Source organism: Amblyomma americanum, chromosome 10 (genome assembly GCF_052857255.1).
Source record: "Amblyomma americanum isolate KBUSLIRL-KWMA chromosome 10, ASM5285725v1, whole genome shotgun sequence".
Lineage (NCBI taxonomy): Eukaryota > Metazoa > Arthropoda > Arachnida > Ixodida > Ixodidae > Amblyomma > Amblyomma americanum.
In genome coordinates this window covers 61,542,299-61,614,387 of record NC_135506.1, presented here as the reverse complement: position 1 = coordinate 61,614,387, position 72,089 = coordinate 61,542,299, and the positions used below count along the sequence as shown (strand labels likewise).

Here is a 72,089-nt window from a genome sequence, read left to right as displayed (position 1 = left end):
ATTTCCGCTCGCGCTGCAGATTTTTTTTTTTTTTAGAAAATAAAGCGGCGACATGCATGAACTGCATCGCATGAAATCCGAATGTTGCACACTATGCCCTGCTATGCCCCCATGACATCGCACACAACAAGTCTGGTGTTTTTTTTTTTGGTAGCGTTCTTGGATAAAAACCGTTGACTTGTTTGCATAATCTAGCAAACTTGTTTTTCACTGTTTGCGGCAATGTGCTTCCTTGGAAGACGACGAAATTAAACGAACAGCCATCCTCATCCATCCTATACATATCTTCTACTTGGAAGGTGTGCTCCGCGCTTGCAGATATATAGTCTCGCGGGAAAAAATGATCACAGCCATACCTTTTTTAGAATTGCATATGTTATGGAAGAATTTCAGCCTAAGTACGTAACTGTGTTTCTGCAGTGAAACCCATCCAAACGACTTCTGCGCTGGTGACACCCTGGAATTTCTGCTGTAAGTATTTGAACAAAGCAGGCAGCTAGGTTTTGGAAATTTTCTAATTTATCAATCTCATTTTTAGTTTTAGAATCCCGTACTGTGCACGCATACTCCAGCATAGACCTTACGTTAGTTGTGTGTAGCAATTCTTTAGTTTGTAAAGAAAAACACTTGCCATTTCTGCGTAAGAAACTCTAAAGTTGACCTGCTTTTGCAGTTATATAATAAAGTGTCTATGACAGCACAGATCATTAGTTAATTACACAAAAAGAGATTTGTATTCAGTGACGGACAAAAAATTGACAAAGTAAATGGTGTAAAGAATATTACAAGGTGACCTTATTTTATTAAAACATATATAGACAATTTTCCGGAGATTAATATTCAAGCCCCATTATGGCACCATTTAGAAATTCTGTCAGGGTCAAATTGCAAAGCATCACGTTCAGCAGGAATAGCAACAGTTCGGCAGAAAACAGTCATCTCCGAGCAGTCTCATGTATACGATACACCAGCGGAAATGTCATTTATAAAAATTAAAAATAAGAGGGGTCCTAGCACTGACCCTTGACACCTGAGGTTACAGCGGCTTCGTCCGATATTTCACCACTAACCACCATGCTTAGTTCTCTGAAATGAAGGTATGCATTTATTCAAGCTATTCATCATCATCATCAGGTTGACTGCACCCCCTGCAGGGCAAAGGCCTGTCTCATGTCTCCCATGCTATTACTTTACTGTTAGTGTTGTCCAATGATCATTTTCTTGTAATACGATATGTGGACCCCCGCCGCGGTGGCTCAGTGGCTAGGGCGCTCGACTACTGATCCGGAGTTCCCGGGTTCGAACCCGACCGCGGCGGCTGCGTTTTTATGGAGGAAAAACGCTAAGGCGCCCGTGTGCTGTGCGATGTCAGTGCACGTTAAAGATCCCCAGGTGGTCGAAATTATTCCGGAGCCCTCCACTACGGCACCTATTCTTCCTTTCTTCTTTCACTCCCTCCTTTATCCCTTCCCTTACGGCGCGGTTCAGGTGTCCAAAGATATATGAGACAGATACTGCGCCATTTCCTTTCCCCAAAAACCAATTATTATTATTATTATTATTATTATTATTATTATTATTATTATTATTATTATTATTATTATTATTATTATTATTATTATTATTATTATGTGGACCAACGTCAAATAATTTCATGAAGTCGAGAAACACGCATTTAACAGAGACTCCTTTATGTAAATAACTAGCTGTATCATTAACGAGTTCAATTAAATGCGTGACACATGATAATTCAGAAGAATCGACTGCTGAACGAGTTAGTGCATGAACCTAAGATACAAGGCGCAGGAGTAGACAGCACAAACAAAGTCCTAAGCCTAAGCCTGTGCAAAATTATAGATCTGAATGCCCTCTGCCATAGTACTGATTCCTGTAAAAAGCGCCTTGTCCCTGTTCCTTCTTTGTTCGTCCTGCCGACTCCTGTGCTTTGCATCTTCGAGACATGAAAATTCACTACGAAACCCATAATGATCATTACTTCTAAGGGAAAACTCATTAAGACGGTGTATAATATTCGTACAAAAATACATGCTCCAAGATGTGGCGAACTGCGCCTGTGAGGGACACTGGGGGATAATTTGAAACTAGATTACGTGGAATCGATTTACGAGTCGGCACAACATACGCGATTTACCAATCATTGGGCAAATCAATCACTTGAAATTATTTTGAAAACATAAACATAAGTTGTCAGAGTGCTTTGACGTGATGAAAGCAGCGCATTAGATCACGCGTCAGGTCCAGTGGCTTTCGTGGCTTTCAATCCTTTTAGCAGAGTCATAATTCCACGAAGGTCAAACAGAATGTCCTCCATTGGCTCAGTCGAGAATGCACCAAGCCGTGCAATGTCATTGGAAGCTACATGTGTAGAAAACACAGAACTAAAGAAAACACTCAGACCGTTTGCTTTGTTGAGATTATCGCTTACTTCAGCACCACCATGTTGAAGCACTGGCATAGACAGGTCACCGTTTCCATTTCGTTTAAAAAACTGCCAAAATTTTTTCCAGCAATATTGAATGCGCGAGTGGAAAAAACTAGAAAATATTCTTTGCTTCGTTCACTACCGTACTCATTTCTTTTGTCAAGTGCAGCAGCTTATCTCTACGCATCTGTGATGGATTTTTTTTTTGAAAACTGCATAAACTTGTTTTCATTTATTGGCTGCAACACGCACCTTTCTGCTGCACCAGGGCTTACTTCTACTGAGGTACGAAGCCTTTAACACTGAGGCGATAATACATTCTTCTACCTGTCTTCAGTAGGAATATTTTAAACTGAGGAGTTGCGGTTTTAAAGCCCCGATGCGACTCAGCCTATCAGGGATGCTGTACCGAAAGGCTCGTGATGAATTTAAAGCAGCAGGGCTTTTTAACGTGCCCTCACATGACACAGCGGTGGGGCATTTTTCTATTTCGTGTTCATCGAAATACGGCAATCGCGGCCGGTATCACAGTGAAATGTTGGGCACGTTGGTATTGCTTTAATTTGATGAATGAAGTCCGCGAAAGAGAAGAGACTCGAGACTTGAAGGCACACAAGACTAGTGCTTACTATCAACAAAGGCGTTTATTCACACGCTCGATATAAACATGCAGCGTGGGAAGAAACGCCTTTATTGATAAGAAGCACTTGTCAAACATGCCTTCAAATCTCTCGTCCCTTGTATTTTGTCCTTCCATCAAAATGAACCTTGCCATCAGCAGCCGAACGCCAAAGGCACTGAGCCAACGCGGCCAGTCTCAGGAATATAGAAAATATTATTAAATCTTAAACAGAATGAGTGAAGTCCGCTTTATTTCCTAAAGAGTTTGCAGGGGCCTCACAACACTTTCCTTTCCATTCTTTTAAGGATACTGAGTTTTTCGATAACCAGATCCTTAAAGAGTTGCGAGATATCTAGGCACGTGTGCTATGCCGTCCTGTCTGATGAATTTCTTATCCCGATAATTTGGTGACGGTGTTTTTTCGTTGCGTGGTTGTGCGCTGCGCTGCGTATGTCAGTCCGATTACGGTAAGTGAAGGGCTCCGAATACTGCACTTTATTTCCGTTTTTGTCTGTGTCTCGTTATCATCGTTTACTAAGGGCAGCTTTAATTCTAACAAATTTCTGCGAGCAAACCTGGGCGACTGGATTGAATAGAGGCCGAGTAGGCATTTTTGAACAAAGCGTCGCCTTCTCATCATCAGCCTGGATGCACTCAGCCAGCAACAGAGACCCGTCGCATGTCGCTTAATATTCGCTTTCCCATGATGTACTCAATAAAAGCTTTTGCAGCATGAGGTATAAAAAAAGCGGTCCAACGACACCCCGGGCTATTTTCCTTTACAGTATTCATAAACGCTTACGGCATATACGAACACCCTTAACACGCTCATCAACACTTTAACCCGTCGCATATCCCTAAAATTTCGTATTCTCATGACCATCAGCACCTTCATCAACACCTTATCATTAAAGAGAAGTCTCGAACACCTCTATGCTGTTGGTGAACATCTTCAAAAGCCGTTGTTAAGGGTAAAGGAGCATTACTCCTGTCAGGGTGCAAAAATATTTCTTGTGTTAATAAAAATAAGACCACCGCAGGATTATCGGGGTCTTGCACTCATGTACCACTAATCATTTCAGACTTCAGTCAGGTGAACTTGGGGTACATCACTACATTTCGACAAGAGCGGACAGATAAGACGTTGTTTATGTTCTCACACTTTGTAAAGGCTCGCTGTGCACATAGCCCAAAAACCGGATGGACACAGACAGCAAGCCTCTGTACTTATGTCGCGATTAAGCATGCATAGCATGGGAAACGAGGCTCCTGAATTGTACTAACAATCCCGTCTGCGAGCGAAGTCATGAATATACCAAATCTTTGCTAAGTGGCTCATTCTTCGTGGACGCCGGAACCGCAATGTTGCGTTGAGACCCAAACTGAAAGTTTCCCTCTGCATAGAGGTCACAAATTTGACGCGTTCCGCGGAATTTTGGCGATGCTGCTTCCGGGCTAACACCATAATAATAGTGAGATCTTTACTATGAAGCGCCAAGAAGATTCTACTCCAGGCGCAGGACCAGGTGCTCGAGAAGGGAAAGGTGTTCTGCTTCAGTTTACCTGAGTCCGCCGGGTAGCACCCCTCCCAAATTTGCATTTAAAACACATGTGGTCTGGTTGGAGCAACTCGGTGAGGCCCGTGAGTCGCTGACGGTAAAGAAAATGGCGACGTTAGACTAATTTATGAGACAGTTAAATAAAAATAAAGAACAAATCAAACATGGTGGCAACTCTGACCACCAGTGGACGCTGCTGGTGTGGACGCTGCGCGATCCACATCTGTCTCTCGAATAGATCTGCTCCGAAAAAACTTAGACAAATTTGTATCGAAGTGCTGCGGATCTGAGATTAGAATTCACCATAATAAAGACTCACATTTTCAACTCCTTTTATTAAACATAATTATACCTCAGAGAACATGTAAGCACTAAGCAAGTCGGGCTAATTAATTGATATGGCTGATAAAGCGTACAGGATTGCAGGCTTGCATTGCAGGGGAATTTCACTTAGAAGGTACTTAACTAAACCGGGTCTTCACTGTTCTAGTGGACACCTCGACGGACCACCCTGCACATCGTGATGCACGTGCGACAGCGAAGGCGGCGTTATCGTTGCCATCGCATCTCCGGCCTTCGTCACCGCATTCACACGTGGAAACTACAACGGCGCACCGTGATAGCGCACTGCGCCCAATTTTGACCGACTAGTGGCACCTGCATCGGTGGTGCCGCTACAGAGAAGCATTCCAAATCCGCGGTTCCTTGGATTTTGCGGCTACCGTGTCCTTCACTCAACTGCGCCTTCATTGTTCTAGGTGAGTGGAAACACCTTATTCCAATGTACTTACTTCTAAGTCATTGCCGAAAATACCAGTGTATGTGTGAAGCTTCTCTGTGCGCGTTTTGAAATGGGTGCTGACGCTGCCACATACCGCGTACGATTCGGCTACTTCAGTTTGAGGGTATTCCGTCTCGCCATGTTGAGGCGTAGCAATACCGTGCCACCAGTTTGCTTTTAACTATAGGTACTGCCCTGAAGGCTAGCTTGTCACGGTATAATTCTGTTTTTGTTACCTTCTACTCTGTTGCGGAGACGTCGAGAGTAACCCGGGTCCCGAGAAATAAGATGCAATCCTTGGTGCTTTGAAAAATGCTGCGTCATCCCAAGGCAAATTTCAAAAAGAAGTACTGAGTGAAATGAAGGATATGTCAGCCGGTCCAACGGACATCTAGAAATGTCTTTTGAACATAGAGAACACATTGGGAGATTGAAAATAGCGCATTTGTTAAGGACGCAGTCCACGACTTGAAAACAAACGTACTGGCTCGTGCCCGTTCGTGTGGCGGTCAAAGCAGTGTGATTAACCTTGCGGATGACACGAACAACCGCATACGCCAAAAGAACTTAATATTCAAGGGCTTACCTGAAAAAGAAAAGGTTTCTGATTTGTGGCTTTATGGGAGTTTTAATGTCACAAAGCAACTCAGGGTATGAGAGATGCCGTAGCGAAGGGCTCCGGAAATTTCGACCACCTGGGGTAGTTCAACGTGCACTGGCATCGCACAGTACACAGGCCTCTAGAATATCACCTCCATCGAAATTTGATAGTCGTGGCCGGGATCGAACCCGCTTTTTCGGGTCAGCAGCCGAGCCTCATAACTACAGACCCACCACGGCGGCAAAGGAAAGAAAGATTACGAGGCCTCAGAGTCACTTGTCGACTTTTGCAGTAAGCATATTGATGAACAGTTTAAAAATATTTAGCCCGCCAACGCATCGGTGCTCGAAAGGCAGAGCAGAACCGCCCCATAATTAAATTTTCAACTAAAAAACCAAACGCCTGATTCTTGGCAATGCTTATAAGCTCGAAGACGTTAGAAACCCCAACGTTTATATCGAAGATTTTTCACCTCGGACCTACTTTTGCCAGCAAGAAATTCGAAATTTCAGCCATCTAAACCGTGATCGAAACTAAAAAGCCAGGTATTCTTTTGACAAACATATTCGCTCGAAGAAGCAGTACCGATATGATGCGATAAGTGGCAAGGCCTGTTCATGCGCTCCTCAATGTCGCCAACCGTCGCCAACCGAAGCAGTCGACAATCAAATCAGCCAACCATGACGAGGTACCGCTCGGCAAAGCACGACTAAAACACTATTTTCCTTCAACTCCGCAAATTTTATAAGCATTATCAATATGCACGACCAGCCTGACTCTTTCATCTATAATTTCGCTGCTGACGCCATTGTCTTGAACAGAAACGTGGTCAACTCCACAAATGGCCGGTTCAGAAGTTCACATTTCAAATTTGTTTTTCATCTTCCGTAAATATAAAGCAGATAAAAGAGGTGGCAGTGTCATGATTAGTGAGAAAAGACATGACTACAAGGCATATCACTGTATGCAGTGGACATTAAATTTTATGGGTTTGTTGCTCCGTTCTCGAGTTTACAGTAGTTATCGGTGCACGTTACAAGCCGTCGGATTATTCTACTGGCTTTGTTGCAGAGTAAAACGTTGTTTTAACGCATGTTCAGAGCAAGTACGCGAACTCGCCCATTATCCTGGCCGGAGACTAACTTCCCATGCATGAGTTGGTCATCTATTTCAATTGCTAATAATAGTCATCCCCGTGGAAGTTCTGTTTTTCTCGATTGAATGCATTTATTTCAACTGACTTAGCTTTTTTCGTCTCCCACAAGGGCTGATGCCACACTTTATTTAGTTTTTACAACTCACCCGAACGTGTCGCAGGGAATGTACGTAATGTATCAGTCACCGCCTAGTTGTTCACTGTGTGTTCCATTCAGCCACTCCGAAGGTCTATCTGTATCTAAAATAATTGATTCATGGCTTTGCTTAAGAAGACTTGAACAGTATTAATGACGACTTTGATAGCTAGTGTTATTTATTTCAGCCTACATACTCTAATCGAACAGTCACTGAAAGCTCTTCACTTTTCAGTGATATATTGAACAGTTTGCATGAAAAAAATACATTGCTAAAAGCCGGTTTTCAACGGCAGGGAAGGATGAATGGGTCACGAGGGATATCAAAAGGTGTCTAAACCAAAAAAAAAAAATAGGCACAAGTTTAACCCAGCTAAACCTAAGTAACCAAAGCGAAAGCTTGAAACCTAAGGCTGAAAGCTTGTCTAGACTTGGTTGTTGCTTGGTGGTAATGACTTAAGTTTAGCCAAGGGTTACCAGACAAACTTTAATGCTTTCGCTTTGGTCACTCCCTTCGTCTCTGGGCGGCAGACTCTCTGCGAGGATACTTCTACTCGATGATGCGATTAGGCCTGTCGTCTTCTACACCTCTGAGAGGCAGACAGTTCACGAGGCGTCTGGCCTGCATCATCCATGACGACTGGTGGCGTTCAATTCTCGAGAGCTTTTGATATCCGTCTCCACCGGCTAAGTCTAGCTAGGCAGAGCGAGCGCACGGCTCCGGCGTAGCTGCGGGTGAATGACGTCATGGCTGTCACGTGACTAGGCAGAGGCGAGCGCTCTGTTTCTGTTGTGGCGGCTTAGTGACATCATAGCTCTCACATGGTTCCTCTTCTGTTCAAGGCCAAACTCACGCACGCGGCGAAGAAGCTGCGGAGGTGAGTATTAAATGCTTTCCCTTTTAAAAACAAACGCCCGTATGCGAAAGGCGTGAGCAGTGGAGCGCACGTTGACTGGACTGCGTAACAATGCTTTGCAAAGAGATGCAAGAGGAAAACGGAATAAGCGAAACGTAAATTCCTTAATGTTGACATGCCGAACCAAGCAAAAAGACGCCATTTGAATCGAATTTAGAAAGGCGTTTGATCGTGGGGCTCATAATCGCCTGGTATATAAAATCAACAGCATTAAGATAAATAATAGTTATTAGACCGGTGCAAGATTACCTCGACCAGAGATTTGAATCGGTCAGCAGACAGGGGAAATGAAATGAGGGGCTCGTTTGACAAACATATTAAATATGCCAACAAATACGGAAACCAAGGTGCATGGGGGAATGTTTCTATTTTTTTTTATTTTTAGTGGCAATCAATTAGTTTTAAAGAAAATTCTTATAAAGCAGCAGAAAAAACAACCATGCCGCCGGTGGGGTCGGAACCCACGACCTCCGAATACCGCGCCCGGTGCTCTACCGGACGCGGTAGTAATTTTCTTTAAAAGCAATTTTCTTTAAAATATAAAGAAATAAAAAAAAATAGAAACATTCCCCTATGCACCTTGTTTTCGGTGATTGTAGGCTTCTTTAATATATATATATATATACAGATGATCCCGGGCAAACATTATACACATACATTAATTATATTGTATCCAGCATTACATCACCAATGAGATTATCCGCCGATGATTGTGCAATTTACCATCAATTCTCTTAATTCGCTTACTGTGTTGTTACAGAACAATTAGTCTAAATGTCTACATTATTACGTACGTGGTTCTATTAATAGTAAACTAAGTTAATGCGTTTCAGTAACCGCTGTGCCGTTTTGTCAAACACCTGCAGCATCAACTATACTGAAACAGAGTCTGTTGAATCTTTCAAATACTTAGGAATGCATATAACCTCTAATCTGTCGCGGAGCACTCATATAAATCACGTTCTGACTAACACATATGAAAATTCAGGATTTATTCGCCGGTCACTTTACAACGCTAGCAAAGCACACGCGATTAATTGCTTATGCCTCGTTGGTGAGACCGAAGCTAGAAAATTCGTCATCCATTTGGTGTCCTCATCAGCCGTACCTTGTTAACAAATTAGAGACAGTGCAAAACAGGGCCAGCTGATTCATCGCACGTCAGTGCTCGCGTTTCTCAAGCACAACTGTAATAAAGAAATACCTTAACCTCTCTACGTTAGAATGCAAACGACAAATATCACGTCCTGGCTTTGCCGCTATTTAGGCCTGCAATGCGCACATTTCATCGACTTGACCACAACAAAAAAATTCAACATTCATTTACGGGAAGAGAAGTAGTCAGATTTTCTTTTCTTTCCCCTGGCGATAAGATAATCGAGTGCCGTCCCCCAATCCGCGGTTAACAATGTTGATTGGGATGAAGTTCTCTAAGTACTAAACGATAATCTGACAGAGTAGGTGCGCGAAATTTATCTTTTGCCGTTTGTTTTGCATTCTTGGCGGTTGGTGTTTTTTTTTCCTTGAAAAGTCTGCGTAAGTTGCACTCCATGCTTACATGCTTTCATTCAGGGCTATTGTTTTCCTTACCGTTGGCTCCTTAAACCTTTATGATGTGTTCCTGCAGTCAGGTATATTACTAGTGTAATTAGTTAACTATATTTTGAGAGATTTTCTCTCTCCCCTCGCTCCCAATCTAACGCCCACATTAGCGTTCAGAGTAAGAAATAAAAGTAAAAATAGCGTAAACGCAAAATTAACTCATTTCGGTTTCTCGCTGGGCCTTGGGCAGGCAGAATTAAATAAAACCATCTTCTAAACATTCTCATTCTCAATACTCATAAGTCACTTACAACTAAACACCACGCAGATGCAATGGAAGACCCTGGAGCACATCATGGAGACCCAAGAAAGCCTACTGCAGCGCCCGAAGCACCCTCTTCCGGCTTCCCATCGCCACGCACAGATGGCGCAAGGAGTTACGTCACAAGCCCCTTTGCCAGCTTCCATGCCTCTTGTACAGCAACGGATGTTCAAGCATGCCACATCATCCACCAGCTTACCCAATGGAATGCCTTCCTCTTCCCAGCGCGTTTTAAGCTGCAAGAATTAGCGGGTACTCGCAGCCGCCTCTCCGTGTCAAGCTTCTCCAAATCTGGCCTTGATCTTCCCGATCCATCGGAGTCCGAATCGTCGCAGGGCGAGAGAGCTCTGCACCGGCTACTCACGACCCATCACTGCATCGTGTCTTTTCACGCCACACCTCCGCGTTCTGGTAGTTGCGAGACACTCCTTTGCGACGCCCTTCGGCGCAACACGTCACTCAAGACCTTAAAGCTGCAGCTCTCGGGATGGGCAATATCGAACGGTCTTGCGGAGGCCATCCAGTGCTTGACCAGCCTCGAAGAGATTGAATGCACTGTGAGCACTGATTGCCATGCGAACGTTTTTGCGGCACTGTGTGCACTGCTCCGGACGTCTTCGTCTTTGACTTCACTGAGAATGTACGGCTTGTTCCTTACGCAGCAGGAGAACGCAATGCTGGCAGCACTGAAGGGGAACTCAACGTTGAGAGAATTTAGTATGGGCGGATCACTTGAGCTGGAATCATCCGTAGAGGCATTCACCAACTACATCAGGTTCGCCACAGCATTGAAGACTCTGTGCATAGGAGCTGGAAATTACGAAAGGCAACAAGCGCTTCTGCGAGGAGTTTTACAAAATCGAACCCTCTCGTCTCTAAGCCTCACGGAATTCATTTGTAACGAACAAAGTACTCGAACTGTAGGCAGAATACTTCGAGAAAATGAGGTCCTTCTGGTCTTCAGCATCATCTCAACCAATGATAGCATTAGACCTGACTGCCACAGGGACTCTGACTGGGTAGCGGCGCTGTCTGAAAACAAAACGTTAGAAGAACTCACTCTTCCATTGACGATATGGCCCCCTGCCATCTGGGCAAACTTCTTCAGAACGTTAACAAAAAGCTCCAACATGAAAAAAGTGTATATTACAAATGTCTGCGCCGAATATTCTCCGTTATCGTCGATCTGTAGTGCCCTAGAAGAGTGCGGCGCTGAAGAAAAGGTTTCTTTCGGAAACTACTTAGTAATCAGCAACGCTGATCTGATAAAGTGCAAAGCATTTTCAGGAATATATCTATTTAGAGCAGCTACGGACAATGTGAGATTAGAAGCTATACGACAGCTACCACAATGCCCTCACCTAACTCACCTTGCTATGAACGTTTCCAGAGGAGAGCTCACGATGTCTTTAGCCCTCGCAGATTATGTAAAGTCAACACCGTACCTCCGAAAGCTACAGCTGAGCGTTGGTAGGGGTGCGGAATTGGCTGAAAACTTGCCTAACGAATGGTGGACAGTTATCGTAAACAGCATTTGTACAAATGCAAGCCTAAAGGAGCTGTTAATCTGGGCAGACAGCATAGAGGAGGAAGACTTCCAGGGATTGGCGGACTCGGTCAGACATAGCCAGAGCGTCAGAACGTTCTTCTTGGTCAACTGGACAGCTGCAAATACCAGCGCGTTTGTGACACGTCTCTCGACTGGCATTGCTGGTAACTACACCCTGCGCAGCGTTAAACTTCACGGCCGACTAGACGCGGAGGCGACCAGGAGCTGGTTGGCGATCGCCGATACTACGAGGAGAAACTCCGGCATTTTGGCTCGGGCGATGCAAATTACCGAAAGCCGTCGACTCGACAGGTATTTATATTTTGGGTTGTTCGAATTCAGAGAATACTTGCCTTAACGATAAAATTGTCTCGTATTTGTGCTTATCTGTGCATAATTCTTAGTACTAGTTATGATTTCATTACGGTAAATCAAAGTTGAAACTGTTTGTGTGAAATATTCCGCAGCAATTTATGTAACGTGGGAAGCTCTCATTTCATGGCGTGGATTCCCCATCTGGCTTCTAATTGTTGCAGCCACTCAGAATTAATTGCTCTGATGGATAGCAGCGTATACGCGTGCCCAATTCAGATAATAGTTTTTGTTTTCCTACCGACTGTAGTCCTGGTATGGGAAAAATGGCGCATTAGGAAAAGATGTGGACGAAAGGACGAAAAAATGGTTGAGGTTCAATCCGGCTGAACCTAGCACACGGCGAGAGCTTGGTTTTGCATGAGCACATGGTTATGCGTGGTTACATGGATACATATCCGGCGATGAGAATTTCTGCTCCGAAGGTCATGGTCAAGTAACCACTGCTCCTCGGCCACGTGGCTGCTGAGCATTATTTGTGACCATGCCATATCACTGCTATGCACAGATAGGACGCATAATCATGCATTGTTAGACTTGGCCGATTCCGAGAAACATGCATCTATATATACACAAGGCGAGAAGAAAGGCAAGATTGGAAGCTCACGAAAGAAGCTTCGCCAGGAAAAAAAGGCGTATTCGTTTACGAAAACACATTCAGAGAACGATACGGCTCCGCAGCCAGCGTGGTGGATCGCCAGCTCAGGGAAATAAACTGCGATTTGATCAAAACGAACAACATCCTTGAGGCTGGGGAAGCGGCAATTGCACTCGCCATCGCCCATCAGGGCGAGGAGCCCCATGCACACATAATTACTGACACGAAAGAGACGTGCAGAAGGCACGGCATTGCACGCATATCCACTGTGGCCATCCGCAAACTCAAAGCGAGAACAATCACCTTTACGAGATGCTTGAACACGTGGACACCAGGTCATGAGGCTGTCAAAGGGAACCAACGCGCGGACGCCAACGCTCGAGCATACGCCCACCGGAAGGCGCACACCGAAGGGGAACTGGACGCAGTCACTGGACGGTATGGAGCTATCTTGGAACAACAAATAGCCCTCAGGAGGACCTACCCTCTCCCCGCAAAAACCTTAGTAGAGAGCAGTCGGTTGCCCGGAGACAACTTCAAACTAATACATAACTGCAATCTCAGTTTACAAAGCAAAATCTCTCCTTCAACATATGACAACAATTGCCCGCTCTGTGGGGAACTCTCAACGCTTTATCAGGTTACACGGGCTTGTCAGAAAACGCAGGCAGCGCCAATAAACCCCACACGCACACCTGTGCAGTGGCAGGCTGCGCTGTCCTGCTCGAAGCCTCAAGAACAACTCAAGCTGATCGACAGTGCTGGCAAGACAACAAAGGCCACTGGGGCCCTGGACTGAGGGACCCATCTACGCCGCGAGAATATCCCTTAACAATGAAGTTTTCCATTCATTCGTTCTTCGCGGTGTGTGCTCTTCGTCTGACTTTGGTCGGGCTGCAAGGTCAACCGCGCAAAGCCAGGATAAACTCTTAGTTGCACCTCGAGCAGTAGAACTCTCGCTCTAAAACACACACTGCCGCGCCAGTCCTCCCAGAGCATGTCGCATCTACCTGGACAAACATTGACGCTGCTTAACTGCGTAGTCCCGGCGACGAGTTGGCTGAGAGGACGGAAAAGTTTGGCGATATGTTTAAACGACTGTTTTTGTGATAGCGTGATGCTGTGTTGTGGTGGTGGTGAAAGCATTTATTAATCATAGAGAGAGGTGTTGGGCGTCATGACCTGAAGGGGCACGCCCTTACAACCACTAGGTGGCATGCCTAGTCAGGCACCCACCCCAATGGCGGTTGCCGCAGCCCGGACGCGCTGTGTTAAAGCTCTTTGGGCCTCGAGGGTGCAGCAGCCGGACAGGGTCGCCTTCCAGTCCTCCCGGGTGGGATTTGGGATAAGGGGTAGGGAATGGTTTTGCTGTCAGGCCCACACCATGCGGTAGGTGTCAGACACCTCCCCACAGTGTGCCCACCGCCCGTCGAATTGAGGATCGAAATGGTTGAGTTGCTGCGTTCTGCCATTATCGCGGTACTGGAGGAACCATGATTCCGTGATGCGTCATAATGACTCTCGGGCCTATACAGGGTGTTTCATCTATGACTACACAGGCTTTAAAAATAGACTTTTTCAATTACAAGAGCGCTTTCTTCGGGATAGCGTTGTGAGTGGTGTAGTACATTAGAACATTGCAAAGACAGGCTAACTGGCTGGTTAACTAATACTGAAAAGCTAACTTTTAACTATTATACCTTTAGGTTTCTTAAATATTGAGTGTCGTGTAGCCCACCGTTACGTAATGTCCATATAAGTTTTTTAGAATTTAGAAAACGCGGTTACCCCCGGCGCTGTGGCCGAACAAATTCTCTCTACATAGTGCCAAAATACATGCGGTTTCGAAAACCTTGCAGTGCAAAACGACCATCTCCGAAAGCAGCACCCCGACCCACGCATCGCGGGAGGTGAGCGCATCGACAGTGTCACCGGCTGTCGCGCACTTACACGGTCACAACGTGCAATGATCCTCCGCGCGCGCATTTACTGCGTGTGGCCCGGTTAACGACGGGTGCGTCACGGAATCGCGACGAGTGATGTGTGTGACGGATGCGGTGCAGTGGAAACACTAGAACACCTGCTCCTTCGCTGTTCCGCGTTCGCCGATGCTCGTCGCGATATGCTCGCGGCCTATAGGGCGCAGGGCGTACTACCAGACTCCATCAAGACGCTATTGTGGCCGCAGGGCAGTGCGCGCACTCGTGAGCGAACTTTGGTGAGCATCTGTGCATTCCTCGAACACACGGGCTTGACGTCCCGTCTGTTCTCCGTCAGGTAGTTACACGCAGTGACCGAACGCTCCACGAGTTCTACCTTGAAAGATTAATAACTGGACGCCCCACTCCAGTTGTAACCAACACAGTGCTGTGCGCGTGTGTGATTTAATTCCTCTAAAACGACCTAATCACGCGCACAATCTAGAGACATTTCTTATTGTGTAAATAGTTTGTACATATTACTTCTCCCCCTATCCTCTATTCCTGTCCCCTCACCTCTTTCATTTCATTTCTCCATTCTGCCTGCTGTCCTTTATTTCCGCTGCCCCAGCTCAGGTGCTTCAGTATCGATGGCAGATGCAGGGGCTAGCAAAAATCTTTTCCTTCCTTTTTACTATTTTAATAAAGCCACTACCACCACCAAAGCAACCTATCCATTAGACAGAACTAGTTGAAATAGCCAGAATTTGTTCTGCCACAGTGCAAAGTGTAACCGCTTTTTCGAAATCTTAGGAACTGATATGGATGTTATTTACGGTGGGCTACACGCCTTTCAATAGTTAAGGAGCCAGCAGTAATAGTTAGAAAAGCAAATATTTTAATTTTTAACCAACCTGTTAGTTAGCACGTCTTAGGTGTATTCTAATGCAACGTACTGCTGGCAGTTCTATGCAAGAAAAGCGCTATTCTAACTCAAAAAACCTGTATTTAAAGATTGTGTAAAATCTCATGTGGAACAACGTGCATTAACCTCTGTGCTTTTCAATATACGGCAGTCGTTCGCCGTCCACGTCTGGCGTCAGTCATATCCGTTTTAAACTGCAGCCGCCGCGGTGATTTAGTGGTTATGGCGCTCGGCTGCTAGCCCGAGAGACGCGGGTTCGATCCCGGCCGCGGGGGTCGAATTTCGATGGAGGCGAAATTCTAGAGGCCCGTGTACTGTGCGATGTCAGTGCACGTTAAAGAACCCCAGGTGATCGAAATTTCCGGAGCCCTTCACTACGGCGTCTCTCATAGCCGGAGTCGCTTTGGGACGTTAAACCCCCCTATACTATTAAATACGTATTAAACTGAAATTTTGCTGGAGCACAATCGAAATCCTGCACCTGCTTCAGAAGACGTTCACCATATAATGATTCATGTTTACTTGTTACCGCTTTTAAGAATATGAGAACGCGCTGTAGGGTGCTTCGGAAAGTTCTGGGCAATGGGCCTTTTACTACAACTGGTCTTCGTAGTTCTTGAAACGCTCGTTATTTGCTAGTTAACAAAGTTTAGTTGGACAGCAAATCTAATCGTTGATTTTACCGCATACTTTTTCGAAATAAAAGGTATAGAGCAAGTGGCAATATACCAATGATGGTTTCTTTTTCTTTCAAAAAATGTTTACAATGTTCACACGCTTCTTTTCGTGCCCAGAGTAAAGTCCACGAGATTTTGACGTTTCCATTTGAAAATTTACTCTTGGATCGCGATCTTGCTAGCATCAAACTCGCCCCAACTGAAGGACTTCGGGAGCACAACGCGGAATGACACCTTGTTATCATGACGTAGTAGTAGGAGCGCGGCAAAGCCGTTGGCTTTTAGCAGCGAAATCTGCAGGCAGTCCCAACCTGGTGAAGACTTTCCGTAGCATCACAATACACCGTTTTCACCGGAAGTGGCGCCCTCTGGGGAGTGGCGAATATTCGTCTGCCACTGGTTCAAAACAAACGCATGTGGGAGACGCATGCGCTCTGTGTGCTTGACAGCGGCCGCCATCTGTCATGTGTGCATGCCACTGACGTGAACTGCGCATGCGCAGTAGGAGTGTGCGGTGTTCTTTGAAACCACTGAAGTTTGAGGGGGAAATGCGCGAATGCGCTAAGCACCTGTGTGAAAAACGTGGCCTTTGAGAGCTTGAGAAACGTCAGAATGCTCGGCGGCATCACCATTCGTTCCCATGTCCTTCTAGGGAGTGGCACTACGGCAGGCGTCATTTACGATGTCGACGTAGCCATCCGCGACACTGATCTGCCAATTTTGATTCAACCTGCTACCGACGGTGTAGCCATACTGCAAGCTCAGCGCCTTGGAATGACGAAGTGCATCAAGTTGACCTTCCAAGGGGCTGCATTCCATTGTACATGAAGGTTGGGCACTTTCGGCATGCAGTTCGCCCTTTCGTCCCGAAGCCTCTACAGTGCCGGAAATGCATAAAAATCGGACACGTGAGTAGTGTGTGCAATTTCCTCATCGTGTACCCACGGTGTACTCAGCCACACAGTGGCGATTCTTGCCGGGCAACAGTCCTTACGTGTGCTAATTACCGCGGCCCTCATGACGCTGCCTCAAAAGATTGTCCTCGCCTGAAAAGGGAGAGGGCGATACTCAAACAAATGACAAGAGACCTTTCCACAAACAGAGAAACGGCCGCTACGGTGCGACGACATCGCCGCCCTCGTCACAGACCTTCTAAATCTTTAGCCAGCATTGGAAAGGATCGTCCAAGAATTTCCGCAACTTGTCCTCCCCCTCTGCATAATATTTTAAGGATTGGGAGCAATATCACTGGCGAGGCACAGACGGTTGTCGCCGACGGGCCTCGGCCATCCCTGCCTGAGCTACACACACCCGCAGTGACGAAGCAGGTATTGCGCACTCAGTCCCGAGCCCATTGCTAATCAAGCACAAGTCACAACTCCGGTCCAAGACCAGGACCACCAAGTGACTTGGCCATCGCTCCCAAAGCACCAACCCCAGCACCGCGCAGCCAGTGTGTTGAGCCTACTGCTGGTCGGGTACTAGGTCAGAAACCAGACCAGGTCGCAGACGAGCAAGTGATTGCAATGCTAAAGTCAACCGTGAATGCCATGCGTGTGCTGCTTTCCAGCATGCACATGCCAACTGCACAGAATGCACTGCAGATGCTGGATTTGTTGAATCCAGTGCTTGCATCTGTCCAATAGCTGGCCCAAGGCATCCTCCAGCTTCATCCTTCCGTGAAGAAGTCCGGTGCTTACGTTGTCAACATTATCAGCCTCAACAGCAAGCAGCTTTTCTTGACACTGAAACGTCTGCGCTGCCTTGTGATGGAGGGCCCTCGATCTGTTCCACTCAGATCGCAGCAGTCGGCAGCCCTCAAGGTGTGCAGGCTACAGTTGCAGCGGCCTGTGACTTACAGCGCTTGTCATTGCCTGTCGTGCTTGCTACGGACCGCATTTCTCAACTTATTCTTATTCTTTTACGCCCTCCTCATCATTCTCCCCCAATGCAAGGTAGCCAACCGGAATATTTTACTGGTAAACCTCCCTGCCTTCCCTCTACCACCTCTGTCTCTCTTTCTTATAACATCGCGTTGTTTATTTTTAGTTCCATGCAATTTTGCACGCTAGTAGTATAAATACGTAGAAACAAACTAATGCGGCTGTTTCTAAACTTCATCTATACCACTCACGTACAATATTTTGCTAAAATTAAAGATTACAAAACTGCCGAAGTCGACTTTGTCAAGAGAACTAGGAGCGGTTCAAACGAAATATCGCCTGAGTGAGACCTCTTCTGAGCTGATAAAAGATAGCAGCGTAAAGGATAAATCCTCGTAGATCACACTGCCATTTTTGAATTCCCTGGCAGAAGTTAGCTGAAACGCCCTCTAATTGCAGAAGACACTAAAAGTCATCCAACCATAGATAAGAATGCAGGTCCACATACACAATTTTTAAACGAAGATAATTTCCGATGTCAGCATCTGTTGCAGTATTTGTAGAGACATTTGCCTTGCTTCCTGTACACACCTGTCGCACGGAAGAGATTCCAGTGTATACGGAGGCGGCTGTTCCTGTGAATTAAAGTCCGGAACGGTCATTGGTGACCTTGGAAAGCCCCTGTTCTTCGCAAGACTCTAAGAGAGGTCTGATTAGAGTTTCGTAGCGTGTACATTAACTGACATTCACAAAGCTGCCTTTTCACTACACACAGGTATGTAGCCGGGGCTCTGGAGCGCGTTTCCCTGCACGTGGCGCTCGTGGAAGACCTCGCCGATTTGTGCCACGCCACCAAAGAGGCAACGGCTGCCTCGATTAGAAAGCGCCTCAGAAGTATCGAGTCCATGGACGCCTTCATGCGACTGACCGGCGTCGTGAGAGAACGAGTCGTCTGCCACCCGCGCGACGATGGACTCAGGCAGCTGGACCAGCTGGGCGAGGATTGCTGGGGATACATTCGACGGTACCTGATGGTGGAAGACATCAGGATCAGTGCAGAGCAAATAGCAGAGACCGGAGTACAATTGTAGTCCAGCACATCGCATGTAGCCTAAACCTTCTTTCAGCTTTCTTCCGACAGCTTTCGTCAGTGGCGGAATCCAACATAACTCTATGTTCCTGACAATGAAAGACGTGTAGTGCTGCCTATCATGACGCTTTCTAACTGTGCCTTTTGCATGTCTGCTTTTTCCGTTCAGTCTCAGAAGTCGAAAGACGAAGGTAGGATCCTTCCAGCATATTTTTGTAAAAAAAAAAAGCTGTACTGGTAGAAAATGCCTCTCATGTCTTTCTCAATGCACGGTCTTGAAGAAAAAATCATTAAACTGAATTCAATGGGGGTGAAAAATTCCCAGTTACACGCCTGTAGTGTCAAGAAATGTTCCTTCATATAGAGAAGCCGAAGGGAAACTACATCAGCGTTTCAGCTTTCTGTTATGTGTAACATATTGAAGGCCTGAGACGTGCTTTAGACAAAGCGACTTTACACTATGGTATAAAGGTAGGGGAGCCAAACTTTAAGTTTTCTTTTAATCTGCTTATATAGGATGGTGAAGGCCGTGCTGAATGATTATTTACTCCCCGATTAGATTGCATTACTCTAGCCTTACTCAATGCCCTTTTGTGCCCTGTAGGTAATTGGCCATAACTGAATGCTAACAGTGGGTCGAAGCAAACCAGAGTTCAGCACACAGCAGAATACATGTGTCTGCTCGCCCAAAAAGAGCGAAGCAATTTATTCGGGCCTGTGTTCAGTTTTCAAACCTAATTACCGCGTCCTGGAAACGAGGTGGGTGGAGCCAGCGGACCTCATTCAAGTTAAAAGCCTATCAGTGGAATCGTGTCCAACGCTGCTGCATGAAACACTATAGAGACAACTTTTCATGGTACTGTAGTGGAAACTACAAACGAAACAGGTCCTTCCAGATTCGACTTCGTCTCACGCTCACAAGGTCACACAGGGCTGAAAGTTCACCTGCTCACTCGCGTAGCTTCTGTGCCAGCGTCAGAAATTTACTGAAGCAGAACATCATTGCGGGCTGGTTGGTTCACGACAGAGGAATAAATGGCGTTACTAAAAAAAGCACCAAGAGGCATTGCAGAGAGCGCACCTTCAGTGTTTGACTGCAGAAACTGAAGTGCCGTACTTAGACGAACACGCGAGTGTGGCAGGAAACAAAATTTGGTGGGGCGGTCCAGCTCCGCCTTAAGGGTACGACGCGATAGCGTAATGAGTTAATTCCCATATATGCAGAAGGTACTTCTTTACTTCACAATCATACATCCCTCGGAGTTCTTATACACCTCCTGACGCAGTGATGCAGCTGTTAATTGATGCGCCACTGCCCTACGGTGTCACGTGACCCTAACGCACCTGGATAAGCTTTTCTAAGTACTGAAAACGTGTTTGGCGCCGCCGCACACCGTTGGAAAGCCTCCACTTCGTGTATGGGAGCTGCTTCCGTCCGCCATGAACTTCCTGAAGCAGTCCTGCTGGAAGTCCGCTGATCGTTTCATGTACGCAAGCTCTTATGTTATACATCTTTTGTAAAACAGCGCGAACAACGTCGGACAAGAACAAGAAGGGCACGCGACGAGCGCTGTTCTTGTCCGACGTTCGCGCTGTTTTACAAAAGATGTATATATACCAACTCGCCCAACTGAACGTTCTGCTTATATATGTTATGCTTTTTATGCCGGAAAGCTTTGTCGGCCGCAACTGTCCTTATAGTCATCGGCTTATAAGTGTCCAGTGCCTCTTTAGGCGCCACCTGTTTGAACATTTCTACGCGACCTTCCCCACAGCCAGCGACGAAGCCATCGGGGGTTACGTATATGTTACGCCGAGGGAGGAGCGGGGTGTGTGGTGCGAGTGAGTGGCTATGACAGAGAAGAAATGAAGGGGGATATGTGCTCTGGTGCATTACCCGGCTCTATGATGAGAATATAAGCACTTCACCTTCTAGGCAACCAATATCTGTGCGGTAGAAGAACTTCATACTCAAGGAATTGAGACAGCCTGCCCGCGCCTGCGTCTGCCCACCGGCCTCTAGTTACGTCGGCCGCGTAGCTCACCAGGAATTCTGTAAAAAAAAATTATCGGCGACGTACCGGGGTGTGAATTCGTTTGGTTTAGTTTGGTTTCTGGGGCTTAACATTCCGAACGACTCAAGTTATGAGGGGCTCTGTAATGAAGGGCTCCGGAAATTTCGGCCACCTTGGGTTCATTAACGTGCACTGATATCGCACAGCAGACGGGCCTCTAGAATTACGCCTCCATTGAAATTCGACTTGCACGGCCGCGATGGAACCTGCATCTTTCAGGTCAGACCCCGAGTGCCATAACCGCTGAACCACCGCGGCGGCCCCCGGGGTGTGAATTGCATTCCCTCTTTGTGTACCTGGGTTGTGTGCCGTGCTTGCTGCTTCGAGATCACCCTGAGATAATTTTCAACAGCGTGACAAGAGGCTACAGCATCCACTGCGTTCTCCTGTGCGCTCTTCTGGACATTCCTGCCGTGTGTTTCGCTGATATATGCGAAACTCGTGAGTTCATTTTTGCTCTGATGTGCGTCGCTGTGACAACTGAGACTGATGCATATTTGCTTGTTCGAACCCGACCGTGGTGGCAGTGTTTCGATGGAGGCGAAACGCAAAGGCGCCCGTGGGCTGTGCGATGTTAGTGCACGCAGGCAAGGGCAACTCAACGGTGATGATGGACCGCCGCAACTACGAGGAAAAAGCAATGGCCGTGCTGAGCAGTGGGACATATGACAAGATTCCCAAAGATCCGACTTCGACCACTCAAACAACGCTCAACAGAATTCTAGCGGACATGTTCAAGCGGCACCCTGATTTCAAAAGGCTTTACGTAACTCCACCTCATCTCCAGAAATGGCTCAACCCCAAGCTTTTACGGGCTACCTAAAATTCACAGACCTGACATCTCACTGCGGCCAATTGTGGACTTCACGCTATCTTCTCTCCGACGTCTTTCCGAGTACCTTCCCCAGGTACTAGCTCCGCTCTCCGGCAGAGCACCCACGCATGTACAGCATTCGGGACACTTCGTGCAACTTGTCTCGGACCTGACGATTGAAGAAGACGAAAGCCTGGTCTCGTTTGACGTGGTGTCGTTATTCACCCGCGTTCCAGTGCCCCTGGCTGCGGCCGTTGCTCACCGCTCACTCCAAAACGACCAAACCCTGTACGAGAGAACACCACTCAGCGTCGACGAGGTATGCCGCCTTCTTGATTTCTGTCTTCGCAATACTTATTTCACCTATAAAGGTGAATTTTTCAAGCAAACAACCGGAACTATCATAGAGCGTCGCTATCGGTCACAATGGCTAATTTAACCATGGAAGACGTCGAAAGCCGGGCGCTTACCACCTTCAATCCCAAGCCAAAGTTGTTCCTTCGATATGTAGACGACTGCTTTTGTGTGGTGAAAACGTCAGAAATAGAAAACCTCCTAATCCATCTAAATTAAACTGAACCGGCCATACAATTTACAGTTGAACGTGAGCAGCAGGGCAGTCTGCCTTTTCTCGACGTTCTGGCCACAAGGCACGACAAAGGCTTGCGGTTCTCGGTATACAGAAATCCAACCCACACGGGACAGTACCTCCATTTCAATTCGAATCATCCCACTCCCCACAAGGCATCTGTCATTACATCGTTATTGAAGAGAGCCGACACCATATGTTCTTCACATATGAAGAAACAAGAAACGAGAAGAAGCGAGTAGACTCCGATCTCCAGAAAAATGGGTACCCCAGTTCATTCATCCGACGCGTCAGCCAAAAACAAAAAAGAAAAGAAACACCTCTATTCCTTCCCCAAGCACACTCCAGAACCGGAAATGTGTTCGCATACCATACGTGAAAGGCGTGAGCGAGACGCTGGCTCGAATTCTCGGTAAGGAAGGGGGGCTAACAACGCACAAACCGGCAACCACAATCGGACGCCTTCTCCCCCGCCCGAAAGGCCGTCACCCAAAAGAAAGGGCCCAAGGGGTTGTATACAAGATTCCCTGCTCAGTCTGCCCGGCCTCGTACGTGGGGGAAACAAAGAACTTCGCCGAAAGAATGAGGCAACACAAAACGGACATCCGACAAATGAACTGTCAGCGCAGCGCGGTGGCCGAGCACTACGAGGAATGTGACCACTGAATTGACTTTGACGGCACTATTGTACTGGAAACTGAAGCTAACCAGCGCAGGAGGCTTCTGCTGGAGTCGCGGCACATACAACAGGCACGAAGGAATGTTAATCGCTTCCTGGGGTCACTTCCTTCGTCTCAAATCCATGGTTTGCGGCCATTGACCCGGAGGTATTCAACACGAGGGCTTAAAAAGCCAAGCTGCGCCTCGCCCGCAGTCACACCGTGAAGAAGGGACCGAGCCGGTCCCGAAACGTCGTGTTTTTCAAGAATGCACCAGGCCGTGCAGTTTCATTGGAACAACGATGTGTAGAAAACACAAAACTAAAAAAAGTAACCCAAATAGTTTGCTTTATCGGGATTATCGCTCACTGCAGTAGCATCTTATTGAAGCAGTGGGATGGACCGATCATCGTTTCCATTTCGTTTAAAAAACTACCAAGACTTTTCCAGCAATATTGAATGGGCGAGTGGAAAAACTAGAAAATACACTTTTTGCTTCAATCACTACAGCACACATATCGTTTGCAAAGTACAGAAGCTTATCTTTATGCATCTGTGATGGATTCTTTTTGAGAACTGCATAAGCTTATTTTCTTTTCTTGGCTGCAACACGCACCTTTCTGCTGCACCAGGGCTTACTTCTTCTGAGGAACGGGGCCTTCAACGCTGGCCCGTTTGCAATGTGCGAACACTGAGCAGGTACGCATATAACGGTCAGTGCTGTTTTCACTGAAAGCGATGAAGCGCAAAGCAGCCTCACTGTTTACCTTATTGAAACAGTTTGCGGTTTCCGCGCCAGCGGCGTTCTCTAAGAGACTCGGACACAGAGCTGGTTTCATTTTTTATTAGTGGGAAAGGTGTAAAAGCTGGCAAACAGAGCTAGTCACGCTGGAAAAGAAGCAGTAGTAAAGCCCAAGGCTAGCCGGCAAATTCGTACGTAGGTCTTCCCTTGACGCCGAGCTCCGTTACTTGAAAGAGTAGCCCATCTTCGGGCCTTGTGGCGTCGGTCGGATAGTGGGTGGAAGTGACGTAGAGTGTGTCGTAGTTCTTCCCGCCGAAGCAGCATGACGTGGTGTATTTTGCAGGGAAGCTGATCTTGGTCAGGATTTTAGCTGCAATGACATGGAAAAGAAAAAAAATCTGGCAGTGTCTTAACTTGGCTAACCCTGGAATTCAACGAAAAGAAAGGACGCTTGATAAGTGTCTGAGGCTTGTCCATGGCAGCTCTGCTACCCGCTCGCGACAGCCGTTCTATATATACCCGCATGATCACGTGGCTATGACTTGTATCACATGGTCTTACGACATTCCCATCGGATATCATCACGTGCCTTCACATCACCCCATCGGATGTTCTAAAGGTCAAAGGTCAACCAAAAAGTCACCCAATGTTAACGTTCAGAGATCAACTAAACGTCCGACGTCAAAGGTCAACTAAAGGTCATGAGCCAAGGGTTCGACGCCATAACTGTATCACATATGGTCACACACGGCCTATGTGGTCGCGCTCTAGGTCGTTCAAGGTGATTCTCCAACCTACGCGACGACACTTTGCCTAGAGTAGTGAACCTGTTTGTTTCAAAATTTGAAGGCCCGGCCACGTAGTATGACTTGGGAATGTCAGCAGTTAAAGGGGGCTCTGGAAGGGGCTGTAATGAAGTTCCCGTATTGCTGTGATAAGTTCTGCACATGCTTTCTCGCTGCTCGACAGAGCGGGTTACGCGCAGAAATTTCAGTTTGCCGCATCGAATGACTACGGGACTATGGCGCCCTGTTACAGATCGATATACTAGACCCGATATAGACAGTGAGGTTCACCTGCGGTTTGTTATATCCGTTTGTAAGGAAGTTTTACTTCGTAAATAGGAGCTCTCAGATATATGGCCCTCAGATATATGGCCAAGGTGGCACTGCAATTGTTCCATTCGGTGACTCAAAACTGCTTTTGTCAACCGCTTGAGCCGCTGCAAACGCGAGAACACAGTCTGGGGAATTAGATACCCGCGTTTGGCTGACAGCATTCATTGCCTAGCTTCTCTCGGCGTAGCCCAGATAGCTGACGCACGGCGCGTGCGCCTTCGACAGAGCGCGGAGGCTCACACCAATAAGCGAAGGTGGCGCGGAAAAGTACTAAAAGTACTACCCAAAACTGCTGGCTCTTCTCGCTAGGCAGTGTGTTATGGCGCTGCAATCGGCACCACAAGCTTCATCGCAAGTTCCCCATGAGAGCTTGTAGAAGAAATAACTGTTACTTTGTTATAACCATTGTTCTTTATAAAACCGTTTCGTTATAACGAGGTCTGACTGCGCGTTTCACTCACCTGTCTCCGGGTCGATCTGCACCACAGCTGCGCCGGAGAAGCAGGTGAGCCAGATCTTGTCGTTGATGTCGATGGTCATACCGTCGGGATAGCCCAACTGTTGGTAGCCTGGAGTGACCTTGAAGTCCGCCAGAACGCGTCGGTTGCCTGGAAGAAGAATGAAAGGAGGGTACTTCTGGCGCACCTTACTCCGACTACTCGCCAAGGTGGGTTGAAAAAGGGGGCGGCAGGGTGCGACTTACTCATTTCCTCCTCCTACCCAAAGCGAAAAATTTTCTTAGGGAAACCACACTGACCCCCATAACATCGTTCCTTTGCAAATTTTTCATTCTGCGCCTGGAGCCCTAATGGGGAATAAGTAATTGCGACAGCCGGTCGTGAATGAAATGGTTGTTTGTAGTTTAAAACGTGTACATGTGGGGATTCCTTCTATTCTGCGAATTAGTCTAAGAACTGACCCATTGCAGGATTGTGGCAGCCGCCGCGGTGGCTGAGTGGTTATGGCGCTCGGCTGCTGGCCCAAAAGACGCGGGTTCGATCCCGGCTGCGGCGGTCGAATTTCGATGGAGGCGAAATTCTATAGGTCCGCGTACTGTGCGATGTCAGTGCACGTTAAAGAACCCCAGGTGGTCAAAATTTCCGGAGCCCTTCACTACGGCGTCTCTCATAGCCAGAGTCGCTTTGGGACGTTAAACCCCCATAAACCAAACCATTGCAGGATCGTGGAAAGGTTACGAATTTCCTTGGTGCACAGTTTATGCGGCGATTAAGTACTGTGAAGTACGGAAAGCTGCAAGTTGGTTACTACAATCCATAATAAAACAGCGTGGAAAAACACGAGGACGGAACAAACACGGCGACACGAGCGCTGACTTTCAACTGGTGATTTATTACGCACGTGTGTACATATACTATTCCCTCCAAACACTAAACAGAACAAAAAAATATTCAAGAAACACTGCGTCATCACTGAACATCTTAAATCTACCTTGCTGCAAATGCATGCTCCAAACAAGTGATTTCGTGGTTAGCCAGTGATAATAAGGGCTTTCTAATGCATGATTCACCCCCCCTTGTCAATGTGATTACGCCTATACTAGTTCCCTTACTATCTGATCCTTATGTTTGAAGATGACGGATGTCTGATGAAGCAATGGGGCGCACGTGTGCTTAGGTTGCCTGCAGTGCAGCGCCAAATTCGAACCGGCTGCGCTGACCAAAGAATTGTGATGCTCCCTCAGGTGTTTGTTCCGTCCTCGTGTTTTTCAGAGCTGTTTTACCATGGAAAGTACTGGGAAGCGCGTCGATATAACTAAACTTACTGATTTCACCGGAGGCCAAGTCAAAGTCGAAGGCGTACGTCTTTCCTGGCACGGAATCGTTGTAGAACATGGTTTTGTTGTCGGCCGTCCAGGTGATTCCGTTAGACAGGGAGATCTTGTCGAGCTTGTGCTTCAGCTGTCCCTTGGAGTAGGACCAGAAGTTGTTCTTTTCTAGTACCATGCCTTCCAGGTCGACCTTGACTGGCATCGAGCCTGAAATAAGACACGGCAGAAGGGTCTCTTCTATGAGGAGGAAGCTCACCTGGTGCATTAAATAAGGCGAAAGCATTGTGGTGATGGGCTAAGCAGTCGCAAAAAACTTCAGGTGGCGATGCCACTTAAAGCAGGATATTTGAAAAGTTATGTATTGTCAAGCGCACACACTCGAGAGCATTTTGCTGGGCGTGCATTTTTCAGTAGTGTTCATCTATTTTGGTGCAGCTAGGTTAACTAAATACACGACCTTTGGGGACACGAGAAGTGAACGTGTGCGAGACTATAATTTGCGACCGAAGCCAAAGTGTCATTGAGATGCAAATAACAGCTAGCATGTGTGGGTTTATTTTGTTTACACGCGATTAGGTTTGTTGAAATTATAATAAATTATACGTTATATCTGTCCTCTCCTGTGAGCACTTCTTGAATATTATACGTGCAGTCTGTGATACTCCTTACCTTTTCGACGAACCGTTTCGTGCTCTTGCAACACAGAATTTGGCCGGGCTACCAAGCAATTTCCGGTTTGATGCTGCGTGTATAACAGCTTAAAATGGCGGCGTCTTTCAGGGGAGGGACATTCTGTAGAAAATTTAGGCGTCTTTGGCAGGCCTTTCTTGTATGCCGGCTTTCCGGGGGCGTGTTCCACTGGCTGGATTAAGAACGCGTGCTGTATTCACTTCCCTGTCGAGCGCGCAGCCATAATCCAAGCAAGAATTGTCTATTTCCGTGATATAAACACGGTTACTAACATAACGCTTTGTCTTTTGTTGTCGTGTATCGTTTGCGCAGCTTGTCGGTATAAAGTTTCAGTCGATTACGCCGGAGACCTTATCAATAGCGAGTTGAACACCTAATACTCAGCCTATTGAAAAAAAATTAGCTGAGGTATAGCTTTGGTTAAACCAGGTGAGAAGTGAAAGAAACCTCCGACTCTGCGTCACCGGTTAGACGTACCGCCTGAAGTACTTTCGCAGTAGCACTTTTCTGTCGACTCTCGACGCCGTATCGCCCGTTCTTCTTCTGTCTCTTCGGCATCGCGTTTCTTCCTTGCCTCATTGAAATGTTGAAGCTTCGCTTTCCGGCGTGCTATCAGGGCAAGATGTTCTTCCTCCTCTATCCCAAAACCGGTTTTTACCCCAACCGGCTCATCGCGGGTATATATACGCAGCTCTCCATTGACGTCACAGACGGTGGCTCCACCCCCGTTGTCAAGCAGAGTACCTACCTCCACGATTGATGTGCTAGTTTACTCAAATTTGTTTTACATGACGTCACCGTCATACAGCATCGCAAGTTGTCCCAGCTCTTCAACCTTTGACCTTTACCTTGACCTTTGAGAGATTTGGGGGTGGTCCATCATCTTGGTTTGGCATATATGCGCCGCCACGGCCTACGTGGCTTTGCTTCACGGTTTGACCTCTAAAGCTTTTCAATGTGATAAACGTAATTACACTACCCTTTCGAAAACATGGCGCAGTGAAGCTTTCGCTCTGAAACGGGACATGACCGCCACCTGGACGGCAGAGGTGGCCTGGAAGGCTGTAGCCATGCATTCCGCACAGACGGCAGCGATGTTGGGTCTTTCCGTTAAAGCTGAAACCGGTTCTCCACTTTTCCGTGCGTATCGTTACAGCTGTTATTTGCGTAGTGGGAGATTATAGGCCCGTTAGCGGTCTCGCTACCACCTCTGAGCTTGACTGCCTGGTCGCTTGAGATATTCACTCGAGCTTTCAAGCAGGTAACGAACGTCGGAAAAAGAGCGGCCACAAACGCTGTCGCTTCTGCACCGGCACCGATTGAAACACCGCGCCGAATATTCGGGAACTTCTTCCGCCGGAAGCGTTTTTGGGAAGCCGCTGCCGTCTTCGTCTGCCGGGTTTGCTTGTCAAAAGGAGCACAGTCCGAGAAGAACGTTTTGTGTCCCACACACAGAATGCTGTGAACGCCACTGAATTATTCAGAGACGCAGACTTATGTACGGTGCCTTTGTAGATATGTGGAGGCAAAGAATTAACTCTGAAGAGGCAAATGCATAAGCACTGAACAGGGTTTCAACCAATGCGCCAAATATAATCGCTCACCGATGACCCCTAAGGGCCCCTGCATTGCGACTGGGCCCTAAAATGACCACTGGGCGCCTTAACTTTTAGTATCAACTTCAGTTACCGTAGTTTGCAGCATTTGGCTAAACGTGATCAAACGAGCACGTCCGATGGTGAGGGTGCAATTTGAAAAAAATACGTTATACTGCCCCACTGTTGTCCATTAACTGGCGCCGCCTTGCGGTGCACCCGCTGGTCTTCCTCCTCCCCCCTTTTCGAGCGTGAGTTGGATGAGTGCGGCTGCTGTGCTTAAAGTGACTTTAGCTTCGCTTGTCCTGGTGTGCCCTTCTGCTGCAGCGTCAGTAAATGGACTACAGTGTGGTAATATTGGGTCTTAAAATGCCACTAACTGAATAAATCCGCACAAATCTGGGGTGAATATTCTGGGCCCAATAAGGCGAGAACACTTATGAATCTACTGGTGACTACTACCCCCTGTGATGCCAAAAATTATTTAGCATATTTCTGGACAATCGCTGAAGCCTTTTTACACTACTCATGACTCCGTCGGATCAACACCTTCGTCGATATACCTTTATAACCTCGACACCTCCATACTGTTCGCTGAACTCCTTTGAGCAAAGAGATTAGAGACAGACTATCTTCTGATTAACAGCGTATTTTCTTCCCGTTTATAAACTGCTCCCTTGACGTTCCTCACCCATCCTCTACTCTGCTCTTGTTTCTACTTCTTGAATATTGAGCATGTTCCGGTTATTCTTTAACCCTAAGTTGTTTCAGCGATTATCCCAGCGGCATCGTGAACTGAGGGTTGGAGGGTCTTACACTGGATAAGAATATGTTCTATCGTTTCCCGGTCTTGCATGCAGCAACAGTACACGTCATCCGTAGTGTCATATTTTCGTCGGTGACACTTCGTCATCAAGCACCCAGCCTCGAAAAGTAAACCACTTTAACTAGGATCGCCAAAAAAGGTTTCCATTTAATCTTTCATTTAGAGGCCGTATAGAGCTCTAACGTCGACTTATCCAACATTTTATTTTACCAGTGAGCATTTTCTGAGGATTGTACTTTCTGTTTTTCAGACGCTTTAAAAGCCTCTACCATACTCATCTGGCGCTACCGAGCGTCCCCTGGGCACCGCGTAAGCTTCTGTGTGCATTTGGCGCAGGAATGGTGGAAGTGGTACCGCCTGGTGCACAGATCAACCACTGAGGAACGCGTCAATGCTCAGGGTGCGCAGGTCCGTAATTCATTCCATGCTTTCATTCATCCCGATATTATTTTACACAGAAAGCTTACAGTACGATTGTTTGTGGAAGCTAAATCAGCCACTTTTTTTATATATGGTGTGGTTACTTTCGAGGTCTTCCACAATCTACGTCTTAAAAAACAACAACGCCACTAACTACCCCTGCCTGATGGCGCTGCATACTAACTCACCGGCCCATAGGCGTCCGACGGCGTCGCACTTGCCGTCGTTGATGCGCGTGGGCACCGGGGAGTCCTTGTCCAGCATCTCGGTCAGCAGCGTCTTCTCCTTGGTGTCCAGGTCCAGCCGGTAGACGCCGTTGCCCATGCACACGAGCAGCTTGCGGTTGTCTTCGGCGTACGGAATCAGGTTGCCGATCTCGTCCTCTGCGCATGCGCAGCACATAAAGCTTCGAAAGCAAAAGCTGGCAAGTGGCTCTGATGGACAATTTTACACCGACACGAAAGTTCTAGCTCTCAGTCCTACCTTTTGTGAAAGTATGCAGATAACTTGATCAGAGTCCTTCATAGTAAACGAAAAGCGCCATCTTTCATACGCTAGCAAGTTATAGTGTACAGTCGGAGACAGAGCGTCTCTGTACCACGTGCTCCGTAGACGAAGCCGCGATAGCGCTGTTATTAGCTTCTGGCTGGAGACCAGACTTGACGCGGTGAACGTAAAAACTCCGTTCTTTAACCTCTATAAGTGCAGTCTACAGCCGGGGGCTAATAACAAGGCTATCTTCTTCGTTTGCAGAACACGCGGTCCAGGGGCTTCTGTCTCCGAATGCACATAAGATTAGCGCGTGGCTGTGCGCACAGCTCGAAGCGTTAGACTCAAAGCTTTCCTATTTGCAGCATAGCCTGAGAAAGCCTTGTTTCCAAGAAACGCGGAGAGGTCAGCCGAAAGGAAGAGTCTTTCACCTACCTTCCCTTACAAACATTTCTTTAGACAGTCTCTAGACGGTCCATAGACTTCTGTTATATACTCTGTATAGACAAACCCTAGAGAACAGTCTATAGGCTATACAAATCTTATAGACAATCTATAGATTTATGACCACACGCTATTAGTAGACTTCTCTTTATAGACAGTCTGTAGACTGAATAGATAAAAAGAAATATCTATGGGAAGGCAATAGAGTCTAAGAAATCTGTAGTGTCTATAGACCATTTTTATAAGGGTTGGATCTGCTACTCCACAGTGGTGAAAAGGACAACTCAAGGAAAGAATGAGGTAGGGAGTGTAGATGGGAGGGTATAATATCACGATACTCTGAGATGCATGGAGTGTGAAACTCGATGCATATGTCCGCGCACACATAGGCTGGAACACATAATAAGTCATATGCCGTTCTTCAGCGCAGATGTGACGCTCCCGAATGCGATTGCGGATCTCCAGGACTGCCAACCCAGTTCAATGAGCGTTCATCCACGAAGGCTGTTTTCTCGTTGTGGCTGTGGGAACAACGTGAAACCATTATGCTGGGGAGTTAGACGAAACCGAAGTTTGTTTCAGTGCAACGTCACGCTGCAGCGAGCGCTCTGTTTCACATCTGCATGTCGTGAGCAAAATAAATAGTCAGCTTTAAGCGCAAACGACAGGCCCGACATGCAAGAATATAATGCAGCAAAGTGCAAAAGAAGCACTACATTAAAGCATAACGTACCGACACTCACATGGTCTTTGATCACTACAAACTGATCCCTGCGCAGAGACTGTTAACTTCAGCTCCCGCTAAGTTTGGTCGCAAATGACTTTCCTGTATGCGAGAGCTCGCTGAAGGAAAAAGGGAAAGAACCAGCTGCATCTTTGTTGTACACCTCAGATGCTACGAGGGATCACTGCGTGTGCTGACAATTGTAGCAAAATGCCTGGTGATAATGGCATCAAAGCAAACACTGTCATGCAGTATTTACAGGTTCGGCCACTCTTAGTGCGAACACTTGAGCGCATGGCGGAGGTCTCTGGAAGCTACATGCGTCCGACACTGCCGTGCATCGAAGCGAAGTGGCAGATGACGCGAAGCACCACGTACAGCTATAACTTCTCCTGCGCCCATTCGCTTCGTTGTGCGGCCGTGTCTGACGCAAAGGCCCTCTGAAGAGTGTGGCCACGCTTTCACGCGCTGGCACTAAGACTGGACGAACCTGTACACAGCTTGCATCACATGATGCAGATGCCTGAAAGACGACACGATTTTTCATTTAAAAAGCAAAACAGAGAGTGTTCCAGGATACGAAATTTCGTCTCATCTGGTCGAAACAGAATAAAACGTGTTTCCCCAGCAAATGGATATTATTTTTATGGGGAACCTGCGCTGCCAAGGTGGCACTGCAATTGTTCCATTCGGTGACTCAAAACTGCTTTTGTCAGCCGCTTGGGCCGCTGCAAACGCGAGTACACATTCTGTGCGATTAGATACCCGCATTTGGCTGACAGCATTCATTGCCTAGCTTCTCTCGGCGTAGCCCAGATAGCTGACGCACTGCACGTGCGCCTTCGACAGAGCGCGGAGGCTCACGCCAATTAGCGTCTGAAGGTGGCGCGGAAAAGCACTAATAATACTACCCAAAACTGCTTGCTCTTCTCGCTAGGCAGTGTGTTATGGCGCTGCAATCGGAACCGTAAACTTAAACGCAAGTACCCCATAGGCATCATTGTTGCAGTCTAGACAGACCTGTTTTGTTTTTTCGCTCTAACTTCCTTGATAGTTTAAGATAGTTAACTGCTGGCTCCTCGGTATGATCTTACTCGAATGAGTAAGATTATGAGTAAGATACATGAGTATGATGCTCGACTTCGCCAAAACACAAACACTTCAGAAAGGTGCGGCGCTGGTGCAAGAGGCCCGCCCTCCAAGCAAGACAATACAAGGCAGCATTGTGTTTTGCTTCAGGAAGAAACCAAAACTCACCAAGGCGGATGACCTCCGTCTCGGTCCTTGTCTGCGGGTCGTAGCGCACCACCTCGTGAGCGTGGGCATCGTCGAAGAGCAGCGTCCCGCTCCGCTCGTCCCAGTGGGGTCCCTCGCCTAGGAGGCTCCTCCGCTGGCTGGCCACTTCCACCTTCATCGTTAAGGCAACGAGACGGACTGTCGACGTCCAGAGGGGAACGGGAGCACACTGAGGAGTGATGCGAAGCGACAGGCGGTGCAGTGCTCGATGATTGGGAGGCACTTGAGGTCTGTAGGGCGGCTAGCAAGCTTTCGGCGCAAGATATACCGAAAAACGATAAGACACGTACAGAAGATAGCGTCTGGACCATAGACGCACGCTGGAAATATATATAACTGCTACTGGTAGTGGAGATAACATGTGCGACGAAGGACGCGGTGGCGAGGTCACGAAGGTTTCCACACTTGTGCAGAGATTTGAAACTTGAGCCGTACATTCGAAATTTCGTGAAATTGTTAGGCTGCACCTCAGTGCATACGCGGGCCCAATGAAAATAAAAAAAAATGAAGTGGGAAGCCAGTAAAAATAAATGGAAATGCCTGTCTTTTCATATTCCTTGTGCTTATGCTGGAGGATGAGGATTAAAGGTTATTGGGCTTTTTTTTCGTCGCTGGGCCAATTGCGCCCCAAGTGGCCTCCATGAAGAAGTGACCTCGAGGGAAGCGCTCAAACTGTAAGCGTGGCACGCTTATTTATTTATGTACTCCTGAAAGATCCCAATAGCGGACATAAGGTGAGCGGTAGGTGTGTGTACGGCAATTATAGGCGACTGAATTGCGTTAGTATACATCAACCGGCTTCTTGCATTCAGGCAGGATGATTTGTGCGTTTGGTATCACAAGTCAGGGTAGCCATTCTTGTCTTGGGCGTTGCTCAAGTAGAAGTACACTTGGATTGCATTAATGCCTATATTTAGTGTGATAACAGTGTTGGGTAACCTGGGCGAAGTGTTCGATTCGCTGGTTACAGTAGTGCATTTACGCTGTAGTGCATTTACGTTGCATTTATGTTGTTCTCCTCGCGCTATGCTTCCCGTGTTGCAATAAATTACCAACCTGCCAAGCCTATTTCCGTCTGAAGTGCATTTACGTCTTCGCCTCAATTTGTTTTGTTTCTTCGTGAACTAGCTAGCCTTCAATCATGCAGCACTTTTGCTTGGTCCCGTCACTCCTCGTAACGCGTAATGATCATCGTGTCGTCAGTTGGAGCAGCCCAAGGTCTCATTTGTGACGCCTTAAGCTAGTTATTAAATCTCATTCGCACACACATCAGTAGTTAAAAATGACGAAATGAGCTACGACTTGCCTTCTGCCACTGAAAGGTGGCTTAAAGTCCAGTTCAAACGGTAACACGCCCATGTGAAGCCATCCTCAAAAGGGCGCCGATCGAAGCGGTGTCGAAACGCGTTTACCGCCACTTACTCTCTATCTTCAATATCCGATATATACTCATTATCTTCGCTGTTTAGTCTATGTCGTAGACAACAAGCCGCTTTGCGAAGGATGCTCCCTGTGGAAACAAAGGCGTCACCTCGATAGAGGAAAAACATTTCGGGACGCTTATCCATGGTACAAAAGCACTGTGCACTGCAAGTCAAGTTGCGGTACCGCATCAAAGTCTTATCCAAAGCCAAGTAGGTGAGGTCGTTAACCTTTCAGTGGTTTTGCGTTTCGCTGGACACAAGTAGTTTCGTCTGTCTTTCCTGAACTGCAGCCAGGAGAGCTTTGCGAACAATGGAAAGTACCATACCTCCACCGTGAATAATTTAGCGGCGTTTATAGAGAGAGCAAAAAAACCAAGTTTTCTAGACCTGTTGTTGGCAGAGTGTAACTTTGTAGCCATAGGGCTGCGTTAAGATGATGCTACCGAGACCTTCAATCACACTATATGCGTTTGGGTGATGCTGATACACATTCAATCACAGTACATGAGCGCGAGATTCCGCTAACAGACAGCATTTTCTTAGCACGGCCGGTTATCATCTTTATTTCAACATGTACTTGCTCCGTTCTCGGTTTGAATAAACCTTCAATTCAAACTTAGCCCTTGTCGTCTCTTGTCAGCAACTATTCACATATTTAAAGAGTGCGTTGTAGGGGATACACCGGGGGCTATAAGGTTAACATTAATTAGGTTCCATGCACCGTATCTTCCACAAGTCATTAACGCTCTTTGACGAGCCGAGAAAAATTGTTAAAAAATTTTATTCTGCAATAATCACTGTGAAATGCATCTCCCATGCGGACCTTTGCCACCGTATCCCCGCAAACTTCTTAATCTCATCCGCCCACCTAACCTTCTGCCGCCTCCTGCTACGCTTGCCTTCCCTTAGAATCCACTCCGTTACCCTTAAGGACTAGCAATTATGCTGCCTTCGCATTACATGCCCTGCCAAAGCCCATTTCTCCCTCTTGATTTCGACTAGGATGTCATTAACGCGCTTTTGTTCCCTCACCCACTCTTCCCGTTTCTGGTCTGTTAACGTTATACCTACATTTTTGCAGCGGGAGGTACACTGGGCTACTAGTCGAGCATTTCGCGGTACACGCGAGAGGCCAGTTGTGCGCATGCGCCGTTACCATGGTACATGCGGGAGGCCAGTTTTGCGCATGCGCCGTTACCATGGCAACCGGGGGGGGGGGAGGAGTGGGTGCGCCTCGCCCTTTGTCGTTTCCCTCCCTCCTTTATCTTTTCATTTACGGCGCGGTTCGGGTGTCCACCGAGATATGTGAGACGGTTACTGCGCTTCGCGCGCTCGCGGCGCCATCTGGCATGACGCCACAACGCGTGGCTCGCCGCCCCAGCCGTTTTGTATGACGTCACACCATGTTCATCAACAGAACCGCGCGTCGTCGTATGCGCAGCATTGCGTATAAAAAGCGGACTTTAATCGGAGGCCGTATCACAACGCTTGTTATGGATGCACAGGAGGAGTGTCCAGCCGCTGTTAAACGGCGGTATAGATAAGAGAACATTAACTCTGCCGATCCTGAGGTTGTAGCCTGGTAGTTGGCTACTCAACAAAGAGAATGAGCGTCATAAGGCAAAGAGAGCAGCGTAGATGCCCGAACAGAGAGAAGAACGCCTTGCCGAATGGAGACGGCAGACTGCCGAGCTTAATAGACGTTGCATATATCCACCGAGATGGAGCCTATGGAAGGCGTCAGTCAACGGGAACCAACCGAAGAGGATGTGAAGGCCCGTCGTGTGACTGATCACACCATTCGAGTTTCCGAAAGTGCATCTGCGACCCGGACATTTCAAGCGGACATACATTGCCAGCAACAAACATACAGTGCCAACAACAAGCTCATCCAGGGAAACTTACCTCCCACTACTTATATCCTGGCATAGCTGAGCTAGGCCACTGCCAATTTTTTTCGATAACTCTCTGCGTTGTCCTTAACTTAAGCTGAACCCTTTTAGTTAGCCTCAACGTTTCTGCCCAGAGGTGATTACGAGTAAGATGCAGCTGTTGTACACTTTTCTCTGTCATCGGGCCTACTGCGCTGATCTTGACACCAGAAGTATTTTCTCAGGTGGCGCCCCCACACAGAGTGGCATGGGCTGGAACTTGGAGAGGCCCCGATGGTACACTCATATAGACACCCCCCATATTTGCTTAAGTTAGTCATTTTCAAAAACTCAAGCTGCATTCAACGTAAGCGTGATTATCGGGAATGTTCTCCTCAGGATCTCCTAATAGCCAGTGACCACAAAGTATCCTAAATGGTAATAACCAACGAAAGCTACAGTCGTCTAAATAGTTACTAAGACTTAAACTAAACGGTTCGAGATAGATATCGTGAATGAATTTAAAACGTTAGTGGTGATTTTTGCGGCAACGATGAATTGGAACCGGCGCAAAGACATATGTCTTCAAGACTTGCGTCAGTAGTTGGTATTCACCACAGAAACAAGTATTTTCTACCGAAGAACTTTATGATGATTCTATAGAAACTCTTTCCTTTTTGTCTCTCTTAAATCGCATACTCGTGTGGGGTACGACCACAATGACCAGTATGCAGAACCTCAGTCGACTACAGAGGAAAAGTAGTTATAATTTTTACACACTCGGCGCACGATTCCAATGCGCAGCCATAATTTTTACACACTCGGCGTACGATTCCAATGCGCAGCCATTATTTAATTACATGTGGAAGAGATGCATAATTACAACCAGTGTCTCGCATCAATCAGAGAAAGGAGGCAGAACAGCAATATCTTGACATATTTAAGTAAATTAGCTGTTAAAGTTTCTCCAGGTCATTCACACGAAAACCCAAATTCTAGAAAGCAGATGCCTGCAGAGCAAATTGCGCTGTGCAAACGATAACACACTGTATTCTTTCGCTCCTATATTCCTATTTATTAAAAATACTGACATTTTACAGCTGAATACTACACAGCTTAAGAACATTTTTCTTCAATAAAACGCAAACAGTACGTAACCGGAACTGGTGTTGTAGAATTCTTGAACCCATATGTCACTGCCATCTGACTAATATTGTATTCCTCTTAGGGGCAGTGTGCTCCAATGCAACTTGACTGCAATTTCAAATGCGCGAGAATTCCATAGTGCTTCATATTTTTTCTTTTCCTGAATGCATAAGCTTCCATTCCTTAAATTCCACTAGAGACCATGAGGTTTTTTTTATGTACCTTCATCATCAGCATTGTACACTTACAGTGTCAACAAGTTTGTGTTTATGATGTTTTTCTAGCATAAGTTTTGTACTCAAGTGTTGCCTGACGTTTTCATGTAGGAGGCCGAGGACCAGTCAAGCTGTAGTTACAGCTTTTAGCCTCGTCTGCCACCATCTTTAACGGAAATAAAGCTTATCATTCTACACTTAGCCAGTTGACCTTTATGTCCAAAACTGACAATGGAAGGCATTATATGTCTCGTAGAGGATAGTCCCGAATTAATTTTCATCGCCAAGGGATTCTGACCATGTACCCCGGTATCTCGACGCATGAGCGTTTTTTCGTTTTACCTTCACTGAACTGCGGCTGAGTTTGGATCGTACCCCTGAAATGAGGCTTACCAGCCAAACGCCACTGAGCATTAAAATGGGCGCTTACATGAATTCGACAAAGTCGGGTAGAGACGCTCTGTCAGGCTGAAATGTGAACGTCGGAAGCTTGTAAACGCTAGCCAATTGGGCTTACTGCAGCCTCCTTTACGTAAACACGACAGCAACTGGTCGAGTGGCGTCCGGCTAGGTGCGGTAACCTCTACTCTACTCGACGACTGCACGCTTCCAAAAGCTGTATTTTAGCGAGTCAAGCCCGAGACCACACGAAGCGTCGAACAGGGCAGTGCGAGCGTGCGAAGGCCGCGTCCAATATCGTGGCGTGTTGACTCTCTCTTTCGCGCAGTCACGCAGACACCAACACTAAAAAGATTTCTATTTCTCTTCTCATTTCCGCTGCCACGTCTGCAGTACTCTACAGTGTTTACATGTATGTTGCAAGGTGATTCGGACTACGTCAGGCTACCTCCTTCAATGCGGCTGATTCAGACCGACCTGACTATCGCACAGACCGACAAGCTAGCGTTTACATGCCTCCGACAGGCTCATTTCAGGAAGACTCGACTCGAGCCGAAGTTGTATACAGTTTATGTAATGTCAGCCGTACGCCTGGCTCAACCCGACGCCAGATTTCGACTCGCTCCTGTCGGCCTCATATAAGAGAAGGTTAAACAATCGCAATGGGTTGCAATACAGTTGTCAAGTATCTGCTTCCGAAATGCTCGGCTCACCTGTTGCAATCTGGCAGAACTTCGTTTGTGTGCTCCTATACGTTGTGCAACCAGCCGCTGATATCTTCACGGGTGCCTCTGCTTCCTTCAGCGACGTGTTCAGCGCACCACGCATACACCTCGAAGCAACAAAACACTTGTTTCCGCACCGGACGTCACAGCGCAAACGGCATAACAGCAGCGTCGTCGGCCGCAACGTTGACACAAATACGCCGCAGTGCCCGGGGGCCAGGCCGCTGGAATACAGCGAGGCCTTGCCACGTACGCGTAATCGCGACACCGAAACGTATGAGCGCTGCCAGTTATGTTAATCGCGGTCGTCGGTCCCTTCGGCTCTGCGCTCCCGGCTCTTCCTGCCATCTGGCGGCCCTTTCAAGATAACAACCTTCCTCCAACGGAGCGCCGAATGGAACTGTTGTGGCCGGGCATCCGTTCAACCCTCTAAGCATGCACTCTCGGAAGTTTGAAAGCCAGGCTACGGGCTCTGATTTTCTGCAGCACGTCGCAAACTGTCCGCAAACACAGATCGCATATTGCCATGTCATCAGGCCTTATAATATAAAGCATACTCTTTATAAAGCGTTTTTTTTAAGGCGTTGTGGGAAAGTATTGCGCTTTCGCCGAGCTACAACTCCCTACGAATGCAACGCAGTGATCTTGTGGTGCGCTGGACAGGTGTCTGCCACGCTGATTGTTCAGACAAAAAAAGCAAATTAGTATTAATGATTTTCGTGAATATCTCGAAAGGCTTCATAAGGCACCTACCGCGCAGAGTTAGAATTAAATACTGTCTTTCAATCCGACTGCGCAGCTTCACTCCAAGTGCGTTAGAATATTGCTTTCCTAACGTCTGTCACGATGTCGTCCCCGCTGGCTGACTTCTTTGAGAGGTCGGTACTTGGCTGAAAACAAACACTTGAAGAGTGGGAGTTTCCCGTTACGGAATATGGTCGCGTTGCGTGATTGCGTCCTCTCAGGATCACAGTACACTTACCTCCGATTTAGCCTCCTACCTGGTCTTACAGCTTCTAAACGACTTTTCTGCCTGAAAACGTAGCACACACCTGAGGCAGGTGGTAAATGCCATAATTTGTGGGTGTAAAAAAAAAAAGATCAACAGAACGTTTTTTTTTTTTTTATCTCGTGGATTTTAACAGCCACCTTAGGCACACTAAAGTGCAGAGCGATTTCATATCGCACTATTAACGGATGGGAACGAGCCGTTTAAAAAGTATTCTTAAGCGTTCTCATAAAATTCACCTTATGTCCGCATAGGTGTTGTCATTTAAAAGAAAGCTTGAGCTGTCGCGGAGCTAAAGTGTTATAGCTTAGAGCATGGGAAGAAAATAGCTTAGAATAGCAAAGAGAACCATATAAGGTCTTGTATAGGCTCTCTACCACGGTCAGGGACATAGCTCTGCTAACTGCGATCCCACCTGCGGCCGCGAAGAACGACACACCAAGGAAAAGCCACAAGGCAAAACTTTCCTGGGGAACTCCCCAGATGATGGCCGCTCCCGGCTGCGCTGGCGGCGGACAGGCGGTGAGCGCAAATGGAGTGGCGTCACCTTGATAGCGGTGGCTCCCAGATTGGTCCCGCCCTAGCCGCCTGCATCGCCGCGGCTTTGCTGTCTCTCTCCACTCTCAGCGCGAACTCGAGAGAGGGGAGGGGAAGGGAAAGGGGGCGGTCTACAAAGCTGGCGCTGGTGTGCGCCGACGCTTAAAGGACATTTACTGCCGCTAGCCGCCGCTCTAAGTAGGCCAAGATACAGGGCGGGGGGGGGTGAACGAGGTATCACGTATATGTGCCTGTATACTTACGGGGAAGTCACTGTGCCATGGTACGCGACGAAGTGACAGCCTTGTGCTTTCACGTTGTTTTCTGCAGACTCTGGAAGTATACAAATCGTCATCAACGCCAGAAAATACCTCTGTTGTAGATGTCACTGTAAAAGCTTTTGATGAGTGAAAAAAGTTGGGCGAGTTTGTACGTATTCATTATTCACAACAGCACAGGAAACACGGACTAAAGGAGAGAATAGACAACACAAGCGCTTGTGTGAGCGCTTGTGTTGTCTGTTCTCTCCTTTTATACGTGTTTCCTGTGCTGTTGTGAATAATCAAAGCATTTGGCTTACGCTAGGTGCATGCAAGCAGTTAGTTATAATGACCACGCTTAGCAAAATGAATAGGAGGGGTATTCTTTAATGTTATTAAATCACGTTGAAACTGCAGTTAGCACACTAAATGTTAAGATAATTATCAGGACACTTGTTTTAAACCTTCTCCCACTCGAGAAAATCTGCTATATGCGGTGTTTCTATATCAATAGTTGCCTAATTACGACAATTAGACGTAGTAGCGTATAATTTGGCAACGTTCAGCGCAAGTATTCCGCACCAGAGCGAATGCAGGCCGTCAGTGCAAAGAAAAAAGGAATATCACCTTCAAGCACCGCTTCCCTTGAAGCTTTGAGGCTGTGTTTAAGACCTTCGTGTTTAACAAACCAGCAAATACTATTATTTTTCTTTCTTTCCTGCTGCATGCGAATTTTTTTATTTCACTTGTATTTCTTGCGTACTTACCACTTTTTTCAAAAATATTTACGAGCATTTGATGCAGCGTGCGCCGGCTATGACGCGGAAAGCTCACGCTGTGTTTCGTGGTCTTTCCTACGTGCGCCCCGTTTTGAGTGCGTGCCTTGGCGTGTTGCGTTAATGAAAGTAAATTAAAAATAAAAATTAGTTTTGCGGGAGACGAAATGGCGCAGTATCTGTCACACATATCGGCAGACACCTGAACTGCGCCGTAAGGGAAGGGATAAAGGAGGGAGTGAAAGAAGTAAAGAAGAAATAGGTGCTGTAGTGGAGGGCTCCAGAATAATTTCGACCGCCTGGGGATGTTTAACGTGAAGTATCGTTGGACACTTGAACCATTCGTAGGGGAAGGAATAAAGAAGGGAGTGAAAGAAGAAAGAGAGAAAGAGGTGCCGTAGTGGAGGGCTCCGGAATAATTTCGACCACCCGGGGATCTTTAACGTACACTGGCATCGCACAGCACACAGGCGCCTTAGCGTTTCGCCTCCGGCGTTTATGCGGAAGCGCGAGCTCTAGCGCGGACGTCGCATCACAGCATGTGACCTCTCGTGTACCCGCTCTTGCAAGGTGGCTGAGAATAAACTCTGTTCAGTGTGTAGGCAACTCTCGTCTCGTCTACTTCTCACCTCACCACATCTGCCCGCCACTAGTTGGAGGCATAGAAGTATTTATTATTCAACACTTTGAAACGTAAGCAATGTATCGTGGATGTGCTGTTAATATGGTTAAATTATCATTTGTATTATTGTGTCTTGCATTAGTCAAATGTTGCTTGGAACTGTGCGGGCGCAGAGGCTTTGCCAGACATACTGCCTTAACCACTGGTGCTTGCACGAAGTGAATGCTTGAGACAGCAAACAAAACAAGCAATAAAACAAACAGAAAAAGAGACAGACAAACATGCGAAATAACAAATACAGAAATGGTGAGAGGACTAAACCATCCAGCAAGATGACATGTCAGGAGAAATATTGCTTCGCAAACGAGAGTTGTCTAGGCTTCGTGAGGGCTGGCAGACAAGTCTGCCTGCTTCGTGGCTCATGATTTTTCTCTTCCTCCTTTTAGTCCCATAATTCCTCTTCCCCAGTGCAGGGCAGCCAACCGGAACCCCTTTCTGGTTAACATCCCTGCCTTTCCCTCCTCCTCTTTATCTATCTGTCTATCTTTAGATTGAGATATTAAAGACTAGTAGTGCCATTATCTGCCATCTCAACAGCTTCGTGGCTCATCCTAAGTCTAATGAAAGGCCATATAGACGGGCAAAGTTGCGTTTTCGTTCTGCATAAGTGTTATTGCGCTGCCAATTTGTAGCAAATCAGGGAAAAACGGCACGCCTAGGTCATCGGTTCCCTCAAAAATAAAAAGATGGATGGATGGAGGAGACACTTAAGCTCCGCCTTAAAGGTATGACGCATCAGCATTAACAGGGGGGGAATCTATCACTCTTTACTTTACATTCATAGGTCGCTGTGAGTCTTCATACTGCTCCTGGTAGGTTGTGATGACGTCACAAGGTCACGTCTGGGAATTCCTCTGTGGGTTCGCCGTCGCCAGCGACAACGGACTTTGCGCTGAATGACACCCTTAAAGCTATCGCGCGGAAACAATAACGAATGATCCAGGATGCATGAATAATAATTGAAGTGACTTGGGCTTTCACTCTGTTGCTGTATGTAAAACTTGCAGCGCACTAAACAGTTGCGGCAAGTGTCTATTCTGCAGAATACACATATCAATATTTGAGACCAAATGTAGATTTTCTTCAAAAACGCTTTAACAAACGTCTTTCATACGTTTTAACGCTCATGTGCTCTACAAGAGAAATCGTGTTCTAATGTCAAGCTTATCTTGAGTCAACAAACTGGAACCAGCGCCAGAGGTTCTTTTTACGACCTTGATTCCTGCAGCAGGTGCTCAAGATACCTTCCGTTTACAGCGCATGACAATCACTACATTAAGAGGCTTCATTCTAGACAGTTCACTGACCAATGAAGTGCAGCCTCGGCCCAAAGTAATCATAGTCGGTTGGATATGGTCACTTCTGATGCTGCCGTGCGTGACGTTAGCTTCCAACTTCATGACACAGCGCATACAGATTCACTTCAGTGTTATCTCTGTTCAAAACAATGCAATGCAGCAACAGAGGCTTGATTTGCCACGAAGAAAGGCTTGTATCTTCCGAAAGATGTTCCGTTATCTTCTGCACAGTTGGCGTGGTTCCCGTTCCCACTTCGGAGGAAAACGTGAAAGTCCGACGTCGTGTGCACGGTTTGAAGTCGTCCTATCAGGGCATATCTTCTAAGCTCTGCTCCTTGGCCGCACTCTGTATTGTGTCGGCGAACGCTTCCCTACACTCATTTTGCCTCCATCTTGACACGCAGCACTGTCCGTGCACTAACACTGAACACTGCTGCGATGTAGGGAAACTCTTGTTCCGCAGTCGCTTGAGACTACATATTCCAAGAGAGCACGTAGTAATAAAAATTATTTCGGGTGTCTGTCTGCAAAGAATACCTCCTCTCGCGCGGTTCATGGTGAAGTGCGCCTGTGTGAATTTTGAAGCCGCGTAGAACATGCCCACCAATCCGATGTTTTACACTGGAATTCATGATGGCAGACAAATTGCATTCACGGAGTACATGGGTCGAAACCTGAACAGCAAACGCATTCCGCGTACTCGATGGAGCAACATTTTTCCGTTGACGTACTCACTGAAAATGCAGAATGATTCGTTGTTTTCGAAATATCTAATTTCGTTTATTTACTGGAAGAAAACCTCGTGTGCTTGCTTTTTGTGAGGAAATATTTAACTGTTTGCAGCGTGTTGGGCTTTTGTTACTTTTCGTTTTTATTTTAATAACAGCTTGCGTGTATAAAGCAGGCTTATAGCATATGAGCGTTGAAACTACATTTTACGACCGTTCCAGATATGATCTTACGTGCTCGAGCAGCAGCTGCCTATAAGCTCTTAGTTTAACTCTTGGAGAGTGTAAAAGGCAGTTTGAGGAAGCGGGGCTTCTCCTGCACTCATATGAAATCCGAAAAAAAGGCACAAAGTAGAAAAATTATCCTATTTATGGAGTCGTACACTTCTGGCTCAAGGACATGATATATGCAAAGCATATAGTTCCGGCCCATCTTAATGCACTTGCCCACTCTGGTGTCTAATCTTCAATCGCTTCCCTTACAAAGACGGTATCTTTTCTTTTTTTTCTGCCGCAGTCTGGCCACTCAAACTAGCGCAACGGCAGAGGTGCTGCGTGGCTTGCTAGGCCGCTTCTACAAAGGAGAGCCTCCACAAGAGTCACTGCGCCCATCATCGAACCACTTACTGATACCGCTCGAGAAACCCACAATTTCAAAGCCAAGGATTGCGTGTGTGGGCCACGCGCTATCTTCTGTACGTGTCTTATCGGTTTTCGGTATATCTTGCGCCGAAAGATTGTTCGCCGCCCTGCAGACGTCGAGAGCCTCCCAATCATCAAGCACTGCACCGCCTGTCGCTTCGCATCACTCCTCAGTGTGCTGCCGTACCCTTCTAAACGTCTACAGACCGTCTCGTCGCCTTAACGATGAAAGTGGAAGTGGCCAGCCAACGGAGGAGCATCCTGGGCGAGGGACCCCACTGGGACGAGCGGAGCGGGACGCTGCTCTTCGACGATGCCCACGCTCACGAGGTCGTACGCTACGACCCGCAGACCAGGACCGAGACGGAGGTCATCCGCCTTGGTGAGGCCAGATTTTTTTTTTTCAGTTCTGCGCTGCGGTGGTAACCAGCTAGATGTAAAAAAAGAAGCTATCTCATCCTGATACGTATATTTTTTCAAACATTTTTTCCGAGGAAAACCCCAGCGTGTAGTTGGAGGCCCCAGTGCCCATTGGAAATATGTGTGGTGTGCCGATGGTGCCGTGCATCTAATTCCGATACCTTCCTTTTACGGCGCCGATGTGCCACCATTCAGCCGAGCTGTGCGTCCGTCAGCAGTGAAAACGTGTCGCCACATAAGAAAATATGTACGTTAATGCTTGTCCGTCATAATCAGGCTATGAGTGGTTGCTGCGATCGATCACGCCATTACGTTTCCTACCCAGTAAAGAGCAGCTTTGCGGCGTCACCTAACAGAGAAAAGAATTGTCCAAGAACGACTAACAGCACAATCAAAAGCGCTTGTTTCCGATGGTTGCACGGCGCCCTGGATTATAGTGCTGCGTTTTAAAACGCATGAAAGAGCAGCTGGAATCCTTTTCCTAAATGTCCTTTTTTCCTTGATTTTTTCAAAAAAAAACAAAAATTAACAGCAAAAAGCCATTTTTCGTTTCTTTTAGGGATGTGTTACCTCTTAGGTTTAAAAGCTATGATGTTTTCGAACCAACATCGCCTTTTCAAAGCCACTCTAGATATCAAAGATTTCTCCTATTTTCTATTTAACCAACAATTACAACCATGCAAATCATATACCATTTCAGCGGGGTGAGTTTTACCATATATCTTGCATTGTTATACGCTTTGAGGCAAAACCGTCACCCGACCGCCCTTCAAGGCGCCTTCTGCTCCAGTCTACACGGTGTGTGGTTTTCATGTACGCAAGTCTATCGTGGGAAAACTCTTTCCTGTGGAGCTCCGAGTGATATAACAAGCTCTTGTAGAGATAGCCAATCATCAAATCCTACTTCCCTTCCACGAAATCTGCTGTAGGGCACAGCGATGTAAAAGCCATCATCCGCTGGGATTCTGAGCATTATAGACGCATCTGATCGCTTATGATGGAGTAACGGTTAACATCAGGCAATGATTTCTTTTTCTATGCAGAGGATCGACCCTTTGAAGCATAACAGGCGAAAGGCGAAATTGTGAATGCAGAAAGGATTTGTTATTTTTCCTTTACTGGCCGTTTCCCCCTGCATAGTTTTTACACAACGACCATAACTCTCTGATGTCTTTCTTCGTCTCATTCGTAAACGGTTGCTCATATAACCGTTCACTAAAAATAGCAGCCGAAACATTTTCCTACTCTTTCTTTTGTATTCGAGACTATTGGCCTCTTTCATAATTACTGACAGATATCTACTGCCTATAGAATAGCGAGGCTCCCGGATCTGGCAGCATTGATGTCGTGGGCATCATGAGAGGCAGGTGCCTCTTTCGCGGGATTTTATCTCGACCTCGGCGGTCGCATTTCGATGAGAAAACACCTCTGCAAACTTTAATGTACATGCTCATTAAGGAACCCCAGGTTTATGATACCAGCTCGGAAGTCTCGACCTAGCTGACTACTTCTCTTGCTTCTATTATCCTCTCATTTACCCTTTCCCTCTCGACGTTGTTCAGGCTTCCAACAGGAGTAGGACAGCCACTGCACCTTTAATCTCCTTACAGCTGCAGCAACCACACTGGCCCCCCACCAACACCACGTCTACATGACACTTTGAAGCGTCGCTGTAACAGTGTCCGCTAAGCACGCATGCCTTTTTTGTTGTCTTATGACTCCATCGACTGCGCATGCGCAGAGGACGAGATCGGCAACCTGATTCCGTACGCCGAAGACAACCGCAAGCTGCTCGTGTGCATGGGCAACGGCGTCTACCGGCTGGACATGGACACCAAGCAGAAGACGCTGCTGGCCGAGATGCTGGACAAGGACTCCCCGGTGCCCACGCGCATCAACGATGGCAAGTGCGACGCCGTCGGACGCCTATGGGCAGGTGAGTGAGTATGAAGCGCCAATGAGTATATGTGGTTGGATAACAGGCCTTTCCTTCTTGTCTAGAGCGTCAGATCCCCGAACCTAAACTGCTTCAAACGTAAGGTAGGTGATTGGACTTCTCCAGACTCCCTTTGTCTGAGTGAGGTTAACTGGTGTGACGTACAGCGAGGCGGACTGAGTAGGTATCCAGTGCGCTCGCTGGTGACCGGTGGTCAAGCTAGTAGCATTTAGCTGTTTACACATTAGTACGGTCCTACATTTATTTATTCATTCATTTATTCATAATACCTTACAGGGCCCAGAATGGCATTGAGTAAAGGGGACAAAGAACGACAAATGCAAAAGAGGAACTAATTAATACAACATTATATACAAGGGGCTAAGTTAAAAGGAACTACTCTACACGGCAAAACTGACAGGCGAAAATGTGCATAGATACAAGGTACTGGTAGCATGAATGCCGGACATATGACAAACACTAATCTAAGCAAAAAATGCAGTGCGCAGTGGTATTTCTAGACTAGTATGTTTTCACACTACTCGAAATACGCAGGTGGCAAGTGAGCAGAATAGTATGAAAATACAAAACAAGTCATTATAATTTTCATAGCTCTTTAGATTAATTAGGTGCTAATTTATAGACTGGCCTGATAAACGCACAAAAAGCACAAACGTTTGCTTTTCATGTTCGGAAGTGAGCAAGGTTATTACAGCTTTGCCGTGTGCGTAAACTGAAACGAACTGAAACGAACAATGCACACTCCACGATATTCAGCGGTGACTATCCGATTTGCACAGTAGAGCTTTAAACACGAGCCGCGTTGTATGAGCCAGCGGAAAATCACTTGCAAGTTTTTCTGAGCTGCCTTCATCACGCCATGAAATAACGTGTGCGTGATATGAATTTCCTGCATGAGGGAATCATTTCACATGTCGTATTCCAGGAAGCATGGGAGTTAAAGTCGACATCGAAGGCATGGTCCTAGAAAAGAACAACTTCTGGTCCTTCTCAAAGGGACAGCTGAAGCACAAGCTCGACAAGATCTCCCTGTCCAACGGCATCGCATGGACGGCCGACAACAAGACCATGTTCTACAACGACTCCGTGCCAGGGAAGACATACGCCTTCGACTTCGACTTAGCTGCTGGGGAGATCAGTAAGTCTGACCTTAGGAACGCGTTTCAGCCTTCGATCATCAGTTCTCCTGGATCATAACATGCATGTTGCCCTATTGTGGCCGCGGCTGCCGCATTTTTAAGGAGGCGAAATGAAAAGAAGAAAAAAGATGAACTTCAAGTGCCATTTCAATTCGGAAAAAAACCGTTTTAGAGTAGAAATTAATCCAAAGTCCTACGCTACGGCTTTTTCATCGTCCACAGTGTGGAATAGGCCGGTTTATGTTGAATGATCTTAATCCCATCGAAACAGCCGCCACAGTAACATCAGAGCTATTTTTGTGTTGACATTTCAGTGCATTTTTTTCTTCATTTTATATTTTGGAAAATGTTCGGAGCACAAAGAGACCCTCATTGCATTAACTAATAGAAGTTAGAGATAAAAGAGCGTGACACACCGTCCACAGTCTCACAAACCGAAAAGCGACGTTTCGGGTCAAAGTTGAAACAGAGTGCGCAGTGCGATTGCGGAGTATTCCGAGGACTTGTACCATCGTATTGATTTTTAGAACGCCACAGACGTTGACTCCGAGCCCAACCCACTGAAGCGACAGCCTTTGGAGGCGTGGCACCTGCAAAATACATGCGGGAATGTGAAAAGATCTCAAGCTTGCCTTCCATCGGTGTGCGTAGATGCCCTTATCGACGCCTTAAAGACAGCTCCCCCCACCGCGCGAAAACGCATTGTTCGCAGCCCTGCTCAGACGGCTTTTCACGATGGTAATCCCTTTCCCGTATTCGTGGCAGTGAACCAAAAAAAGAGGTTTAAAAAGGTCATCTCTTGCTTCATTTTGTGAGCCCTTAAGAAGGTGCACAGAAGGTGCCGAGTAGGCCTCGACAACACTCTCCTCATGGGTCTTAGGTTGGAGTGTCAGGTTATGTTCCCTCTAATTCGCCCCTCTACCAAGCAGATCTTTTCCGAAGTGCTCATGTATTTACAGCGGCATTCTTGGGATGATCTTTACTTGCGTTTCCTAAGCTGTTGGAGTGTCGGACTGATACCCCGTACCTGGAACGCGCATTGATCTGTAGGCAACCGGCGTGTTCTGGCGGACTTCAGGATGACTCCCGGCTACCAGGAGCTCGGATATCCAGATGGCATGACCATCGATGTCAACGACAAGATCTGGCTCACCTGCTTCTCAACCGGCTCGGTGGTGCAGATCGATCCGGCAACGGGTAGGTGAAAGGCACATCATTAGTGCTAAACTCCTAACTGCGTTAGTGCCTGTCATGTGAGGACGAAACCTGACAACCACTTTTTCGCCGCCCTCGCCTGTCCCAAGCAGGCAGCTTGTTCAAACACAATACCCAAATTTATTTTCCATATGCAGTGGGTGAGTGGGTAGGACGCTCGGCTAATCAGCTCTAGGACCCACGTTCAATCCCTGCCGCGGTGGTCGCATTTCGGCAGAGCCGAAACGCAAAAAGCGCTGCTGGGCTGTGCGACGTCAGGGCACGTTAAAGAACACCAGGTTGTCTAAATTAATCCGGAGCCCTTCAATATGGTGTCCGTCATAGTCCATGAGTCGCCTCGGGACGTTAAGCTACGCATTTTACAGATTATATTTTTTTGCAAATGTTTGAAGAAGCGCCCCCAAAATTAATCCGAGCGTCATGTATTCAGAGCTTAGGAAAAATCGATTGCTTGGTAATTCTGTCTCATAGTGCGTTAGAAAACGTCGCGAAAGACGAGGACGCAGCGAAGAAGTTCGGAATGCCAGATCACCATAACACACAGCGCCTTGAATCAAAAGGTGGATATGAGCAGCAGACATCAATGGCATTTTTAATTTGTTTGTTTGCTGTGATCGCTCTTTATGAGGGAGATTAACTTTTCAATCATTCAATGTCTGTACCAATCGGCTACTTCTGTGCTTTTATGTGTTGTTTGCCTTTCCGGCCATTGTGTCATCTCTTTACGCTGCCTGAAGATCCTGTAGGCTTAACGCCTCAGGAGCGAAGTAAACGAGACCACTGCTACGAGCCGACACCAGAACAGAACTGCCAGTCGTGGCTGCACGAGCCACGACCAGGTGCCGTCTTTATTCTCTTCGCAGGGCGGCACGCGCAAGCCAGGTTGTCTGCGCCGCCCAAGAGAGGGCGCTACAATCCCAAAAAAGCCACAATATCTCGGGACGGACCCTACGACACTGCCTTCACGATGCCGACGTTCGTTCCGTGAGGCCTGGCCAAAGGACATGAACAGTAATTATGACATCGAAAGATTACATCTTGCTATCAATGCGTCTGCCGTTTCGCCCACCCTTCCCCTTCAAGGATGTCTCCTCAGCCCCTCAGCTCCTCCTGCACCCGGTATTTCATCGAAGCTCAAGTCGCCGTCTTCACTTGCAGAGTACGAGCCATCGTTAACCCCTACCGCCTTGCCTATTCCTAAGCCTACCCCTATACCACTGCTGTCCACTCCTGTTCGGACTGTTTCTGATGACAGCATCGAACCGGCTGCGAAAAAGGTAAAGGCCACTCCAACCTTCAAAGACGACACCGTAAAAATATCCACTCCCGGAACTTGATCGCTCCTTCCGAGTGCACATTAAGCCTGCCTCGCATAACGACATAACGTCAGTTCCTTCAAGATCGGTACAGCAGCTCATTTACCGTGCACAGGGCACCTCAGGGTAACGCGGTTTTATTTACCACCGTCCCTGCAATTCCATCACTGTCCAAGTAGTGTCACTTGCCGATGCTGAAAAGATCTGTGAGATTGACAAATTATATATCAGTGAGTCACAGTATGTACCTGTGCAGGCCTATCTATCATCTGGACCCGGCTTGCAAAGATGTGTCATTTATGACCTGGAACCTAATGCGCCTCTGAAGGAAGTGATGACGGATCTCTGCTCCGACACCCACTCAGTGCTTAATGCCCGTCGACTAGGCAACCGAGGCACATTACTTCTCCTGCTTGTGGGGCCGTTAGAACCTCCTACCCGATTCTTCTACAATAGAAGAATCGTTCATCCTAAGCCTTTCCGTCCTGCTCGTCTTCTGCTATTGGTGCCTACGACAAGGTCGCATCAGAAAGTTGTGCCCTGCATCCCATTACACTCTGCCCAAACCACCAGCAGACGGTCTTCACTCATTCAGGTGCCCATTTTGTAAGACAAACGACCACGACATCACTTATTCCATCGAAAGAAAGGAGGTTCGGTGACTGCGCCTACTCAGGCTGGAGTCAAGACCATTAACTGTTTTGCTGCTCTGTGGACAGACACAGATGAGGATGATACTGAAAAACCGCCAGCATTTTTGCCTTCACCTTCTGTATCCGCCCCTCCTATGCTTCTGTTTTAAAGCCAGGTTCCCGTAACCAGGAAAAAAAAGAAGATGAATTTCCTCCGATAATCTCCTCTATGCCTGATGAGATCCCTGCCATTGATGATGCGGTCGACAACGTTTGCAAACAACTTGATCAGCTTTGCCGACGTCGCTCTCTCTTGCTACAACGTCCGCATATACCGCCAGTTCAGCCTGTTTGCAAGTGCCTTCTTTTTCCAATGTACACAATCGTTCAGACTCAAAATATGAACAATCCGAGCAATCTGAAACTACATCTTCATGTCATCCTTCATTATCCTGCTGCAGCAACTGCCTCAGATGATTGCATCTGTTTTGCACGCGAATGGCCACTAGCGCTACTTCCCATGTCGTACAATGGAACTGTCGGGGTCTTACTAATAAGCTCCCTGAATTGATGCTGCGTATTCAAGAACGCAAACTCTCTGCCTGGGCTTTCCTTCTCTAGGAGCATAATGCCATCCTTCCTCTCTCTGGTTATTGTGCATATCACAATCTATCAAAACCCGACCACCGCAGTGGTCTTGCTCTGGTAAAGCAACTATATACGTTCATTCTTCTACACCACATTCTCCCGTCGACCTATCTCGTTGGTGCACTACCCGTCAAAAAGTAATTGCCCTTCTCACTAAGCCGCAACAGTATTATTGGTCTCTTTTGATGGTTTGCCCCAAACCTCTGTACTAAACTTTGGATGGTTTACACATCTGTGCACCTCTTACCCAGGTGTACCCATACTAGTTGAAGGAGATTTTAATGGGCCACATACAACCTGGGGATACACGCATAACTCTAAACGTGGAGATCAGATTTACAACACGTTTTTCGACCATTCGTTTACACTTCTGAACAACTACTCTAATTATACCCGCCCGCATGCTCCTCCATCAACTCCGGACCTTACGTGGTGGCTGGGTCTCGGCAATCCTCACTGATCTTGTGAAGCAGACACCTGGGGCAGTGATCACTCCTTCATTCTAATTGACTTTGCCTCAAGTACATTACATAAAATGCGCCGCAAGATGCATGTCACTTCTCGGAACAGTTTTCGCACGGATGGTCGCCTGGTCTCAATAACTCCTGCCTCAGCCCTTTCTACATGCATGCTTGTCTTAACTCAAAACACAATTTCTTCCACTCTCAAAGAAGACCAACTAAATCCTGACTTTCACCTCCTTAATCTTTGGGCAAGGCGCAAGCAGCAGGGCGTATACGTCACTCAGCATCCGTCAGATCAGAATGTACGAACTAAACTTCATAGAGTCACCGCTAAAGCCCGTCGATGTTCTAAACGCCTCCTGCACAAAGCGTTCGCTTCGCAAGCTGCCCTTGAGTTCTTTCCGAATTATGACTACTCACCTGCACCTGTTTCATTCATTTCCAAACATGAGCCAGAGGATAAGATCACATGCCTGTTCACCATGGCTGAGCTTATAGCTGCTATTGAAGACATCCGCCCTAACACTGCACCTGGTCATGACGGTGTACCTTATGCCCTATTCCAGATTCTGGACGGTGAAGCATTGACTTCACTTCTCAGAATTTTTACGAAATCTGGACATGAAGTGAAACGCCACCTGATTGGAAACATTCAGTGGTAGTTCCGATACCAAGGCCGGGAAAATCACCCACAGCTCTTGGGGCCCTACGACCGATTTCGCTTACCCCAACTATTTGTAAGCTGAATGAAAAACTGCTTGCCACTCGACTCTCCTGGTGGCTCGACGATCATCAGAAATATCCGTCTTCCCAAAGTGGCTTCCGACGAGGATACGGAGCTGAGGATGGCCTTGGAAGCTTTGCCAACGACGTGATACGTCGCTCACCTTACAGCCGTCTCGTTCGCACAGTCCTAGCAACAGATATCAGGAAGGCCTACAACAACGTTCTCCACGAAGCCATTCTCAACACTATGTCAACACTTGGCATGCCCTTGCAGATATGTCAAGCAAATCATGCTTTTCTTTCACACCGGACATTTGCTATCCGCGTTAACGGTAAACTCTAAGGCCGCCTCATTTCTAATCGCGGAGTACCGCAGGGCTCAGTCTTAGCCCCAACTCTAACATTGCATTCATTCCTCTGACACACTGCCTTTCCACCCTTCCTAATCTTCAAGTTCTAGCATATGCAGACGATATCACTCTAGTCCACATACCGCTCAGCTCAGGTACAGCAAGACTAACTGAACAATGTCCTCAACCTTCTTCACTGCTTTGTTGTCAACACTGGCCTCTCCCTCAACCTCTCCAAATCCTGCTTTGTCCATGTTGGCAATAAAGCTGGCCGCCATATTTTCAAAGCCGCTTCGTTCGTTCGTGCTCACTATTGACAATGCACTACTTCCTGAAGTGGAACATACCAATTTTTTGGGCCTGCACGTTCATGCTTCAGACACAGGAACGGCTTGGTTGTCAGCTATGCGCAAGATTGCTAGAAACACACTTGGTCTCACCCGCAGAATAGCCAATCGCTCTGGAGGCGCCCACTATGATACAACTCGTCGACTTGTTCGAGCTGTTTTTAAACCTCTGCTCCTATACCAGGTTCCGTTTAACAACTTACGAAATTACAATGGTCACACATGAAGCATTCAACCACGAAACCATGGGAGTCATTACTGGCCTACCCCGGGCAACTCCTATTTGTCTGCTGCAGGAGCATGCGCAGCTCAACACACTGAAAGATTTAATTACTCAGCGACAAACCAATTGAGCAAGGAAAGTTCCTCTTCTTCCGATGTTCGAGCCTCAACCACCTCCATGGGACTACTGTCACATTACACCAAACAAGCTTGCTCTTCATAAGAAGTCGGAGTTCTCCTCTCAGCCGTTACCACGAGCTTTTTCTACGCAACATGATGACTGTATCCTTTACACCGATGTCACCATAACCCCAAAGGGCGGATCAGCTGCTTCTATAAGCCCGACACACTCTCAGCTCTACAGCCGCCAAAATTATTTTACTGACACTTCATCATCTCTTCCTTTGGAGCTGCAAGCGATTTTGAATGCCACCACCCTCCTTATAATCAGGTGCACCTATTTACTCATTCACAGGGAGCTCTGAAGCATCTATAGAAAGTCCGTGGCACCCTTCGGGTTTCCCAGGCCATACATGCTGCTTGTAAATCTTACCCGGTGCCTATACTCATTCACTGGGTTCAAGTGCGCACAGATGTCGATACCATCGCACCTGACATGATATGTCATTTAGTGGACGTTCCACATACTCCCCTGCCTCTTTGCCACCAGATCCACTTCTGGTACATTTAACATCTTCAGCCTCCCTCAGGCAGCGTACACGTGCTCTTATTCCCCCGTGTACCTACCCCCTTCACCCAACCTATCACGGGTGCAGGGGGTCTCTATGAGGCAGTTGCGGGTCGGAGTGGCCCTTACGCCTGCGGTTCGCCACCAGTGGCAAAGTGAGAAGATTCTTGCGCCGGAAAAATGCCCTCATTGCGATACACCCCCTTCTGATACCACTGTCCACCACCTATTGTGGATATGTCCAGGAAATTCGCTGGCGCGCGCTCGCGTTCTTCAAGAGGCAACCCTGTACTCAAACAATGACTCAGAATTCCACTTGTGGCTAACGTAAAACATTTACGCCCGAATATTATGTTACTTTTTATATATAACCGGACTTCATGCCTTTTTGTAACGTATTATAACGTTCGTTAATGACATCACGCTTTATACCGTGCTGCCCATTTAGCGTACCCCAAGTAGAAATAATGCCTGTTAATTAGAACTTGTGCAATACGACACTGTCACACTGCTTATTTTTTTCTCTGGGTGGGGCCATTGCAGCCAAAATCCTGACCAAGATCAGCTTCCCGGCCAAGTACACCACGTCGTGCTGCTTCGGGGGCAAGAACTACGACACGCTCTACGTCACTTCATCCAGATACTTCCCGGACGCCACGCGACCCGAAGACGGGCTCCTCTTCCAAGTCACCGGGCTAGGCGTCAGAGGGAGGGCTCCTTATGAATTCGCCGGCTAGCCGTAAGGCACAACATTGGTCGCGTATTAGTTCTTGCACATCATGGTAAACCGTTGACCTGAATCGCACGCACCTCCCCCCCTCCTTTGCTAAAATAAACACAAATGTCATAAAAACTTATACAAGGCTTGATGGGTTATTTCTGCTTTGCATTATTATAATAATAATCATCACACCATTTGCATGCTCCGTAGAAGAAAATCATCTCCAACGGATTTACATTGAAACCTGTCCGGCGCCAGCTCTGACCTCTATATTCCCGCGAACTTCCTAACTTCTGCCCACGTGGCCATCCGCAGTGCCCTGCTACACTCTAAACACGAATTAGCTTACATGGGAGTAAAGAAAAGAGCAAACTGTGCTCTAACGCACTCCTTTTTAAGGACAGGGGAATCTGGCGAAGCACTGGCGTATATTTCAATCACTTAAATTAACGCAATACTTAAGGTTAACAGCGGAAACAAATCCGCTCTTTAAGACATGCAAGGTTCCCGCAGTTATGAAAGTTTTAACCGACGTTTCAGTCTCTTCTATTTGTAAGCCTGAAGACATCCGTTGCGGTGTTTAAAACCCCCTTCCCGTTGGTAACAACATTAAATTAATAAATTTGCGATGGGAATGTGTCTCCTTTGCCCACAGTATTAAGTTCGTCTATTTGTGGATTGAAATCTGCCCCTAGACTAGGGAAGCCTACCCTGCCCATGAAAGGGAGTGCCGCAAAGGATAGCTTCGCTCCTTCTTACTGCCTTATAGTGTAATTTGTGTTTGGAGTGTACGTTTAACCTCTCCTGGAGTGCACTAAATAACACTAACTTACACTAATCAACCCACGTTCCTTCCAGAGTCTATCTGCTTTTTTCGTGTGTCTTAAAGATGCACTAAAGAGGAATCCGAGCTGGTATTTCTCTCTCGAGAACTGTATATACACGTTCCGGGGATTCTTAGAAACTACGAATTATTGTCCTGAGTGGCCGATTGCCCTAATTAAATCGGATTAAACGTCCCGGCTCCCGACTTTTTTTTAACTGAACGCGGCAGGTAAGCGGAGTCAACCAACGCGTGGAGTGCCTTTCAGCCAGTCCAGTGGCGGCTTCGCTTTCGATTTATTTTGTTTTTTAGGTATCTGTGAATAAACAGTTTCGGTCACAGACAATATAGCCGCAATTAGGCCCACGGAAATAAATATACACGGGGACACTTTGATTTACGTATCACTCCACCGATGGTAGATCTGCAAGCCGCCGCGGGACTTGCTGACGCGTTGGCTGGCTCCTCCTACCTACCTCGTTGAGTTAATAAAAAAGGCGGGAGTCGGGACGTTTGATCAGATTTAATTAGTGGTATCGGCTGCACAAGATATTAATTCGAAGTTTCTAAGTATGCGCGAAACATTTAGATAGAGTTCCCGAGGTACAATACGTGTTCAGATTACTCTTAAGTGCATCTGTAACGCTCATCTGATGATTTTCATTCTTTAATACAATCATCGTTTGATACACATGTCGCATCGCACTCCACACTGCCATGAGAAGACGTCTTGTTTCTTTGAAGCGCCTTAAAGGCCCGATACAATACAAGAAGACCGAGTTGGGCGACTTGCTAACGATCCATTGGAACAAACAGCGCGAAAAAACACAGACAGAACAAACAATGACATTGGACGAGCGCTGACTCTCCACTACCTTTATTCGCCACGGTACACAATTTATACGTATGAGAGGCAAAAATCACGAGGATAACTTAAGAAATGAAAGATTTACAAACATGCAGGATTATGCATGACAAGCTATCCACACTTTTGATGCCTAGAAATGCAATTTCATTACTCGTTAGGTATATAGCCGCCGCGGTGGCTGAGTGGTTATGGAGCTCGGCTGCTGGCCCGAAAGACGCGGGTTCGATCCCGGCTGCGGCGGTCGAATTTCGATGAAGGCAAAATTCTAGAGGCCCGTGGGCTGTGCGATGTCAGTGCACGCTAAAGAACCCCAGGTGGTCGAAATTTCCGGAGCTCTTCACTACGGCGTCCCTCGTAGCCAGAGTCGCTTTGGGACGTTAAACCCATATAAACCAAACCAAATCGTTAGGTATATATTCGGTTTGCTGATGCACGTGTCTCGGTTTTTGGTGGTGTGATATGATTCAACCACATCTCCAGCTGTTTATCGACGTGCCTGTAGATTCACTCTTGTTTTACTCAGCCTTGGCGAGCACCCCTCGCACGTGAGGTGGTGGGCTACAACGCGTAAGTCCTTGTCGTTATTTTTAGCATTATTGCTCTGCTCTGGAAGTCGTGGGTTAAGACATCGTCCAGTCTGTCCTATTTACTCAGCGCCAAAGGACAAATCAAACAGGTTCACGACGCCTTTGGTGCATTCAAAATACCTTTTCCGCTCAGTGTGTGCAAAGAAACGGACGGTGAATCACCATATTTCATCGGTTTTGACCACCCAGCTATGCCACACATTTGTTCGATATTAATGGAATTATGCAACAACTCGTATTATTGTGTCATCTTCATCTGGAATTGATGGCTTAAACTCGAAAGTACTGACAAAATACTAAGAACATTGTTATTGTCCTCCTGTGCAACCTTTTTCAACAGTCGTTATCATCGTTGTGCTGCCACAAGACAGGAAAATTTGTAAGATAGTCCCGGTCTCCAAAAAGTGTTCTTCTTTTTCTTATACAACCTGCCCTCCTATTTTTCTGACAAGCATCTGTTCCAACCTAACGGAACATGTCAAATTTCTATCCCTTTTTATTAACAACCTTAGTTCACGTCTTGACCTGAACATACCTGTTTACGCGCTCTTCCTTGACTTTGAAAAAGCGTTCAATAAAGTAGCGCATAAAATATTATTGCTAAAACTTTCGTGTCTAAACATAATCTTTTGGTAATAGAATGGCTTCATAGTTTTTTGACTAACAGCGACCAATTCGCCTACACTAACATATCCTCGTCCCTTCGTTCTCCAGTTATTCAGTTCAGGTATCACTCAAGGCACAGTGTTCGGACCGTTGTTTTTATTCATTACAGACACATTTACTGCAACGGTCTTCCCTCCCACAGTACATCTAACATCCGATTGCTGACGATTGCATAATTTTCCGCCTGATTTATAGAAGCGCTGATGCTGATATCATTCAACAAGCTTTAACCCGATTCGAAACTTGGTGCAAACATTGCTTAATGTCGCTTAATATTGCTAAAACATGTATGAATTCTTTGCATCGCAGGCAATCCCACATTCCCTCTAAAAATGTTCTTTTTTTTTAAGTGTCTTCCGTTCATACCTGTAAATATTTCGGCATTACTTTAACGGACACTCTAACATGGTCTTCACATATCACGAAAATCGCAAATGACGCTAACCTCACCCTTGACTTTCTATGTCGCAGTCTTCGCTTTGCTACAACTTCCATCAGCTTTTTAGCTTACCTAACTTTCGTCTGACCTAAATTAAATTTCGCTTCAGCAGTATGGAGTCCTTCCCGGTATAACGTCTCTCTTACCCTAGAAAAAATAAAAATTACACTATAACCTCGGTTTATTTCGGTTACTCATGTTATACCAGAGTGTCTTCCTTAAAATCCACAGCCTCCTTACCTAATCTTGAAACGCGAAGAAAAATATTTTGATTGTGCTCTTTTATAAGTTTTATCACTAATTTTTAGGAACATCAATCTCATAATCAGCACATCGCCTCTCCAGCCGCATTAACCAGAGCAAGGCCGTGTACCCTCCCCCTGCAAGAACTACATTTCATTTCCGATCTTTTTCTGTCAAATCATCTCGGGACTGGAACAATCTGCATCCTAAAGCCGTACACCTTGTCAACCCCAATTAATTCAATAAAAGACCGAAGCCGTCATTTTGTACCGTTTGTGTCCATTCCTCATGTAATATGCCGTAGCCGGCGCCTGTGAGAAATCAAATAAATAAATAAAAACACATACCTAAAAACAGATTATCCCGAACCAGTGAGCAATCTGCCAACTCTGTTTGTTTTACTAATAAATTAAAAGATGGTGAGCAGCATTTTTTCCCATAAATTACATACGAAGGTGCCTGAAAAAGCTGTACGCGGGGCAGCTTGAAATACCCAGCACTCCTGGTTACACATGGTAGCATTGGCAAACAGATATATGGTACTCATGGGCAGCGAGTTATCAGGAATACAAACTATTCGTAGATTAGAAGAACATTTTTTAAATGTGCAGAGTAGCAAATACAAAAGAAAACGCACTGAAATATATGGGCTATAATATGCAATAGAAATAACTAAGCACCTGTATAGAAAAACGAAAGCCAGACAGCCATCCGTCGAAAAAGAAGCGTGATTAGTCGCACAAACCGATACACCAGAGGGAAAAAGGATCTTACTTCCAGGAACTGATTCTTCTAAGTTGTTTTGATAATAATCGCGGCACGTCAACATGTTTTGCGTCAAGTTCATTCAGAAGGCGCGGTAATGTATTTGATATGGTTTGTAAGCCACTTTGTTCTACACGTGGGGACATTCCAGTGTTGAGGTTTCCGACTTGTATAGATTGGCACACTGCGTGTGAGATTAGCAAGCCTTCATAGGTCATCAATATTTTGATCACGTCGTTTACATACCTGTCCATTATTTTCCCATCATATTATTGAAAAAAATATGACCATGTCATATTTTCGAAATAATAAGCCGTGCGAGTCCTATAATCAATGTTGTAAATCGATCGTAAGGCATGTTTCTCCAGAGAAAAAATACATTGCATATTAACTTTAGTGGTTGTTCTGCAGCCCAATTGGGCATAGTTTGAATTTGTCATAAATAATGATGTATACAACAGTGATTTAACTTTAGTTGGCACCGAGTAATGGTGACAATTCCTAACGCCTACAGTTGTTGGTAACGTAGTTGCTACTGCATTTACATGGTTGTCCCAACTGAGGTCACAGTTAAAATGAACTCTCAGTGCCTTTACAGTTTTGACAATTTCTAACCTTTCGCTTCCAAGCTGGGCAAAGGGTGGAAACACTAGGTCATCATTCAGTTCTCTAAATTATAGTGCTATTGTTTTATTTGTGCAGATTTTTTAAAGGTTATCGAAAGACCAGGACTGAAGTGCCCTCAGTATAGCATCTTCTACGTGGGCTTTTCCTTCCGTTGATACAGAAGAGAACAGCAGGGTCACATCATCAGCATATAGTACAAAGCGAGCATCTGTAGTATTCTCCAGCCCCCCCCCCCCCCCCCAAAAAAAAAAAAATTCGAACTGTCACGCATTCCGCTGACGAAAACAACCACCAGCGCCGGAAGTAAGTCTTGATTTTATCACCTACAGTGTCTTTTTCAGACTAGAAAAGATATTTTGGCGCAAACATTGATAACTAGGGTTGGATTTCGTGGCAACGACCATGCACCTGGAGTTATGTAACAAAAGGGACCCCATCCTATCACAAACTTTCAAGGGCCTATCGGTGGCTTGCTGTTGCGACTAAAATTTCGGTGCAATTACTCGCACTACATGACCGGTGACAGCTGCATGCTGCTGCGCAGTACACTGGAACGAAGGACAGCGCCATTGAGATTTTTCCCTGGCCGTTGAATATGTGCAAAGATGTAAAGATTCTTGAACGACAAACATTATTTAAAATATTAGTCCTCTACTTGCTAATTTCATGGCGTTTACGTTTTTCATGTCAGCGGCATGCACTGCTTTGCTGGTTCCGGACCGATATAGTTCAAGACTTCATGTGATATTTTATTTGCTTATTAAATACGCAAAAAAAATGGAAGCATTGGTATCAGTTATGTCTGCCACGAGTGAATGATAAGGTGATAGTTGGTATGACATGATTACAAGACGTAAAACTGGGCAGAGCACAATACACAGAAGAGAAGCAAACAGGACGAGCTCGTCCTGTTTCCTTCTCTCCTGTGTCTTGTCCCCTGCTCAGTTTTGTCTTGTATTCATGTCTGCCACAATTTGTAAGACATACGAATACATTCTTTTATTTTCAAAAAATACATATTTCACTTGTCAAGGCAGTGCATAGCGTTATCTAATACACAATAGCGTTGTCAACGGCAATGGCAATGCAGTTATTATTGTTGAGTTTGATCCTTCCACAAATTCTATGAGGAGGCCGCACTGCAACACAACATGAGCCGCCCCCCCCCCCCCCCCACCGAACAAAATTTATGGCTACGCCACTGATCTCAAGGTCACAGTACGCTTCCGGTTTAGCCTCCTAGCTGGTCTTACACATTTCAAACGGCTATTTTAACTTAAAGCGTAGCACACACCCAAGGCAGGTGGAAAATGTCGTAATTTGGAGGCGTGAAGAAAACGAGAACAGAAAGATCGCCTTTTTTTTAACTGGCTGATTTTAACAGCTGCCGTAGGCATTCAAAAGCGCAGCACAATTTCAGTGCGCCATTAAGCCGATGGGAATGAGGCCTTCAAGAAATCTTCTTAACCGTTCGCATAAAACTTGCCTTATGTCCGCATGGCTGTTTGTGCTTAACAGAAAATCGTAGCCGTCGCAGAAACTAAACATGAGAAAAAAATAGCTTAGAATAGCAAATATCCAGATATGGTTTTGTGGGGTCTCTACCACGATGAGGGACATAACCGCTCCGCTACCTGCGACCATACTTGTAGCCGCGAAGAACAACACACCGAGGAAAAGCCACAAGGCAAACGTTTCTTGGAATAGGCAAAAGAGAGGCGTCACCTTGACAGCGAAGGCGATCAACGCAGATGGAGTGGCGTCACCTTAACTGCGGTGGCTCCCAGCCTGGTCCCGCCACATCCGCCTGCGTCGCCGTGGCTACGTTGTGTCTCTCCGCTCTCCGCGCGAACTCAAGAGAGAGTAGGGGAAGTGTGAAAGTAATGGTCTACAAAACTGGCGTTGGTGTGCGCCGACGCATTGCTTGCTGCTAGCCACCACTCAAAAGTGACCAAGGTGCAAGGAGGGGAGGGGCTGGATAAGGTGGATGAGGTATCACCTCTGTGTGCCTCTACACTCATGGAAACGTAGACTCTGCCATGGGACGCAATGAAGTGACAGCCTTGGGATTTCACGTTGTTTTCTGCCGACGCTGGAAGCGGCAAATTGCATCAACGCCAGAAAATACCCCTGTTACAAATATCACTGTAAAAGCTTTGGGGCTTATGCAAGATTCATGCAAGTAGTTAGTTATAATGGCCAGGCTAAGCTAAATTCATCGGAGTGGTATTCCCCAACGTTGTTAAATTGTGTTGAAATTCCTGTTAGCATGCTGAATGTTAACATACTTATTAGAACACTCTTTTAAAACCTTCTCTAGCCCGAGAAGATCTGCTATATTCTGCATTTCTCAATAAATAGCTGCTTAATTACGATGATTAGCCATGATAGCGTGCAATTTGGCAACGTTAAGCATAAGTATTCCGCATCAGAAACAATGCAGGCCACCAGCGCAAACAAAAAAAGGAAATCACCTTGAAGTACCGCTTCCCTTGAAGCTTAGAGGCTGTCTTTAAGAACTTCGTGTTTAATGAACGAGCGAATGCTATCATTTTTTTCTTTCCTAATTTCTCAATGCATGCAAATTTGTTCTTGTTTCAATTGTATTTATTACGTATTTTTCGCTTTTGTAAAAGTTAATTACAAGCATTTGATGCAGCGTAAACCGTTCACACCGGCTATGACGCAGAAAGCTCACGTTGTGTTGGACTCGCCCTATCTGACATGCAACTTGTTGTGAGTACGCGCCACGGCGTGTTGCGTTTATGCGGAAGCTGCCGCTCCGGCGCGGACTGTCATGTAAAGTGCCCCCGAGCACTGGCATCATGTCAAAGCATGTGATCGCTTGTATAAGCGCTCTTGTACGGTGCCGGAGAATAAACTTTGGCATTTTTTTCGGCAGCTCTCGTTTCGTCGTGTTCGAGACTGGCCGTCTCTGCCAGCCGCTGCAGCCGGACACAACTTAAGCCTGCGGTGAAGCTCCGCCCACATTCAGGACCACCGCACAGAATTCCTCCACGACGAAAAAATAGCTCTTTGTCAAAGCTTTGCTTGTCACCTTGACAAGAAGCTAATAAAAAGGAAAAAGTTATAAGCTTTAGAATTTTGACACATGGATTGTTTAATAAAGTCAAGCATTAAAAAGCTGATTTATTTTACTTTAGCGACTGGCTAGAGTAGTAATACAGAACGCCGCGGACCGTGGCCCAGTGTTAACAATAACTGCTGTTTTCTTAAGTTGTATCCCACTATAGTAGCTGAATATCAATATTCATTATTCAACACGTGAAAACGTAAACCGTGTGTTGTGGATGTCCTGTTAATATGGTTCAATTTTCGTTGACGTTAGATATATGGCCTGGTATGAATGTTATGTTGCCTTAAAATGCCGGGCTGCAAATGCCGTGTGCCCTGCGCATGTGTTTAGAACATTATCTGTGCTTCGCGTGTACGACGCGGATAAAATGAGCGTTTTTCGCTTCCCTTAAGAAGACAGGAGTCCCACACCATTCTCTTCAGGATATCGTCTACCCGTGCGGAAATCAGCCGTGTAGAAAGACCGCTTCACGACTTCTTTTAAAGTTCCTCCAGGACTCGGATCTGGACTCCAGATGGTGACAGCAGGAGTTGACTTTTGACTATTAATAATGGGTGATTGTGTGTAGATCATATAGGTCTCAGGTGTGTGCCTGATTTGTGGACCTTATTTAATCTTTAAGTGTCGCTAGGGAGGAGCAATGGGCGGCAAAATCCGCGAGGCTAATCCCACCTGCAGCTCGCAGTGACCTCAACCTCAGCCCTCTCATGTATGTTGCCTTAACCTCTGCCACCTGCATGAAGTGGAGTCCGTGAGACAACCAAACAATCAAAAACCAACGGACGGACGGACGGACGGACGGACGGACGGACGGACGGACGGACGGACGGACGGACCGACAGACAGACAGACAGACAGACAGACAGACAGACAGACAGACAGACAGACAGACAGACAGACAGACAGACAGACAGACAGACAGACAGACAGACAGACAGACAGACAGACAGACAGACAGACAGACAGACAGACAGACAGACAGACAGACAGACAGACAGACAGACAGACAGACAGACAGACAGACAGACAGACAGACAGACAGACAGACAGACAGACAGACAGACGGGCGCGCGGGCGGGCGGGCGGGCGGGCGGGCAGGCAGGCAGGCAGGCAGGCAGGCAGGCAAGCAGGCAAGCAGGCAAGCAGGCAACAGACAGACGGACGGACGGACGGACAGGACCCAAGCCCGTCGACGCGCGTCGGCAGCAGCATAACCAGACACAAATCGCGGTTCTTGTGTACGGACAACTAATGAGAAGACTAAACTATCCAGCAAGATGACATGTCAAAAGTAATACCGCTTCGTAGAGAGTTGTCGAGGCTTTGTGGGGGCTTGCAGAAATATTTGTTTGCTTCTTGGTTCAGGATGTGTAGACTGACATATTAAGGATCATTAATATTATTATTTACTGTCTCGAGAACCCCGTGGCTCATGTTAAGCCTAATGAAAGGTCAAAAAATGGCCCAACTGTGTTTTGTATTCTGCATAAGGTATTACTGCGCTGCCAATTGGTAGCAAATCAGGTGAAAACAGGCACGCATAGATTATCGGTTCCATAAAAAAGCAAAAAAAAAAAGAAAATGGGACGGGACACTGAGTGTTACCGTGTGTCATCTGTGAAAAACGGTAATGCTGTGCTTCAGTTCTCCTAACTGTGAACGCTATTCCACTTTGTGTAAATAGTGCTCACAATCTATAATATATAAAATATAATATAATCTATAATCTATATATGTATATGTTACTAGTTTTTTACAATAATTTTTCTAGTAGAATAACTCTCGTGACGACACCCCTGCAGCAAATCACTTCTATTTTTAGGACCCACAGCTAGCCCCTGGCTATGGATCCAAGCACTGGTTTGTGAATGCTTTGTATTCATGCAGAAAATAAAACACAATGAATTGAAGTTCATCTTTAAGGGTATGACGCAATAGCGTCATTGTTTGAATACCCATATATACGGAATTGGTCATTTCCTTCTTTACATTCGTTGACCACAGCCAGTCATCTTACCGCTCCTGGCAGGTTGTGATGACGTCACAAGGTCGGGTCTAGGAATTCTTCTGGCGGTTTTTCGCTCATCCCGCAGCCGCCATTAATGGTGACAACGACTCAACGACGCCGGGTTTTTCCGCTGAACCGTACCGCTAAAAACCGTATCGCGTAAAAAAAAAATGTACGAATAGCGCCGGTTGAATGAATAATATTTGAAGCGACTTGGGCTTTCACTTTGCAGTATACTGTTTGTCAAACTTACAGTGCACTAAACAGTTGCCGCAAGAGTTTATTCTGCAAAATGCGCATATCAATTTCTGAGACCAAATGTAGTTCTTCGTCGCACAAAGGCTTTAACAGTCGTCTTTCAGACCCTTTAACGGTCACGTACTCTACAATAGGAATCATGTGCTAGTGTCAAGCTTAAGTCCACTAACTGGAACATGCCCCAGAAGTTCTTTCTAGAACCTGCTGAAGGTATCTTGTGTTTTCGCCGCATGACAAACACTACATTAAGCGGTTTCACTCTACACAGTTCACACACCCAACAAGCAGAGTGTCTGGCCAAACTAATGATAATCGGCTGTATATGGTCAGTGCTGATGATCCCCTGTGTGTGTTAGCTTCAAGCTTAATGACACGACGCACACAGACTCACTTCATTTTTATCTCTGTTCAAACTCTGTGTTATGAAGCAGAAGACGCTCGATCCATTTTGCCATGAAGGAAGGCTCGTATCTTTCGAAAGGTGTTCCGTTATCTTCTGCACAGTTGGCGCGGTTCTAGTTTCGCGCTTCGGATGAAAAAGCGAAAGACCGGCGTCGTGAGCGCGGTTTGAAATCGTCGTATCAGAGCATATCTCCTTCGCTCTGCTCCTTGGCCGCTGTATACACTGTGTCGACGAAAGCCTCCATACACTCACTTTGCCTCCATCTTAATGCACAGCACTGTCTGTGCACTAACACGAAACACTGCTGCAATGCAGGAAAACTTGCTCAACAATCTCTTGAGACTATATATCCCAGCAGAACACGTAGCAATGTAGCGTGATTGAAGGTGTAGGTAGCATCACCTTAACGCAGTCCTATGGCTACAAAGTTACACTCTGCAAAATGCAGGTCTAGAAAACTCACTGGATTTTAGTTCTTGCTTTTTTTGCTCTCTTTATAAACGCCGTTAAATTATTCACGGTGGAAGTATGGTATTTTTCATTGCTCGCAATGCTCTCCTGGCTGCAGTTCAGGAAAGACAGATGAAACTGTTTTGTGTCCAGTGAAACGCGAAACCACTGAAAGGTTAAAGACCTCAGCTACTTGGCTTTGGATAAGACATTGATACGGTAACGCAACTTTGCTTGCAGCGCACAGTGTTTTTGTACCACGGATATGCGCCCGAAATGTTTTTCCTCTATCGAGGTGACGCCTTTGTTTTCAAAGGGAGAACCCTTCGCAAAGCGGCTTGTTGTCTACGACGTAGACTAAACAGCGAAGATAATGATTATATATCCTGTCTTGGAGAAAGAGAGTAAGTGGTGATAAACACGTTTCAGCATCTCTTCAATCGGCGTCATTTTGAGAACGGCTTCACGTGGGCGTGTTATCAGTTGAACCGGACTTTACGCCACTTTTCAGTGGCAGGAGGCAAGCCTTAGCTCCAGTCGGCGTTTTGAACTACTGCAAATGAGGTTTAATCAATAGATTAAGGCGTCACAAATGAGACCTTGAGCTGCCTCAAATGACGACACGATGATCATTTCGCGTTACGAGGAGTGACGGGCCCAAACAAAAGTGTTGCATGATTGAAGGCTAGTTCACGAAAAAACAAAACAAAATGAGGCAAAGACGTAAATGCACTTCAGATGGGAATAGGCTTGGCAGATTGGTAATTTATTGCTACACGGGAAGCATAGCGCGGGGAGAACAACATAAATGCAACGTAAATGCACTACAATGTAAATGTATTGCTTTAGCCAGTGGATCGAACACTTCGCCCAGTTTACCGAGCAGTGTTATCATGCTAAATACAGGCAATAATGCATTCCAAGTGTACTTCTTCTTGAGCACTGCCCAGGACAAGGATGGCTGCTCTGACATCTGATTACTAAATGCACAAACCAGCCTGTCTGAATGCAAGAAGCCGGCTCATGTATACTAACGCAATTCAGTCGCCAATAACTGTCGTACACATGATCACCGCTCACCGCATGTCCACTATTGGGATCTTTCAGGAGTAGATAAATAAATAAGCGTGCCCCGCTTACAGTTTGAGCACTTCCCTCGAGGTCTCCTCTTCATGGAGGCCACCTTTGGCGCAAGTGGCCTAACGACTAAAAACAAGCCCAATAAAGTTTATTCCTCCTCCTCGACCGTAAGCACAAGAAATATGAAAAGACAGGCATTTACATTTATTTTTACTGGCTTCCCACTTCATTTTTTAATTTTCATTGGGCCCGCGTATGCACTGAGGTGCAGCCTAACAATTTCACGAAATTTCGAATGTACGGCTAAAGTTTCAAATCTCTGCACAAGTGCGGAAACCTTCGTCACCTCGCCACCGCTTCCTTTATCCCACTTGTTATCTGCACCAACAATAGCAGCTATAAACATTCCCAGCGTGCGTCTACGGTCCAGGCGCTATCTTCTATACGTGTTTTATCGGTTTTCGGTATACCTTGCGCCGAAAGCGTGCGCGCCGCCCTGCAGACCTCAAGTGCCTCCCAGTCATCGAGCATTGTACCGCCTGTCGCTTCCCATCACTCCTCAGTGTGCTGCCGTAACATTCTGGACGTCGACAGCCCGTCTCGTCGCCTTAACGATGAAGGTGGAAGTGGCCAGCCAACGGAGGAGCATCCTGGGCGAGGGACCCCACTGGGACGAGCGGAGCGGGACGCTGCTCTTCGACGATGCCCACGCTCACGAGGTGGTGCGCTACGACCCGCAGACCAGCACCGAGACGGAGGTCATACGTCTTGGTGAGGCCAATTCTTGCTTTTGTTTTTCTTAGTTCTGCGTGGCGGTGGTAACAAGCTAGATGTAAAAGAAGAAGCTATGTCATCCTGATACGTTTATTATTTCAAACGGTGTTTCCGAGGAAATCCCCAGCGTGTAGTTGGAGGCCCTAGTGTACATTGGAAATATGTGTGGTGTTCGGATGGTGCCATACATCTAATTCCGATACCTTCCTTGTACGGCGCCGATGTGCCACCATTCAGATGACCTGTGCGTCCGTCAGCAGTGAAAAAGTGCCGCCACATAAGAAACGATGAACGTTAATACTGGTCCGTCGTAATCACGGTATGAGGTTTGCTGCGATCTATCTGCTCTTTTCGTGTCTCTTAACGGTGCACTAAAGAGGAATCCGAGCTTGTCTTTCAATCGCGAGAACTCCATCTACACGTTCCGGGCATTCTTAGAAACATCTAATTATTGTCCTGCGCGGCCGATTGCCCTAATTAAATCGGACTAAACGTCCCGGCTCCCGCCTCTTATTTTTTAACTGAACGGGGTAAGTAGGCGGAGTCAACCAACGCGTGGAGTGCCTTTCAGCCAGTCCAGTGGCGGCTTCGCTTTAGCTTTATTTTGTTTTTAGTTATCTGTGAATAAACAGTTTCGCTCACAGAAAATATAGCCGCAATTAGGACCACGGAAATAAAACTACACGTGGACTCTTTGATTTACGTATCACTCCACCGATGGCAGAGCGGCAAGCCGCCACGGGACTTGCTGACGCGTTGGTTGACTCCTCCTACCTACCGCGTTGAATTAATAAGAAAGGCAGGAGCTGGACTGTTTAATCAGATTTAATTAAGGTAATCTGCCGCACAGGACAATAATTCGAAGTTTCTAAGAATGCCGGAAACTTGTAGATAGAGTTCCCGCGGTAAAAATACGTGTTCAGATTACTCTTAAGTGCGCCTGTAACGCTGATCTCATAATTTTCACTCTTTAACACAATCATAGTTTGGCACACATGTCGCATCTCACTCCACACAATCCAGCGAAGACGTCTTGTTTCTTTGAAGAGCCTTAAAAGCCTGATACAATACAAGCAGACCGAGTTGGGCGAGTTGGTAACAATCCATTGCGACAAACAGCGCGAAAAAAACACAGACAGAACAAACAATGACATTGGACGAGTGCTGACTCTCCACTAGCTTTATTTGCCACGGTACACAATTTATACCCATGAGAGGCAGAAATACGAGAATAAGTTAAGAAATGAAAGGTTTACAAACATGCAGGATTATGCATGACAAGCAATCCACACTTTTGATGCCTAGAAATGCAATTTCATTACTCGTTAGGTATATATTCGGATTGCAGTTGCACGTGTGTCGGTTTTTGGTGATGTGATATGTTTCAACCACATCTCGCATTGTCTTATCGAAGTGCCTATAGATTCACTCTTGATGTACTGAGCATTGGCGAGCACCCCTCACACGTGAGGCGGTGGGCTGCAACGTGTGAGTGTTGTTGTTTTTGACATTATTGCTGGGTTCTGGAAGGCGTGTGTTACGACATCGTCCAGTCTGTCCTGTGTACTGAGCGCCACAGAACAAATTGAACAGGTACACAATGCCTCTGGTGCATTCTTAATACCTTTTCCGCTCAGTGTTTACAAATGAAACTGACGGAGAATTACCATACTTAACTTGTTTGATCACCCAGCTATGCCAGACATTTTTTTCGATATTTATGAAATTATGCAACTAATCGTATTATAATAAGTCTCATTTTCATCTGGCATTGATGGCTTCAACTCGAAAGTACTGAAAGCATACTAAGAAAATTGTTAGTGCCATCCTGTGCAACCTTTTTCAACAGTCGTTATCATCGGTGTTCTGCCACAAGACAGTAAAATTGGTGAGATAGTCCTAGTCTCCAAAAAGTGTTCTTTTTCATGTTCAATCTACCCTCCTATTTTTCTGGCAAGCTTCTGTTCAAAACTAAAGGAACATGTCAAATTTCTAGTCCCCCTCATCTTTTTTCACCTTAACCAACATGGCCTTTTAAAATGACTTTCCTGTGAGTCCCAACTAGCCCTTAGTGTTAAAGACCTTAGTTCACGTCTTGAGCTAAACATTCTGTTTACACGCTCTTCCTTGACTTTGAAAAAGCCTTCAGTATAGTAGCTCATACAAGATTATTGCTGAAACTTTTGTGTATGAACATTAATCCTTTGTTTATGAAATAACTACATGGTTTTTTTTTACTAACAGCGAGCAATTCGCCTACACTAACATATCTTCGTCCCCTCGTTCTCCAGTTATTCAGTTCCGATATTCTTAAGGGCACAGTGTTCGGACCCTTGCTTCTTATTACTCTACATATACATTTAGAGTAACGATCTTCCCTCTAACTTTACCTCTAACACATATTTCTGGTGATTGCGTCATTTTCCGCCTGATTCGTAAAAGCACTAACCCTCACATCCTTCGACAAGGTTTAACCCTAATCGAAAGTCGGTGCCAACATTTGTTAATGCTGCTTAATATTGCTAAAACATGTATGAATTCTTTACATCGCCGGCAATCCAACATTCCCCAAAAAATGTTCTTCTCGGTTTTGAAGTATCTTCGGTTCATACCTGACCTGTAAACATTTCGGCATTACTTTAACGGACACCCTAACATGGTCTTCACATGTCACAGACATCGCAAATGACGCTAACCTCACCCTTGGCTTTCTATGTCGCAATCTTCGTTTTGTTACAATTAACTACCATCAGCCTTTTAGCTTACCTAACTTTCGCCTGACCTAAATTAATTTTCGATTAAGCAGTATGGAGCCCTTATCAGTCTGACCTCCCTATAACTCTAGAAAAAATACAAAATAGCGCTATTAGCCTGATTTCTTGCGGTAACTCATATTATACTAGTGTATTCTTGAAAATCCGGAGCCGCCTTAACTAATTTTGAGGAGCGAAGGAAAATATTTTCATTATTTGATTATGCTCTTTCATCAGTTTCATTACTCAATTTAGGAACGTCATTCCCATAATCAGCACATCGTCTCTGCTCGAATTGACCTCAACAAGACTGTGTACCTTCTCCCTGC

General features: G+C 46.4%; 2 protein-coding genes across 3 annotated transcripts; one reads left to right on the top strand and one right to left on the bottom strand.

The window, feature by feature from the left end:
• Positions 1 to 24,058: 24,058 nt before the first annotated feature.
• LOC144107335 (regucalcin-like) lies at positions 24,059 to 39,436 on the bottom strand. 2 transcript variants are annotated; one of them, XM_077640330.1, is made up of 6 exons: positions 39,131 to 39,436; positions 33,324 to 33,592; positions 30,598 to 30,792; positions 26,873 to 27,085; positions 25,551 to 25,697; positions 24,059 to 24,341 (listed from the first exon to the last, which is right to left on the bottom strand). In XM_077640330.1, the coding sequence occupies exons 2-6, from the start codon at positions 33,478 to 33,480 to the stop codon at positions 24,148 to 24,150; spliced, it is 906 nt and encodes a 301-aa protein (XP_077496456.1). In that variant the 5' UTR covers positions 33,481 to 33,592; positions 39,131 to 39,436; the 3' UTR covers positions 24,059 to 24,147. The 2 variants fall into 2 exon arrangements, with proteins under 2 accessions (XP_077496456.1, XP_077496455.1); XM_077640329.1 differs by having other exon boundaries at positions 33,324 to 33,531; positions 39,131 to 39,420.
• A 5,788-nt stretch (positions 39,437 to 45,224) lies between these two features.
• Positions 45,225 to 56,062, top strand: LOC144106605 (regucalcin-like). The gene is made up of 5 exons (XM_077639452.1): positions 45,225 to 45,456; positions 47,236 to 47,430; positions 48,377 to 48,589; positions 49,641 to 49,787; positions 55,742 to 56,062. The coding sequence occupies exons 1-5, from the start codon at positions 45,300 to 45,302 to the stop codon at positions 55,933 to 55,935; spliced, it is 906 nt and encodes a 301-aa protein (XP_077495578.1). The 5' UTR covers positions 45,225 to 45,299; the 3' UTR covers positions 55,936 to 56,062.
• The last annotated feature ends 16,027 nt before the right edge of the window (positions 56,063 to 72,089 follow it).

What these genes read in the sequence shown, in the direction of transcription:
- LOC144107335 (XM_077640330.1), bottom strand. Translation starts at nt 33,480, where the DNA reads ATGAAGGTGGAAGTGGCCAGCCAGCGGAGGAGCCTCCTAGGCGAGGGA. An exon ending in CTTGGCCTCCGGTGAAATCA is followed by an intron (nt 25,698 to 26,872) that starts GTAAGTTTAGTT and finishes TTCTTCTTCCAG; the next exon opens with GCAACCGACGCGTTCTGGCG. An exon ending in GCAGATCGACCCGGAGACAG is followed by an intron (nt 24,342 to 25,550) that starts GTGAGTGAAACG and finishes ATGTCATTGCAG; the next exon opens with CTAAAATCCTGACCAAGATC.
- LOC144106605 (XM_077639452.1), top strand. Translation starts at nt 45,300, where the DNA reads ATGAAAGTGGAAGTGGCCAGCCAACGGAGGAGCATCCTGGGCGAGGGA. An exon ending in CGTCGGACGCCTATGGGCAG is followed by an intron (nt 47,431 to 48,376) that starts GTGAGTGAGTAT and finishes GTCGTATTCCAG; the next exon opens with GAAGCATGGGAGTTAAAGTC. An exon ending in GCAGATCGATCCGGCAACGG is followed by an intron (nt 49,788 to 55,741) that starts GTAGGTGAAAGG and finishes GGGCCATTGCAG; the next exon opens with CCAAAATCCTGACCAAGATC.